Consider the following 56,165-nt stretch of genomic DNA (forward strand, 5'->3'; position numbering starts at 1 on the left):
TAACGGTAACACAGTGGTAAGATCCCTGCTCTCAGCTGCAAAGTTCTTGGATCAAATGCTCCTGTCGAGTTTTTTTTTCTTTCATTGAATGGAGATCCCATGATATTTTTATGAAGCAAATAAATCGTTGGTTGTTTGCGATGTGAAACGAAGTGTAAATATCTTTCCAATCACGAAATCTCCACCCCCCCCCCCCCCCCCCTCTCTCTCTCTCTCTCTCTCTCTCTCTCGGGCGTATGTATGAAACGAAATGAAATTGTAAATAGAGGAAAGTTATGAGATAAGGAATTAATCCATAAATTTTCTATCTAATAAATGATCGTAGCATATTAATATATATATATAAATTATCTATATGTGAGTTTGCTATCTGATCAGTTGTAACTGTTTGTTTGTAAAAATGCGGAAGAGGGCTTTACATAATTTCAATAACTTGGTCCCAGTCCCTTTGTTTCAACTAAATATGTTTAAGGGGCGATAATTGGCTTCTTTTGTTTCATACATTTAAAAGTAAATTTAGTTTCGTTAATTTGCGTGGTTGGGATTTTAAATCTACAATCAGTGACAAATTTTTCAAAAGAAATCTAATGGTACTTGTCTTCAAGAAAATGTTTAGTTTTTAGCATATTTTAGTTCCGGTGATCGGTTTCACACCAGTGTAAACAATCTGGGGTTTTCCCTGTGTACATGTAGTAGATAAGTATCATGCGTATAAGTTTCCAGTTGATAACATCTGAAGGAGAAATCCCCATTAAAAAGTTTGGATGACTAGTTTTTTCCCAGATGCTACACTCATCTGACTGCTCTAATGCCTGAATGCTCTACACTAGCATGAGGTCGAGTAAAAAAAAAAGCACTGCCATGTCATCGTATATAAATGATGCTGTCATCAAATAGGATATAGATATCTATCTGTAGAACCTATGGTAGAACAATATGGAATTAAATTTCAATCACCACAAGTTTCAATCAAATTCTGCCAGTGGCATCATTGTTAACTTTATCTGTTAAGTTAGTTCTGCCGGCGGAGTTTATGATTAGGGATCCGAAAGAAAACATAATTAAAAAGACGATGATACTACAGAGAGTTTAATAGCACTAGTTATCAGCCAAGATCAAAATGACACACTAATCGACACGAAAACAGGACTGAAACAATATCATGTAAACACGATCTTCCTAGATTTCGCCGGTTTATATTTAATAAACTTCTACTAAAGTAAGACAAGGTTCGTCACTTCCGATAATACTGTATATTCTTCGGCGATTTTTTTTCATCTAAAATCAATTTCACTGCAGTTTTTCACTTTTGGTCGATAATTACATTTTTGTCAAAAAATGGAAATTGAGAAGTTTTCTTGATTTCAAAATCACAACGTTTAATCGTATCCTACTCTTATTTCTTCTTGATTCTGTTTGTTGATAAACTGTTGACTACACAATATTTATTTATGATGTTTAACGCAAAATAAATCTTCAATATTAAATAATATGTTTCGTTTCGCTTCATATTTAAGTGAAAATTCGTTAATTATAAACAAACACTTCCGGCTCACATGGCGTCAAAATCCAACAAAATGGCTGACACAAGGTGCGTATACTGGAAACGTCGTTTTGATTTTTAGCTCAGTGAGAACATTAGCAATTATTGTCAATGTGAATTATATTCACAGATTTAATATTTCAACTGGCTGTCTAATTTTGCATTTAAAACTCCCATGCATTTCAATATGGAGTGGTAGTTTCGCTTTGTTTCGGCGAACGTTCTGGAAGACTGTTTAGAGATCTACAGCACGTGCTATGCCGGTTGCGATTGTTTTGATAATATTGTTTGGTTACTATGTACACCAGATATATGTTAAAAAACATAAACACATGGAATATAAACGTTGGAAAAATGAAAGCACAAGATATCAGAATACTTGTATGACGAGCAATTGTATATCAATGATGGGATAGATCGATCCTTTTACCACATTGAAAAGAAACGAGTTTAATTAACAAATCGCAAGACTGTCGTCTAGACAGCCGGTAATAATCAGCTCTTTTAGACAGACTATTTGATATTATTAAAATGTTGAATTGATAATCGCCACAAGCAGTATTAATCATCCTGATTTACATGATCTGATCTGTATAAACTGCAACGAGAGTCTAAATAGTTCTGACGTTCAATCGTCTTTTGCACGTGGTCGATTAATGTCAGAACTTCGGCTCTTTCAAAAAGGGATGGGACTAAATTATCAACATTTAGGGCCAGCATTTTAACAGATGGCCTTATTGTGGAAAGAAATAGTAATTTTTCAACACTTGCATCTGCACAAGGATCAAAAGGCATGTTCTATATCTACAAGCCGATATCATTGCAATCTTCCAAAGTTCGTGCAAATATAAAATTTGATACTTATCATCACATCTAAGAAAACATTATTTTAAAGGAAGCTGAAGCTCTGACTTGACCTTGACTTAACAAGATCATGCAATACATCAAATGTGTGAAAAAATAATCTTGCCAACAATAGAAAAAATAATCTTGCCAACAATGAAGACATACTCTCAGTTTTTTGTTTCACTTAAAAAGAATGAAGGAACCTCCTATTACTTGTGCAAGTAAGCTTATGAAGTGGCATGTTGTCCGTCCAGCGTCAGCATCAACTTTTCCCAAACAATTTCTTCTAAATAAGATGGTCCATTGTTATGATATGTCACCGGTAGCATACTGGAAAGTTTTTAAAGGATATCTCCTGGCACTCTATCAAGGTCATGGGTCACATTTTCTCAGTTTTGCTTTACAAAATGATTTCTCCTTAACCAAGGGGTGCCAGGTCATAATATACATTGGGGCAGTAGCATACAGGGATGAAGAGCTATCAAGTTGATTCACATGAATGACTTTTGGCCGACTTTTAAGCTCATTAGGGCCAAAGGCTTTAAATTTACTCCCTTTCAGTAACCACAAGTAACAGGAACTATAAGAGATATAGACCCATTGTTGTGCCTGTTGTTAATTGTTAATTAAGATAACCTTGATGTATAACTATCAGTGGTCCAAAAGATGCAAAACTTATCGTTGAGATAAGTCATTTGACTAAATGCATCATAATTGTTGAAATATCAGCTGTGTTTGTCTGTTTGGACTTCATGACAGTGACCAATGGGGACTGGCAATAATAATTAACATGGAACAAAAAAAAAAATACAATTAATGTGCAAGCCACATTATAAGTTAGGAAAAAATTCTTCAGGAAAACTCTTTCACCGATTTAAGTGAAAATTTACAAAAACCTTCCAAGGCTAAATGTATACCCAACCCCAAGTGACCTCAGGGGTGGGGCCAAAAATGGGTCAAATTGATTGAAAATTAAAAAATCTTCAAATCAAATACTCTTCATGGTTGGAAATGCCTGAAGAGGCTTTACAGAAGTTGTAAATTTTATGACAACAGGGACTCACATTTCCCCTTGGGATTGGAAGGGGGGTGGGAAAAAGTAAATTTTATTATAGTTTGTAAGAGAAAATTACATTTTTGAGCATAGTTGTTTATTTTCTTTTAGAAATAGATCAAATTTATTAAGAATTATTGGTATTAGCTGACAGTTCAATGAGATGCTCATATCGACCTCAGCTGATCCGGAGGAGGGGCCAAAAATGGGTCAAATTGACAAAAATTTCGAAGATGTTCTAATGTTAATGGATGAAAGATTTCATCTAGGAAAATTAAATTTGTTAGTTTACTTTCTTTGAATTCAAACTTGGTTACATGCCTTAGCATGAGACAGCAGTTAATGTTATGTACAGTTTTCTTATGTTTTTAGCTCACATGGCACAAATCATTATATTAGGCTACTATGTTCCTCTTAATGCATCCTACAAAGTTTGCTAAAATATGTGACCTTGACCAATCTTCAAGGTCACAGGGGTCAAATGTGTTTAAACCTTTAAATGACTTCTTCTTAAATACCAAAACACCTAGAATCATTATATTTGACCAGCATGTTCCTTTTATCAAGCCCAAGAAAGTTTGCAAAAAGAAATCACCTTTACCCATATTCAAGGTCACAGATGTCAAATGTGTTAAACCTTTAAACAACTTTTTCTGACTAACCAAATATCTAGGATAGTGACGTTATGCCAAATTAGGTTCTCAATGATGCCTGATAATATTTGAGAAAAGAAATTACCTTGACCCATAATCAAGGTCACAGTGGTCTAATGCATTAAACCTTTGAACAACTTCTGCTTAACCAAAAGGCCTAAAATCAGAATATTTGGCCAAAAGGTTCCCTTTATAGTGCCCACATAGTGTGTGAAAAAATAGCTTGATCCATAAAAATATTTAAGGTCACTGGGGTTAAATTTGGTAAAATCACGAACAACTTCTGATTGATCAAAGGCTATCATATTTGGCAAGTAAAAGTTTCACAAAGGCTTGTATACAAATATGTAGAACCTTCCAATGACTTATTAAAGGAATGTATTTGGCTGGGAATTTTCTTGGCATAATTTGGAATAAATTATAAAGACCTTTCACAGTGATCTCACACTGTTCCAAAAAATAGATTAGGCCAAACCCCAGGGAGGTCTGAAAGGCTTGAGCTAAGTAATGTGAAAAAACTACATATTAGCCAATTACTTATGTTCACAGCATTAAAATGCAGAAAACATGATCGGAAAGAGAATTGCAAGAGCTCTATTTTGATTTAAGATTCTTCATAATTATAGCATTAATAAATAAGAAATTTTAAGTTGATACCATTTGCTATGCAGTGATTATAGGCCTACAGTAAACTGTTATCGGTATATCTCCAGTAACCGGGGCTTAACTGACCGTGGTGACATCACTAACGATATGCATGAAACATTTTATTATTGGTTTTGAGTTAGGATTTTGGTTTATAATTACATGTACCTTAATTTTTCCTGTCATTATACTTAACTGTTGCTATATATTGTTGACTTGTGCAAGTCTCAAATATGTTGTATCTGTGTTTGTAAACAATGATCTAAAGGGCAAGTAAGCTTCTGCTGTCCTGAGTCATCCGTGCAGCTATAACTAAGAGTTTTACTGCTATATTGTGTGACCATCTGCTTTCCTTGATTTGAAAGAAAGCTATCAATTATATTTAACTGGAAACATCATAAGAAAGTCTCAATTCAACATTGCACAGATGAGGGAGCTGACTACTAAGGGACAGAATCCATATTGAGTAATTTGTCATATTGCTTGTGTAACATATGCAGATATAGTAATGTTGGTCATAAAGATCCAGGTGAGCGATACAGGCCCTCTGGGCCTCTTGTTTGTTGTAATTTATTGGGAAACATGCAATTTTTTGTTTTTGTTTATTTCAGTTCCAAACCCCTCCATGCTGCCGTGGTTTGGGCACAGAGGAAAGACAAAATTTACCTCACAATCAACTTGGAAGACGGCTCAGACACAAAGATTGAAATAAATGAAAATTCCTTTTACTTTGGGTAGGTGTGAAGAAACAACTGAATTAAAAACTTTGAAAATATTATCTAACGTGATAAATTGAAATAAGTTGTTTTCATGGACTATTTACTATATCTTCTGTTTTTTTCAGAGGGAAAGGTGGTCCAGAGAAAAAGGATTATGAAGTAAAAATAGATTTTTATAAAGAAGTTATACCTAGTGTAAGTATGATGTACAAATGTCTTAGCTATCATTGTTACAGAATTTCAGACTTCTTCAGTTTCTAGTTGCATATGGTTTACGTTAATGTATTTTGAGATTTACTTTGGTCACATTCTCTGCATTTTAGAGTTGCATAAGGGGGAAAAAATTACAAAACACCTAAACCACTTTTTCCATACTTTCAGTAAAGAAGTAAAGGACTGATTGTATTACTACTGTATAGTTGTATATTTATTTGTTAACAAATTTGGTATATATCCACTGAAAGTAACTACTTTTGTTGGCCTGGATGAAAACCTGTGGGTGAAACACAGCAGTATCTAGGAAAAACCAATGTGGTCTTGAAGGTGACCCCATACATCTTAATTTCCTTTGGGGGTGTTGAACCTGATTTCCCTCTTGTGAAAGGTAAATGTGTTTCATTTTGCCATCCGACCATGTGCACTCTGAAAATCTCAATGGTTTTGTAGAAACATGTTGAAGTCTTGGTAAGAACATTTGAGGAATTTTCTTTTTTGGGCTTGTAATTCTGAGCAAAGTTTTGTGCACACTGTTCTTGCATTATTATACTGGGGTCTGGTATGAAATAACTTTTTCAATAGGCAATTTGTTAAAACATTGTTGTTAGTTAAATCATTCAGCAATGATATTACCAGGTCATTCTGAAATACAGATGAAACCATTCAGTACTATCACAATTTGGTGGCTTGCTGGATACATGAGCCTGAACTCATTATGATACAATGAAGCACCAAAAACTTTGGTGAAACATTTTTTATGCATTAAGGAACTTTTGTCATTCATGGTTCTGAAGCCAATATGAATTAATATGGTAGATACTAGATAGGTATCCGATTGGATAACTTAAAAAAAAAAACAATTATTTATTCAGGCGTATTGCACACTTTTGATGATTTTATACCAAGACTGGTAATTATGAAAGGGACTACGCAATTAGAAAATGCTTTCAATTGCCAAAAAGGATATTGCTCAAAGGAACTGTAGACGAGCTATGTGGAAATTGAAAGGCCCTTCATTTCGAATGTGTCATGATGTATTATTTCATGACAGTAATTTAGAAATTAGATTTTGTATCGTTTAACAACAGAAATGCTAATAAATTCACTGACCTTTTTTTTTCAACAGGATTCCAAGTACAAGGTTTTACCAAGAAATGTGCCATGTGTGATAAAAAAGAAAGATGATGGAGAATTCTGGCCACGATTAACAAAAGATGCAAAAAAGGTAAAATAGTTTAAATCTTTTTATATCAACCATGCTGGACAATCCCTATGCAAAAAAAATTTATTTGAAAAAAAAATCCAGAAACAAAAAAAAAGAATTCATGAACAATTTACTGTACAGTTAAAAGTCTTAAAAATATGAACCTCTGGTAGCAGTTTATTTTCACAATTTTTGTATTTTCATATGACATACGAGTTCTGCAGATTAAGTTCTCAGACTACAGACTCAGACTCAGCCATGTGAAGTCTGTGCTAAAGTAGGACATGATTGATTGAAGTAGTTACTTATATAAAGAATAGATAAAATAGAGGTATATTAAAATCAGACCATGCAGAATTTTGAATTTGAAGGACTAGTAGCATTAGGCCATTTACAGTGCTATGTTTTAATGAAATAAATGAAATAATATTAATGTACAGTTGAGAAAAGTACATGGATCTGATATCTCTTTTACATAGGTTCATTGGATAAAGACTGACTTTGCAAAGTGGAAAGATGAAGATGAATCAGATTATGAAGAAGATTCACCAATGGACCTGGAACAGGTGAAGTTATAAGGCTTTTCAATCGATTATAATGCATCTCCTCATTTCAGTGTTGTGCTGTACTAAAATGCTTTAATGTGATATTGGTATGATCAGGTGGTTGAATGGTAAATTGCAGTAACTGAATTTGAAAAAGATTATTTAAAGGAGAAGAATGCTTTTCAGAATCATATTTGCCCCCTCCCCCATCTTTTTTTTTTGTGTATTCATATAAATGTATATATTCTGCTGCCAAAATATCTTGATGCTGTTGTGAAAATGACAGGTTGATATAATTAGATCACTGTCAATATATGTAGAACATAAATTAATCGAGGTCTAACAAAGAAACCTATGCCAATAGGACAGGCCAAAGCATCCATCTTAACATAAAAATACACAATATTGTGGATTATCACCTGATAGATGTGTCTTTGATAAGATTCTGACACTGATAAAATGTTGATTTACTTGTTAATTTTGAGACAATTTCTTTCTTTTCATAGATGATGCAAAATATGGGAGGAATGGGCGGCAATATGGGAGAAGGCATGGTGAGTAAAACGCGTTGGAGGTCATCAGTTTGTTTTTGTCCTACATATTGAGTGGAAAGTTGTATAGTGATTTTGGTGGTGATTATAGTTATCATTAGAAATATACGATTTAATGTAGGAGGTGAATTCACTATTCACACAGGTTTTTGTTTCATATCTGATTTATTTTACATGACAGGATATGAAAAATTTTTGAAGTGGAAACAAATTTCACATTCTTTACCTATCACAGTATTTTGCCACATTTTGTAGAAAACATATTTTTCTTCATGTCAGTGTGAAGTTCTCTCAACCCAGTGGTCTCCATTGTGATGTCAGAATTTAATCTTTGAGCATATGGCATTGTGTCATTATCTTATCCTTACAGCACTATAGGCAATATTATATGCGGTAAACAGAAAATAGGAAATATTAAAATGATCACTTCAGAAATTTCTGGTCTCTGTTTTACAGGATGCCAAAGAAGAAGATGGTATGAGTGAAGATAGTGATGATGACGGTAGGTAGAATTCCTTATTTTCAGCATCCGATTTAGTGTTGAGATCACATGTAAAGTTAAATAACTAGAGAACTCGGTCAATGCATGATAAGTAAAGAACTGCATGTGTTTCTCATTTCACAATACCTGGTTAAGTATTGTACCTGAATTTCTAAAAGAACATTATCATTGATATTATGTATAAACTTGAAAAAAATCTTCATGTCTTCATTAAGGTATAACTTAACTGAGAAAAAATCTGTATTTTTTTAATTAGTTTTTTTTTATTATTTTAATGTTTTTTATTTAAAACAATTCCAATACTCTCATACAATTCCTGATTGTTAAGATCTATATGTGTATCTGTATCACTGCTTTAATGGAGTTATTTTTGAAAATAATGTTCAAAGTTTTGCAGAGTTTGTCTTGAAACCATTTCTTCTCTTTTATTACAGATCTTCCCGACTTGGAATAAAGGATCATGCTTTCTCCATGTTTTTGTTTACTCTAACACTCCCACATTGCCAGGCATGGATGTTCCTGGATTTAATTGCCATGGAAACAAAATTGGCTTGGAACCAAGTATCATGTGACTAGAACAAAAATCAGAAATACGAGATCCTTGTTAGCATTGGTTCAAAGACCTGTAGTGAGAGGGCATCTAACCTTGATGTCAAAAGGAGAAGATTTTGATGGTTGGACCAAATGGAAAATAGATTTCAGTATTTTGACTTAGGGGAAGTAAATCTGTGAGCTAAGGGGAGGTAAATCTGTGGGGGAGCAGACATTTGAAGACAGGTTCAGTGGTTGTTTTGTTGCTGCCTATTTTATTTGCTCTTGGATAAGAAATGTGTAGAACATTTTGTATGCATCATTTTTCACATTGTATCAGTACTGACATAATTTCCATTTTTTATTCCGTCATTAAATGAAATTGTATTTACCATCAAGATGATTTGTTTCCTTTTTCTTTTTTTCCTTACACTTTAATTGAATATGGTGAAATTAATGTCGTTATGTATTACGACATTTTTTCTTGGGATATAGTCTGTCCATGCAGTTAAATTACCTTTTGGGCTAACAGTGATACATCCAGTCAAATATGTATCTGCACAACCAGGATCCTTACTTTACACTCAACTTGGACATGTACTGAAGTGTCTGTTGAGTTTATCATCCTATCAATAGCCAGTCATTTTGAGGTGACTTGGACATGTAGCCTGTTGCATGCCATCCTACACAATTAATGTAAAGTGTATTGTTAAAGGACACAACAATGTCGGCACAGACTGGTTGGTTTCTCAGTTCCCTGAGAAACAAATTGTCACTGGTGAAAAAATTGAAATATCAAAATAAAAGGTGGGCGTGTAACTTGCTTCCAGTTTAAATAAACACATAACGTAGATTGCAGCAGATCATGTCGAGTACTTTTTTGCTTATTAGAAATTGTGGTAAACTAAACTTCATATGTCATAACAAGAGTGCAACAGCATGTCATGTCAATGCTTAAAAGAGATTGTAAAAAAGTACAAAGTAAAGAAGGAAAAGACAAAAGACATAACCAACATCAAAAATTTTCAAATCAAGTCACAATTCATGGAAACAACACTTCAAGTCTTTGTGATCAAGTCAGATGAACCAATATTTCATAGGGTCATTGCATCCACAATTGTAGGGTTATTCCTCTTTTAAAAGTTCAATCTTTTCATTTCTCTTCTATCTTTTTATCTATTCTTAATTTTCTCAAGAAACAATGATAACTCAATATCCAGAATGGCCAAAATGAAAGCACTGATGAGCTTGGTGTGGCATCAATCTGGTGTCGGTCAATATTTTGTACCAATCGCTTCCAGGCATGATTAACTGGATGGATTCGGACCAAATTTGTCAGATGCATTCTTAGGGGGAAGTGGACTCGGTTATGTGTGAGCAGTAGATCTCTAGCAGGAGAGAGGAGGTTCTTAAAAATTCAGGAGGAACAGCAACAATCATTGGTGACATTCAAGAGAAGGTGGTTGAAGAATGTGAGCTAGATAGTTATATGGAATTTCTCTGATGTAGGAGACATAAAACATTAAAGGTACCATTAGTTTCACCTTGATAGGGAACTATCTACCTAGTCATTTCCATATATATTTCTGAATTCATAAGGTCATAATTTTGACAATCTTGTTCAAAAAGATAAAACATTTCTTTTAATTGTAATGTACATATTACCAAGATCTATGGCCCTTAGAATATCAAAAACATTTTTAAAAATCTCTTCATTTTCTTCTACTCTGGTATGGGCTGCAGGATGGGAATTCATGCCAAGTCTCTGTGGTACAGGAACACACAGTGAAAATAAAAAAAGTCCAGAAAATCCTTCAATAGGAATGCCAGGATTCTGTCCTAATTTGATTCCAAGTATCAAATAATTTTCGTACAGATCCCAGGTGGACTTTTGTGCCCACCGTTTGATCTTTTTTCTATAAAATTTGGATCTTTTCTAACTTTCCCTGTGTTTGTTAATCTATATTTGAAAATTTCAGTAAAGAAATAGCATTGATGTTTTTTATCTACCAAATTTCTCAAGAATAGCAATACCAAACTTTCATTGTCAAAATCAAAGAGTCACTTGTCAGCCATGTTGTTTTTTGGATCTGTACAGAATCAAAAGGCCCCAACAAGAGACTAAGGGCACCTTATGCTTTTATCTAAATTGAGGAATGTTTAATCCAAAACTTCTTGAGAATTAGCGATAAAGATCTTTCCTTGTCAAAATCCATGATGGTCACTTGTCAGGCATCTTGTTTTTCCAATCAGTCCTGCTTCAGATATAATGATAACAAGAATCCAAATAGGACTTCAGTGCTCACAACGTATTCATTGTTCATCAAAAATAGAATCAGTGTTAATATCACAAATATGTAGACATAGACACCATTGGCATTCAAAGTGGGCACATCCAATCCATTTTAACCAATTTTCACAACAAAGGAGCTTCTAATACTTAATTCTCAACAGTGACAGTCATGACCTGGACTTCATGTAACTGCCATTTCTATTTTCCTCAAAATTTGTTAGGCTTTGACCTAGAAATACTTCTTCACCAAATGTCACGCTTCTTGGACTTTTTGGTTAATCAGAAGAAATCTTCTACAGGTTTAAAATATTTGATCCAAGTGACCTTGAATATGGGTCAAGGTAATTTCTTTTCCCAAACTTTGTTGGGCTCCATCCTAGGAACCTACCAGTCAAATATATACTTCTAGGTCTTGAGGTAATTTAGATGAAGTTGTCTGAAGGTTTTACCAGATTTGACCTGTGTGACCTTGAATAAGGATCTAGGTCATTTCATTACACAAACTATGTTGGACATCATCCTTTTTTTCACAATTTCAAAAATAGACCATGTACAACTAGGAACCAAGGCAAACATAAATATGAAAATTTGAGAATGATACACCAGGGCTTCACAAGTAAAATAAGTTTTACACCAGATATTATTTTTGTCATCTGTTAAGGTTGAATGGTCAACGGTCACTGTTTCCAGATTTTTTATATAGGTTATCTCACCAAAAGCTTCAAAATCCAAGCATTATATTCTAAATTTTATGAGAATACAACCTCTGGATTCCGAGGTCAAGGTGACTTGAGTCATTAAAACCACTTAAATTTCCTGATTAAAGCTATCCAGTAGTTTATTTTGAATATATTGAGAAATAAATCTCTGAAATGTGAACAGGATTACTCAATACAATATCACTATCATTATACTGACTAACAAAAGGACAGAAAGCAAGAAAGGAAAAATATAACAGTTTTTCTTCGTTTGTTGATTTATTTTCACATGATATTTTCATTTATAACAATAAAACATCAAACAATAGCATAGATTGTTCTGCCAATAAATACAAACAATTTTATTACAAAACATTGAATTCCAATGACCTGAAAAAAAAATCAACCTTATGCAGTGGTCTTAAAAAAAAATGCCTAAAATAACTAAAAAGATCAGTCAAACTGCTTGTAGCCTAAAACTTTAGTCAAAGTTGCTTTTCTCAAATGGTTCTATTTTATGCTATTTTCAAGAAAAGAATAAAAGTGCAAAAAAAAAAAAAAAAAAATTCTGATACGATGAAAATAAAATTAAAAAAGGAAGCTTAAACCCATTTGATGTTTTCCCTGAAAAATGCATCCTTTTTCATTCAAGCATCAACTATAACAGTAAAAGGATTTGAAAAATGGGAAGAAAGTTCCAAGTTTATCATTGGGCTTGAAGGTAGCATTTCATCTCTTGTGCATTTATAGCTCTTGAGCTACAGCTGATAAGCTTTAATTTTTAGATATGAAAATTTCAGGAAAAAAAATTCAAAAAATTGTTTCATGTGGTAAGAGATGACAGTGCCATTAAAATGCATTGCATATATACAAATACATATATCAAAACACATGTATATGATTCCAAGAGCCCAAAATTACATGCACCAAGTTAAAGAGCATTTAGCTATATTAAGTACTCATCCCCTCATTGATTGGTGCAATGTAAGTAATATCACCTCTGACCTTCCCAATAATTGATCATTTTGGTGAAGTGTCCAAAACTCTGTACAATCTTTCATATCTTTTGTCTTTCAGCATAACAACTTGGTAAATTGAGTCTCTAGTTATAAGGACTAATAATTTAGTTCATAATTCAATTAAAACCTATCAAAACACAAAAATGCAGGTTAACATGCTGATGACACAAGAAGGCTTCAATGAAGATAACAGTACAATGACGTAAGTTTGCAAAACTGCTGAATGTAAAGCCAATACCAGTTACAGTTGTGTTATCTATGTTTCAACAACTAAATCCGTATGAAACACAAATGTGAATTCTTGCCATTTCAATAATGCTTTGCATAAACACATCCATAAACTGAAAATTTTTTAAATATATTTCATATTTGTTTGTTTCAAATTCTAGCATATTCTGTATATAACCCTATAAAAAGAAAAATGTATTAAAATTATGAAACAAGGACAGATAACTCTTCATTACTGCAGCAGAACCTACAAGAATCACCCACCTATGGATCATTTACAGATTTCCAATAATTTCAGTAATTTGTGATAACCTCATTTTGAATCAGCTCTTCTTTTTTCAACATATTTTTTTTGGGAAAAAACTCAAATTTTAGAGCATCTAATGTCAGTATATATTTCAATGAGGATCATTTACAAATGAAAATAAATAAAAACATTCTTAAAGAAGTACTGACGGAGAACGACCGGATATCTAACATCATCGAATAAATCTGTTCAATAAAAATATAACTTTCTATGTAACAAACAAATCAGTATTTTTTATGATATTTATCATATTTTTTTTTAAATAGAGATTCACAACTGAAGTGTTAGGACAGAACTCTGCTGAAGATTAATGTGATATGAAAAGAAATTACTTTTATTATTGCTTAATCAAGAAAGTTACTATTGGCAAAAAGAAAAAAAAATGTGTAAATGCTTAGAAATGATTCTTTCAGAAGCTTATTTAAGGCAGAAATTGTCTTCCTAAATTGGAGTAAGATCACAATAGATTGTATTTTGACAAGCTGATGTTAAACAACTTCTGATATTTTATTTAACTTAAACTCATTCATTGACCACACTATTCAATCAGTCTATTCGAGTTGAAGAAAAAAAGATAATTTTGCTGCATTTGCAGATATGTACATATGTATATATCGCTAACAGTTCAAGTATGATCAGGTAAAAATTGGTTGTACTGTCCACATGTCAATTGTTCTCAGTGCTATCACATCACAGATCTTGCCAAAAATGTCCTCAAATACAATCAAATTCATAATGACAAAAAGTCGAAACAGATTTCATTTGTTTCCATGACACAGATACACTAGTCCTAAATTCAGTGCCTAAAAACAGCCGTCATCATTTCGATTTCTGTGTCTGCTGTAATTTTGCAAGCTTTGCATTGTCCTTCTTCACAATTTGTGTCAACTTTTCTTTATAGGAGAATATATCTCCCTCCCACTTTGTAACAGTCTGTTTTTCACAAATCCATATTTCTTCTACAACCTGCAGAAAAGAAATAAAATCAGAATGTGAACTGTTTCCTTTGCTGATTCTGTTTATGGTTTTATGTTTCACTAGAATACCTTGGATAGTTAACAGGAAAATCTATCACAGAATGTAATCTCGGGTAACAAAAAATAATAGACAACTTGATAGACCTGAGCACCAGTAATTGTAATCATGTGATAAATCGTAACACAACCTTCATATATTATACATGTTTATATTGTATCAAATTATAGTGTTACAGTGTTGTGATCAGCCTGTTAATGTTCAAAAGTGCATTTTGTTGTAATTTTCATCCACAGTGAACCACAAAAATTTTAGAACAAATGAGATATTTAGAAGCATTTTGTCGTTTTTTGCCCATATTAAATATTCCTTTACAAATTGAACTTGTTTTCAAGAAACTAGTCCAACAATTTCTGACAAGAATTTTGATATTATAACCTAGTTCCCAATACATACTTCACAACAGGAATAGTCCCCACATATCACATTGTAGGCGACATGAACATCAAACATTGAAACTGATTTCTCGGACATAAAGCTGCACTTGATTTGTTGTAAGGGCTATTCCACTGATAGTTACAGATTAAGTAGTGTGGGTATCTCAGATAATAGCTAACCTTGGTAGAATAAGGGACCAGGAAAAAATATGTTACAAAATTACCACAGACAGATACTTCAAATTTTTTTTTCAACAAATCAAAAAGACTTACTTATCTATGCTGTTCACTTATACCAAGGTCAGTATAAATTTACAATGTTGTATGATAAAAAAATTCTTTACAAGTTGAATTGACTTGGTTATCTTTGCTGATGACCTGTACTTATGCCTACCTGTGATATCAGTCTGAAGTCGTGGCTAACTAACATCAAGCCTCCTTCAAAGTCATTGATGGCTTCTGCCAGAGCATCGATGGTCTCAATGTCCAAATGGTTGGTAGGTTCGTCCAACATCAACAGATGAGGATTCTGCCATGCCAGCCATGCAAATATCACACGACATCTCTGGCCATCCGACAGATTTCTGATGGGGCACACCTACAACAATCAAACAAAAGGCACATTCTAGACATCGTTTCTGAAATGCATGTGTGGAAATAAAAAAAAAAAAGAGGAAAACATCTGGAATATAAATTTCATTTCACATGCCAAGTGTGCAATTTTATGTGTATCATCTAAAAACCAATAAATATTGAGGAGTAAAATGGTTAACGACCAGAGGTTTTTAAGAGTGATTAAATGTGTACGGTATCTGTACCTGCTGCATGCCTGAAAGACCATAGCGTCCGATGATTTTTCTCATTTCTTCACGCTCCTTCACATCAGGGTAACATTTCAGCATCCAGTCCAAAGCAGACATGTCTAGTTCTAACTGTTCTTGTAAGTGCTGGAAAACACAACATTTCATATTGAGTATTGGGACAAATATAATTAGAAATTTTCCTATTCTATGATGATACAATTACAAAAGTTTGTAGGTCAGAATTAACAACTCTCAATTAAATTTAATCAAAGAAAATTACGAAATTGATCAGGAAAAATGAATTAAGAAGACAACCCTACAGAATTTCAGTTAGAAGGCATCCCCAACGCATAGAATATGAAAAGAAATCCATACTTTACAAGAGGACAAAAATTATAAATAATAATTATCGCCCAGAGCAAATCCTGCCTTACTTACTGAGTTTTGAAACTTGTGATAATGTATGATGATTACCAGGTATACTATTATACTGATAACTCATAGCAAAGACAGCCAAACAGGTATTTGTGATAGCGTCACCATGATATAATACAGCAAATTTCATGACATGACAATATCATTAAAGTTATTTACACATTGTGATATGGGTTACATATGCAAATGAGAAATGGTAAAAATGTTGACAAACATAATCAATAATTATAATATTTTATATAATTACTAAGGTCATTAATCATCCTAATGGCCATCTCATTATATTGATGCTGGCGATTTAAACAAGTCTTCAGTGCTTTTCTTTTCTGACTTCTCACAGTATTTGATTTATTTACATGTGTTCTAGTAAACAGCACTGAAATCTCATTACAGAGGAAGTCATATAGATCCAGTTCTCTACATTTACGATCACCTGGTCTTCAAATGCTGTGTTTTAAACCATCTAAGAAATGTTGAGGTCCGATTTGCAAATTCCTTTAAGTATCTGAACCCTTTACAATGTATCATTCAAAGTAAATTTACAAACCTGATGGTAACGTCCAATCTTTAAATGGGAGTGTCTGCGTATAAGTCCATCAGTTGGTATTAACTGTGAAGAGAAACATGGTAAAAATAAAGGACATATAAATGAATTGCAGAAATTCTAGAAAAACTTCGAAAGCAAAAAGTCAGGGACTGAAGCCAAAGAATACTACTGATGTAAACTAATTGTGAGTTTAAAACAGTAACTTAACACATAATCAGAATTGGCTTACCTCTCCAGCAATCAGCTTGAGGAGCGTAGATTTTCCAGCACCGTTTGGTCCTACCAAGGCTACTCGTGTGTCAAGATCAATCCCAAAATCAAGGTTCTTGTAGATTTCCGGCTTAAAATTCAATACATTCAGATGAAAATACCATCTCTTATGATATCTTATGAAACTAAATTTCATGTAGAAGAATCATTTATTATATTCAACAAGCAAATCTTTTTTTCAATTTATCAAATCATTTTTTTTTTTTTTAATTTTCAATCATTGGCACATCACATTATTGCACAAGAATTCTGTATAAAGGAGAATAATTTCTCTAACAGGGAAATCTTGGGGATACATGCTGTGTTGTTACCTCACTAATAGCACTTTGGTTCCCCCCACTCCCCGCTCAAACATCCAAAACAACATTTGTTCCGTTAGCAGCAAACAAAGGCTTTACAGAGCTTCTGTTGATTATTGAACTTGTGAACAACGTAAGATAAATACTAATTTCATATTCTTGTGTTTCAAGATGGTTCATTGCTGTGACAGTTATAGGATTTGGCTGAATTCTTACCTTGTCATCTGCATATTTGAAGCTGACATGCTGTACCATGATGATTGGAGGTGGAATTTTACCACAGCTTGGGAAGTAGAATGACATGGTCTGTAAAACAAATTTTAATGTAACAGAAGTCTTGTATAACAGAACTCCATACAATTTTTTTTCATTGGCAGATTGGCAGATTTGGTCCGTTCTTCAACAAAATGTTTCAATGTTTACTCAGGACATTGTTGTATCATCTCAAAGTAAACCATGAAACTGGAAATATGCAGCTGAACTTAAACTAATAAAAACTAATGAAATCTTATAATTTGATTCAATTCTACAGTTAAAAAAATTTTAATCAAATTCACTTAAAATATGTACAGGAATATATCCATTGAAATTTCATTTCATATGGATTTCATAATACAGTTAACTTTCTTATTGCTAAAAATCTATATTTACCTTATCTGCACCAACTTTCTCTGTCAGACCTCCATCTACCATTTTCTTTAATGTCTTCTCTTTGCTCTGGGCCTGTCTGGCCAGTTTTGCACTACCGTGTCCAAATCTTGCAATGTAATTCTGTGAGCAGAGATTATACCAATAAACACACAGAAAACTTCAACAATTCAAGTAGATCATACTTAGAAATAAGACTGCTCTGATTCTTTTAACAACCTTCTCTATAGCTAATAAATCTGATCACTGTAGTAGGACTCAAATCGCTTCTTTTGTCGAGCATGACGCCAAAGTTAAAAACATCAGCATTAAAATCAGTGATTTTAATGCGAGCTTTCACTTGGCATTTTCTCGAGTCAGTAGTAAATCCAAGCAGGTTTCATCATAGTCCTTTGAAAATTCTATTCATCACACTGGTTGACTGAAAATCTGAGAAGCAGGCTTTCTTCTCCACTCTCACATGTATTGATCAGTTAACTGCTACTCTCATGCTCTCTACTCAAGGTGATCTGCAATACACAGGGAATGATTTCTTTGGGACTCTGAGATAACAATACACTAGTTGACAATGACTAAGAGTCAAACCTGTCCAATTAAAAGATTTAAGTGAGAAAGATAACACTATTTTTCCCTTTTCAGAAAATAATTACATACAAAGACCACAAGGCTATAATTTAAATTGTACCAATTCCAGTGAATTCAACTCAGAACTCAGGGTATAAAATCTAATCGCTTCCGAGTTTCGAGCACCGTGTCACAGCTACAACCTGAGAGCCAGGGAGCGAGACACTCTACCTCGGCCTTTTATGTCATCATTGTTCTTGAAGCATAGGAATTCTTGGATATGGACATAAACACATGTTTATCAGGGTCCAGTGTGTCAATATTTCTTGGTGTGATTTTCTCTCAAAACTTGTGACCCCTATAACCCTCAATATCTATTTACCAATAGATATCAACTGTATTTTAGTGTATCTCTTTTTTTAATGCAAAATCTTAACTAGATCAACAAACAATATACATTTAGTAACTACCGTCAAACCTCTAGGAATTAAAGTTTGATGACTCAAATTTCTTGATGTATCAAATTTTTTGCCTGATCCTGAATTTTATTCCTATATAATACTGATAACCTATCCCTGACTTTCTAACTTTTCGATGTATCAAAGTTACGTCACAGACCATTACCAATGAGAATAGTCAATGACACCTATGACGCACATTATTTTGTTCAATATCAAGCTGTAAAATACAGATATTGTAGATATAAACATGTATGTGTTTACCTATTAGAGAAAAATGTCAATGTAAGCATGCATTGTCGATTTCTTGTTGATTTTGAATGACAAAGTTTTAAGATAGAAAAATCTGTCTTTTCATTAAATTTGTGTTTTGGTATATGTTGCATTTATGCAGGCATAAATATTGTGTCATCAACTATAATGAACATGAAAATGTTGATATATCCCACCATGAAAGATTCAAAATCTTGATGTGTTACATTTTTTGTCTAGTCCCTTGCACTTGGAATAATTGAAGTTTGACTTTCAATACAAATCCTGACATTAACTTGAGTGATTCATGACAATGAAAGCACTGTCTGTTCTGATAGCAGTAATTGTACGTACTTTGCTGGAAGTCAAACAAGAAGGTTTTAAATAGCAAGATTTTTTTCTGAACAGTCTAGGAACTCAGGAAATAGTTAAATCGCTTCCGAGTTTAGAGCACCGTGTCAGAGCTACAACCCAACAAAGCCGGGGAGCAAGACACTCTACCTCGGCCTTTTATGTCATCATAGTTCCTTCCTTGTGAGTGACTATGTGAAATTCTGTTATTACGTGTCCGGTGTTTAATATCTTTTTCACTCTTTATGAACAAAAATTTATGACATCGCTACAATGCAATGACAGAACCTTAAATCAGTAGGATTGATACAAGGCCTATAAAGTCTGACCTTCATATGAGCAATCTGGTCCTGTTCCCATTTGTACCGTTTCTGCTGATTTTCCTCCAATTCAAATCTCGTCTGAACGTAAGCATCATAGTTACCCTGGTAACACAAAAAGAAAATATATCTTATTGATGAAATAAATAAATGTTTTAAAAATCTCAACAGCAATGTACTGTAAACATACTTAATTTAGCACAATGAATATTTATCACAATTATTACTTTTTCGGCATACTGGTAAAATGATAAATTTCTGATCCCTTTTAAGGACTTTTCAATCTTTTGAAGTTGTATATTTTTTATTGGTGGAAAATATGAATTTTTAACCCCAAAATGGAAGACAGCCTTCCTCAAGTGTCAACCAAAGCAGATGACATAATAATGTGATATCACACCATAGGACATGTGACACCACATAATCAGGTTTCATGACAAAAAATGTAAATCAGACCAATCAGCATAAAAGAGAGCCTACAAATCGCTGAGGAAGCAGAAGCTAAGTCTGATTACAGTAAAATCATATATTTTAGTGGTTTTTCGTAAACTTCATGGATAAATATTGCTCAATGAATCTACTTCTACTTATTTTCACAATTTTTGGACCAACGTATTTGTTGATAAAGAGTATGCACATGATTGAGGAAAACAAATCCCCTTAAGTTAATTAATTTAACAGTACTACCAGTAACCTCATACTAGTCATATGATTTGTTAAAAAAATTTAAATCCTCAGCTTGAGATTCTTTAACAGACTCGGTCTGTAGGAAAGCTCCAATTCATCAACAAAATACAATTATAAATTTAGGGTTTTCTATCACTGTGCTAACTCCTCTACTTACACCGTAGTATTTCAGCTTCTGTTGATGAAAGTGTATAATGTTGTTGCAGACACCATTCATGAAATCTTGGGAATGAGATATCACCACTAATATTCTTTTGTACCTGAAAATGAGGACATTAAGTCAGAAACAAAGGTTATAAAATACATATTGTTATTCATGATAAAAATTCTGCAGAATGATGTCTTATTGTTGAAGACTTGACTCTCCAAAACACAAAAGATCAGAAATGAAACCTCTCATTAATTGAGCGAAAAATCTGTTTCATAGTTTTTCACATGATTTTCCACGCCATAGCATTTCCCTGTTTTGCTGTTAAGGCCCCATGAAACTCACTGTTGAAGTTCTTCCTCCAGCCAGACACATGCCTGGAGATCAAGATGATTAGTGGGCTCATCAAGAAGGAGCAGGGAGGGTTTGATATACAGAGCCCTGGCCAGGGCTATCCTCATTCGCCATCCTCCAGAGAAATTTTTCACCTTTGTGTGCTGCATCTCTTTGGTAAAACCTAGACCATGCAGTAAATACCCAGCACGAGTCTCAGCTTTGTCAGCATCCATTTCTTCCAACCGGTCATAGACATCCATCAAACGTTCATGGGACTCTGAAGACAAAAAACAGAGTTAGCCAAATGCAGATAACCAAATACATTTGTCAAGGGCTATTGTATTTAAAAATGAGTAGTCTTGAAATCCAGCAATTTCTAAGGACTATTCCAGAAAAACATCTATTTAACCACAGGGCTCTGAAATAGATCACAAAAATACTGATAGTTTGGTTTCCTGCTTACTACTTCTAAGTTATCAGTTAAATTATATGGGTAGTACCCCTGATTAAAACATGGAGTCCTCGGATGGGATAGATGGTTTATTGGAATAGCAATTTGATCATTCAAGTCTGAAAACCAGGATTTTCTGCTAAATCAACTTACACAGAAACTATCAAGTGACTGCTCAATATATATCATTATCAAGTAACAGTTCAGTATAACAGTAAATTAAGACCTGTAAAAAGCTAAATACCCTTCCTTCATAAAATACCTTACATTATATTTTCTGGTAGGCAAGAACCTATTCATTTGTTTTTGGCGGCTTTAAAAGAAAAAGGAAATTTCAATATTCCTAGGTCATTTCTTTCAGTATTTACAGTAAAAGGCTTCAGTAGTTTCACACCATCCCTCGGACCCCGCCCTAAAGGTGGACTGTTTTTGACAAATAGTACCTTCTGTGTCTTGACTGGCCAGGACTTCTGCCTCATGTTCCAGCATGAGGCGTTCTTTGTCAACCTCGATGACACACTGTAGGGCAGTTTTATCACTTGGCGGCATTTCTCGACTCAAATGGAAAATGTCTACGTGTTCAGGAATGGGTACCTCTCGACACTCCAGGGCAAACAACAAAGAAGATTTTCCTACAAAAAAATTGTACAATGAAAGTTTCAGTCTGATTGTAATAAATCTTCTAACTGGTTGTGATATAAGAAAATCTATTCAACAATATGAAAATATCGAAGGTCGCTTCATATCAATTTTCTTTGTACTGGATACATGTACTTTCACATAAAGACACTTCTTTTAGTTATAAATGAATGAGAAGAAAATGAATTCATCAGAGTAGGTCAAAACATGCCTACTGTAACAGTATGCACACTACATAAAAATAGGTATGTTTAATGTGATATAACTTACCACAGCCATTAAGACCAATAAGTCCATATCGTCGCCCCACATTAAGTTCTAGGCGAGTATCAACTATAAGTTCAGCTCCGTGGAAGGTGAGAGATAAGTTGTGGATGTGGACATCACGACTGTCAGGGTGAGACGCTAACACCCCAGTCACAGATCTGTATTTTGCTTTTAAGTCCATATCCATCATCTCTTTTGTTACTTCATGTACACCATCTGAGGAGCAGGAGATTTATCATTAGACTAGCAATTAGTAGCAAGTTGTCAAATGTGATTTCTTATAAAATCTTAACCTGATTTCAGGCCTGGGGAAATACATGTGTATGTGGATTTCACAAGCTTCATCAATGATGAATTCAAAGATATTCTTACTCTTTCTTTTCAGAGGCCTATAACTTTTCAATTGGGAAATGGATAGAGACGTTTGAATGATTATTGATGGGAAATTAGGAACACAAAATTGGGAAACTATGAGAAAATTTCTCTAGAGGAAACAGCTTTTATTCGATTACAAATGTTATTTTTATAGACTTTTAAATTTCCTTTAGACTGTCAAAACTCAATTTAACCAATCCCCTACTCTTTTTAAAAATTAATCTAGTGGTAAGTATAAAAACAAACAATCTTCATCTCATATTTGTAATTTTTCTCTTTCATAATTTATCTATTAAATCCCAGAATTTCATTTCACCATCATAGATTCATTGGTATTTTATGATCTAGACAAAATAGTTAATTTGGGTTCAAGTTCCATACTCTTCGCTTGGCTTGGGGAACTTGGGAACAGAAACCGTCAGTTATTATTAACAGGACTCGTCTTATTACAGAAACAGAGAAAATGAAAGATTCTTACTTGTTGCACCATTTGTTTCCACTCCGTTGGTTTGTGGTTCATTTTCTCCATCTTCTCCATTTTCCACTCCATTCTCTGTTGGCTTCTTCTTTCCTCGTTTTGCAGCCTCTTTTTTCTTTTGATCTCTCTTCTTTTTAGCATCGGAAGGCATGATTATTCTGTAAATACAAAGAAAAATTAAACATGTTATATACCTTCATCATTTTTAACTGTCAGCCAAAACTAATAAGCCATTCATATAATGAATCTATGTAGAGCATAACGTAATCCTACAACCTAAGAGACGACTTGGTGGGCAATTCATTCATGGATCATGTGTACACAACAAGATCAACTATAAATGGTTTCTGTTTGCTGTAACCCAGCTATCTATCCTAACATTTGGTGCTTATCCATCCTCGACACTCCAGGGGTTAGATCATGTTCCATAACATGTTCCAGGGGTGCAGATAGTGAAAATCAGCATAACCCCTGGAGTATCGTGGATGGTGCCTACCCTAAGCTTTTAATGGCAATTTTCAAAGCAGCACTGTTTAGCCAAGAACTCGCTTCTACATAACCCATATAAAATTATTCATTGGAATAATCTTTTGTGTCCACGAACAAATCCCAAATTTTTCCTGCCATGTTACAGGAAACATTTTTTTGTCTGGCCTAATGCAGACTGTGAGATGCCTGTAAACATATCTGATAATCAGCGAAAATCTGTATTGTTAGAGGAAAGTAATATATTTCTCAGTCCAGATTATAACATTACTTTAAAGTTGTTGGTTGGTTGGTTTTTCCTCTCTATGACTGTTCCTATCACTAAGGATAATCTCGCCATCAAAAGTGAAGTGAACTGTGATGGCATGATACTCTAAAGTTTAAAATAGCAAACATATTTGAGCAAAGTCTTCATAAGATATGATATTATTATTAAACTGGTTATAAGAGACATTCTATGACCTATAAAACATTAGATTGATTTGATCAAACAAACCCTTAGCCACTATCATCTTTCAAGTAAAATCACCTTAATAAGAAATTTAATTAATTAGTGTAAATATTTCAAATGTAAATGTTTTCAAAATAAATAAAAAAATATAATAAAACAATTTTTCATCCCTTGTGTAATGTTTGATTAGTTTCCTAATCTTTTGATAGTTTGTTTTTATTTATTTACTTTCATTTATTCATTTTTTATTTTCATGTTTTGTTTATTTTTTATTATTTTTTCTAATCATAAAAAAATTAAAAACAAATGACCTTATCTAATGAAAGTCACAAAATCCAGTGTTGAAGCTGTACTCCAGGAGGAATCACGACGAAGAGTCCCTACACTCAGGCTTATTGTGTGGAATAAAATGGCGATTAGCCAGTGCATATTGACGTCAGTGTTGTTTCGTCGAAAAAAATAATAATCCTAACATAATAATTGTAACGTGTTCAATTAAAAACGAACAGTCATGAAAATTGTTGGCGATGTAACAATTTCTTTTTGTCGGGTAACCATCAGATTTCCGATTATCTCAAAATTGAAGGCCAGCCTTACGACTGCCGGCGAAATCACGCAAATGAAAAATGTCTGTGCGTGGTGACACACGTGAACAGACAGCATCTGGAATCAGGCCACAAATCGAACAATCAAAAAACAAACTAATTTGATAATGTTCAGAAGTACTTATACTATAAAACTATGTGTTCATACAAACCTTATGTAGTCAAATCTAAGTCAATATTCAATGAAATGCCAGATGAATGACGGTAGCGCCAAAACACATGGATGTCTTTTCTTTCCTGTCAAGATCACTTCCGGTGCGAATGACTGATGACGAAATTTAAATAAAATATCAGATCTTAAAAATACAAGAAAGAGATAGAATGAAAAATCAAAATTATATTTTATGAACAGGAAAATGTATATTACTGTATCGTTGAAATAAAAGAAAATATTTTTTATACCTTGTAACAGAATTCACAAAAAAATTACGGAGACGGATACTTGCGGATATTTGCCTGGAAAGATTTTCTTTGCATACCAATCCTTCAAATGGATCTCATCAAAATACATGTATGATATATTAATCAGCCATTTCAGTTAAGTAAATCTTGTGACAAAAATTTCGGTATGCCACAATCAGAAAATATACTATTATGCTGCAATTATATATTAATTATACTTTTAAAAATCTCATGGAAACTATGGACAGTCGAAAGTATACCAGTACCAAAGTCCTTCTTCCTTACAGAAGTATCCCACGAAGGAACAAACGTTCACCAGATCTGATCATGACACAGACGACCTCATGACTTCTACTTAACAGCAGTATTTTTCTTAACCCCATTGTATACTGCACACGCCACAAATATCGACAAAATGTTCAGTATGTTGGAGGATTAACGGGTAGGTTTATTTATTTATTTTGCGTCTTAAGAAAATAAGAGGCGTATAAAACTGAAGGATAAAATTCTAGATCCAGTGGTGACTTTTCTGGCGTAACTTTTGCGTTTGTTGAAGGCAACATACTCCTCCGAGTCTTCTTACTTTTGCTGTATAATCTTATCTAACTCCATCCCGTGTACCTCTACTGTACCACACAGTCCTTGGAATATTAAAAAAGGCCTGCTTATGATTTCAGGAGAGACTACACAGTCATCATTCCACGTGTAAAATCTGCAAGGTATGGTCAGAAATCATTCTCTTATGAGGCCGCCCGGGTGTGGAACAGCCTCCCAAATGAATTGCGGAGATGTGAGTACTTTCCAGACTTCCGGAGGCTGGTCCACACCTGGGATGGTCCCATATGTACTTGTACTATGTGTGGAATGGTAAATTTATATTATGCTTTCCATTTCCTTTTTGTGTGATCACGGAATTCGATTGGTAGGGACTGGCCCAACCACTTGTTCTTAGACCTTCAGTGTTATATTTTGTTTTATTAGGATGTGTGTGTTTTTTGATAATGTCTAATTAGTTATTCTTAGTTGTGCCATAAACTCACTTTTAGTTGAGTTAAAAACTCGTTTTTATGTTGATGCTATGCCTTATACATTACGCATGTTCTGTTTATTTCAATATTCCTACTGTGATTTTGTTCTTTATGTTATATTGTTTACGTTTTGTCGTAAATGTTACATGTTTTATTGTATACGACAGAAAATACAATTTCTTGTATCTTGTAAATATCACCAGTGAAGATGGACCAGTCTCCGCCCTCATACACATCCGGATATTTTGAACGCACTGGCGTATTCGACCATGACTTTAGAATATTTACTGCGGGACTTTTGTTATTTATACCGGAAGTTTATTATGGTTGATAGTTTGTGCAATGCACATGTACAGAGGTTGATTTTGGCTGTTTAAATAATAATTCAATAATTTGTTCGGATGTAAAGTAGTGATGCCATTTTAATGTTGACAAATGTCATACCAGAACTGATATATACATAGCTGTCAGTCGGTGATACTTTCATATATAATGTTGGCCGGATTATTTGGCGAAGAACAAGTTGGGAGTGCATTGCCATCGGAATCGAAACAAGTTAATAAATCGACTGTGCCATGCCCTCCCCGTCCTCGAATTCAGTGTGGATTGGCAGGAATACGGAACCAAGGAGCAACCTGTTATCTTAATTCCCTTCTGCAGACTCTTTTTCTGACACCCGAGTTCAGAGGTACAGACCAAATATTACTGTAGTTCTCTAGAATTTTAATTTTCACTTTCTGTTTTAGCAGAAAAAAGTTATCTATATTTATAGTATTAGTCAGACATCCCTGGAAAAAAGCAAATCTTACATGTCACAATGAAATTCTCAGTTGAAAGTATCAATAAAATAAATTAGACTTAGGTTAACTGGTTAATGCTTCAAGAAATGAAGAATCTACAGTGTGTGATTGATTTCACAAAAGTTGTGACACTGACATATAGTGTTCTTGTGTATATATTGTGACGTTGTGATGTTGTTTGGCGTTATATATGGGATATTTTGAGGGACAAAGAAATTTTAATTCATGTTACTTTTTTTGTGTAAAATCATTTTTATGTTTAGTCATAATTAAAAGTAAGTGAAACAAATTCATGAAAGAGAATATGCTGTAATATCTTTTTATGAATTTTTATAATTATTAATAGCTACAGGTAAAGTGTAGAGCACCTATGCTCCATACCTTTCATTTCCTGAAGAATTTTTCTCAGATATATCAGTTCTTGGGACCTCTCGTCCTAGACATGAATAACATGTAGTCTTACATGTGTAAGTGGTACAAAGCTTCGCTCTTACAAAAAAAAATGATTTGGTAATCTATTTCATAACTGCTGCATGTTTGATTAAAAAAATTAATCTGATTCAACACTGTTTGAAATAAAATGTTGAATATTTTATGAACTCCTTTAATCTTTTTCAAACTTGTTTCCAGAGGCTTTATTTGATCTTGGAGATGAAGAGCTTGGAAAGTTGGAGGAGAGGGATGTACCAGGGAGCAAGGTTTGTTCTACTTGTATTTCAATTATATATACAATGAAAGGCTTTGAGAAAGATTGCAAAGGGAGTAAATACAGATGCATATGAGGAAAATTCATAGGTTTGACTTCCTGGCTCAAAGCTGACAACATGTTTCCCAAATGTTTTGGAAATACCCTCATCCTCAAAACTCCAGGGGTTATAATCACTTTCTCTCTCTATCGCTAGTAAATACCGGTAAGTGTGTATTTCTGTTAATGGGATAATTTTGTATATGTTTGTCATAAATATGTGTTCAACATTCATGACTAGGAAGAAGAAAGGGAAGCGTGTATATGTATGTTCTTACACAAATATCTATCTCTATATATTTACATATATAGATATATTATGTTGTGTCATAATTGAAATATTGATAACCGGTTTGACAGGTTGCTGGTCTTTTATACCCTGGGATCCCTGTACCAATTCCATGCAAGGCTTGGACTAAAATGTTTACCACTTCTTTAGATACAATGATCGAAAGATATTGATAGCTTAGTGGGGAAGGTTACTGAAGCATTTTTTTTTTTTTTCAACATGGAAGTTTTTTATCTTGCATTGTCAGCTTTGAATATAGTATTTTCTTGCTTCTCATCTTTGGGAAATGAAGACCTGTAAATGAGGGTAATGATGTTTTGTGTAGCAGGACCACAAGTACCAGCCTCGTCTGTCAATACACACATGAAAATCAACTAAAAGCAAGTAATTAGTTCTTGGTGTATTGACAGACATGGCTATTGCCTGTGGCAAGACTAGGTTGCATTTCAAAAGGATGACTATTGATGATATTGCCTACTGCCACCATCAACAACGGCACATGTAGTTTATGTTTGTATTGTTCTTTTTTCTTCTTTTTTTTTTTTATTAAGTTTGAATTAGGTAATTTTTTTTTAAAAAAATGCAGAAATTTGCGAAATGATTACTGTCACTCTTGCTAGCTTTTAGAATGTTTCACAACTAAAATGTACCACATTATTTGGATTCAACTTCAGATTACCTCTACAGGGACAAAACACAGTATAAAATGCTACAGTATCAGATGTTATGTAGACTAGAAGATTTAGCAACAAAAACAAAGACATTAAAAGTCAGTTATGCATTAAAGTTTATAAACATCCATTTAAGAATTTTTTGGCTGATGTTATCTTGACACAGGTGAGAGTGATTCCGATACAGTTACAAAAGCTCTTTGCCAGACTGTTGCTAAGCGACCAGCAAAGTGTTCCAACTGTTGACCTTACTGAGAGTTTTGGATGGACAAACAATGAGGTATGAACAGTGTGACCATTCGACATATGAGGTTTTCGGTAAAATGTAATTCTGTTTGGTGATGAACTTGTCTTTCCATCAGGATCAATAAAAGGAAGTTTGGGACCAAGGAATTTGAATCAGTGCCCCTCTTCTGTCTTTCATGCATTATTTTCTAAATCCTGATCCTGTCAGTCATCTATGAGATAATATGCTTATTATCCTTAATCCTAAATCCTAACTTCGGGATTTCGTGTTATAGGAGCTGCAGCAACATGACGTCCAGGAGTTGAACAGGATTCTGTTCAGTGCTATTGAAGACTCCCTGGTTGGTACCCGTGGTACAGATCTTATCAGCAGACTCTACCATGGAATGGTGGTGAATCAGGTACTGTAGAATTCCTTACTGACTCCACATGTCATCATACTTAACCCTCTCAGATATACTCTTTTGTTAACATACTTCAGCAGCTTTAGTTTAATTGTGCTAAATCATGATTGTGATTTTTGTATGTCATTTTCTGGGACCTGTAATGTGAGCAGCCAATCAGTTTACTGTAAATCAGATATCTTCAGTCATTTCTGTAAAACAAAATGTGTGACGAAGTGATGACTTACTTTCACAAATTCTGAGCCACCATTTCAAAATTAAAATGAAACAACAGATTTCTAATAAACCAAGTAGGGAACCCTATATTTGGTTGCTAATTAGGGCATGTCTGTTGAGCTTACTGTAGGACATAAAAAGGACACATGTCTAGTGAGCTTACTGTAGGACATAAAAGGGACACATGTCTAGTGAGCTTACTGTAGGGCATAAAAGGGACACATGTCCGGTGAGCTTACTGTAGGACATAAAAGGGACACATGTCTAGTGAGCTTACTGTAGGGCATAAAAGAGACACATGTCTGGTGAGCTTACTGTAGGACATAAAAGGAAGACATTTGATAAGTTTGTTGTAGGACATAAAAGGGACACATGTCTGGTGAGCTTACTGTAGGACATTAAAGGGACATATGTCTGTAGTGACATGTTCATAGCAAGGAAACAGTATTTTATGCCATATGAACAGTATGTGGTGCAATTAACCAGTTTTATAAACTTTGAAATTCTTTAGGTGTCTCATGTTTTAGCTTAGATTGAAACATGTAGTGGCATCTTGTTTCATATGAGGGTGATCAATTGCTTGATTTAAAAACACTGCAGATCTCCACTAGAGCACAACAACAGGTATTTTCCACAAAGAAATCATGCAAATAATTGAACATTCCATATATAGCATATTTTTAATTTTAAAAATCGTCCATAGAAAGGCCAAAAGGTCTTAATAGTGGATGTAAAACCTGTTAAAGAAATAAGTAAATTCAGTTTTAATGGGTCAGTATAGAAAAGTATTTCTCATTTGTCCCAGGACTTGTGTATACTGATCACTGAGAGTGTTTGATTTACCAAACACTTATTCCTCAAAATCAAACACTCAATGAAAGAAATTTTCCTCAGCACATAATTTAACCAAAGATTTGTGATGGGTGTTATAGCTGTGTGTGTGTATTGTACAGATAGAATCAGAATGATCTCAAACTTAATAGTCATTATCATTTAGCAACAATTGTTAACTATGGACATTCATGTTCATTATATAGGTGTTACTTATTTAGGGTGATTAATTTTCACGGTTTCGCTTCAGTAACAAAATTTGTGAAAGTAAATCAAATGTGAAGGAAAGTTATCTACAGTAAATTTGTCATTTTGTAAGAAGTGAGTCTGATTTCTGGAAATGTAACAGATTATCCTAATATCTTGTAACAGTTAATTAACATGGTCTACAGTTGATATTATTGAAATTTCTTAATTAACAATAGTAATCTCAGAAATATTGTATACTAATAAGTATATTCTACAATCTCTTTCTTGTTAAAATCTAGGATATCCCAGAAAGGCAGTCATTATACATTGTTGTAATATTCACATTCCACAGCAATATTTGTATTCACCACACTACAAAATAAATTCTTATGTTCCAGATTATTTGCTCGGTATGTGGGAAAGTTAGTGAGAGAGAGGTAAGTTCACTTTTTATTTCAGTAGTATGCAAATTCATGTTTCTTACTCTTGATTCAGGAAAATATAATGTGATGGTTGATCTACTTAGTAGTGCCCATTGCGCCTCAAATTATGTCTTTATCGTTGGCACTTAGAACATTTAGAATGAAAATGTTTTCATGATTTTGATCCTGAAGTGGAAAATTCCTTATGTGATGTGAAATATACCATAATAAGATGAAATGATGTATGATTTCCTCATTAATACACAAATATGTTGTGTTAAATATATAGCTTTGTGATGTTTTAGGACAGCTATAGAAAGAAATAATTAGGAATATTATTTCATGTACACAAAGAAAACTGATAATATTGCCAATAATGCCAACAATTGTCCATCCAAAGACATTATAAGGTGATATGGCAAAATTTCTGAGCAAAACACACTTTCAAAGTAAGAATGATTAGGAAGACAAAGATTTGTTGATGGTAAATAAGGCAAAAGATGGGAAGAGGAACATTATATGGGAGGTTTATATGTAGGTATAGATATGATAGAAAATTTTAACTGAAGTATTAATTGAGAGAATTTTTCTTTTACCACAAAAATTCCGAAAACAAAATGCATGTAGCTGTTTTGATGCAATACTTGTTCTATATCATCATTAGAGAAAAAAGCATGTCTAGTAAGTGATTATTTTTTATGAATAATTTGTTTTTTTTTGTCACAGGAGGACTTTTTGGACCTTACCGTTACTGTAGCAGGTAACAGCGACCTGGAGAATGGTTTACACAATGCTTTCTGTGAGATGGAGTCTATGGATGGACAAAATCAGTACAGATGTGAGTCATGTAACAAACTCGTCGATGCCAGAAAGGTTAGTTTTACAAATCAAATTACAAATTTCTTGTCTTCAGTTAGTTTCTATTAGAAGTAAGTCAGTTTGGCACATTAGAAAGTTAATTTCCAGGTTTAAACTTTCAAAAAGTTGTGTCAACTTTTAATGTCACTTTTTGCTCATTATCACATTTTCATTTGACAAATAGAACATGACACGAAGTGAGTTCCACTTCATATAGTTGATTGCATGATGATTTCAATAAACTGAAGGAAAAAGGCATGAAAACATTAATTGATGTTACAAAGAATAGTTCTAATTTTAAGCTGTTGGTCCATCTGGTAGTGTTTACTGTTTTAAAAGAAGATATCACTTTCATACATAATGAACACATTAAAACCATTCAAAGTTTTCCGGCTTTGAGTGATTTCTCCACTCCATGTGTTCATTTTTCGTTTGAAATACATTGGTTAGTGATTCCATGCTAGCACACTGGTAAAGCTTAAAGATAAATGATTTAGTGTAGAGATCCAGAAACATTTTCTGTGAAATAAGTCGTGAATTGTTGTATGACAAAATACTGTTGATAGTATATGCTTATTTTGTGATGTCAATTACCATGTCTGGTTGTTTGTAGAATTTAAGAAAATTTTATATCCTTGTTTTGTAATGCGCCCACTTCCTAGTCAGAGACTATTTGTTGTCAGCTTATTGTAGGCTAATTGCTAGACACCTTGCCCTAATTTCTTTAGATGGCATAAGATAAGCCTTCAGTATGTTGGTCATTGAGATACTATATGTAGCTTATGTTTGATTTTATGGTCACACAATTTTACAATTTTTACAGTGTTGTTATTTTGTTTTAGCGACCGAAATAGAAAGCTTTTGTAACACACATGTTTGTGATATTTCAGGGAGCAAAAATACGAAGTCTTCCAGAAATTCTGACCTTATCCCTGCTAAGATTCAGCTTTGACTTTGTAAAGATGCAGCGATTTAAGGTAATGAGTGATTGTAGTTCTCCTAGAAGTTTGGACTTTTGAAGTACATGTAATATATTACTGTAAATACTTCAATTTTGATGGGATATTTATTTTCATTGATTTCGTGGATACTCTTTATTCACAAATATATATGTCCAGGAACTGTTAAGCTTTGTATAAGTAGATTTATTGTTCTATATTTATCAAAAAAAGAGCACTTAGTAATTGTTTTAGAAACTTTTAAAGTTGAGCCTAACTGAAACATTTTATAAAAAAGTTCTTCTCTCCACTGCTTTTTCATTGTTTTGTGGTTGGTAAACATAAAAGTATGAAAAAAACATCTGCCTTGTAAGATGGAAATTACTGTAATATTTGTTCATCAAGGAAACATTCTATCCATTCAGTAATTCAGAGTATTGTGAACTACTGGTATATGGTACTATGCTCATTGGTGACAGAATCACCAACAAATGGGTTTGAATTAGACCCTAGTTTATGATTAGCAAAAAGAAATGTTGAAACTGGATAAAACAGGTAATCCTATTGGTGAGATCAACATGAATTATAATAGATGAAGTCAAGGGATCCTTTATTAAAGTATAGCATGTGAAATCTGTGTTAGCTTCCACAAAACCTTCACTTTTTCTTTTTTCTTTTACTTTTTCAGGAATCTGGCAAATTTTTGTTCCCTCAGACTCTGGACATGGCTCCTACCTAACATTGAGGAGGTGAGTAAGTTTAAACATGGCTCCTACCTAACATTGAGGAGGTGAGTAAGTTTAAACATGGCTCCTACCTAACATTGAGGAGGTGAGTAAGTTTAGACATGACTTCCTACCTAACATTGATGGAGGTGAGTAAGTTTATACATGACTTCATACCTAACATTGAGGAGGTGAGTAAGTTTAAACATGGCTCCTACCTAACATTGAGGAGGTGAGTAAGTTTAAACATGGCTTCCTACCTAACATTGAGGAGGTGAGTAAGTTTAAACATGGCTTCCTACCTAACATTGATGGAGGTGAGTAAGATTAGACATGGCTTCCTACCTAACATTGATGGAGGTGAGTAAGTTTAGACATGGCTTCCTACCTAACATTGATGGAGGTGAGTAAGTTTATACATGACTTCCTACCTAACATTGAGGAGGTGAGTAAGTTTAAACATGACTTCCTACCTAACATTGAGGAGGTGAGTAAGTTTAAACATGACTTCCTACCTAACATTGAGGAGGTGAATAAGTTTATACATGGTTTCATACCTAACATTGAGGAGATGAACAACTTTGGACACAGTTCCATATCTAACCATGAAGAGTTGGGTATTTTTAGACATGGCTACATACCTAATGTTGAGGGGGTGAGATAGCTTAAACAGGGCTACATACCTAACATTGAGGGGGAGTTAGCTTAAACAGGGCTACATACCTAATGTTGAGGGGGTGAGTTAGCTTAAACAGGGCTACATACCTAATGTTAAGGGGGTGAGTTTGCTTAAACAGGGCTACATACCTAACATTGAGGGGGTGAGTTAGCTTAAACAGGGCTACATACCTAACATTGAGGGGGTGAGTTAGCTTAAACAGGGCTACATACCTAACATTGAGGGGGTGAGTTAGCTTAAACAGGGCTACATACCTAATGTTGAGGGGGTGAGTTAGCTTAAACAGGGCTACATACCTAATGTTGAGGGGTGAGTTCGCTTAAACAGGGCTACATACCTAATGTTGAGGGGGTGAGTTAGCTTAAACATGGCTACATACCTAATGTTGAGGGGGTGAGTTAGCTTAAACAGGGCTACATACCTAATGTTTAGGGGGTGAGTAAGTTTAGACATAGTTTTATACCTTAGAGGAAAAGTTTGAATTACATGTAACATGCTTTCTTCATTCTGACAATTTCAGGCAACATCACCCGTCACATACAAGTTGTTTTCCATAGTAATACACAGAGGTGGAGCCTATGGTGGGCATTATCATGCTTACCTACGAGATGTAGATGGTCTTGGCAAATGGACCAGTCCAGTAAGTCATTGTAAAGATCGTGGTCCCCTGTAAATTTTGGGTCCATCTCACAGAAAGTTTCAAATATTGTTTCAATAGATTTAAGTTGTATTTCAATTTTGAAGCATTTGCAAAATTCAAAATTTATTTATAAAAGCATGTGTGACTTTGTTTGTCTTATTGTTATCAAGTCACAACTCTTTCTATTATTAGTCCACCATCATCAGATGGTTGGCTATTTTCAAATCACCCTGCCTCCATTGTCTATCCATTAACAATTTTTGTTATCGCTATTTCATGAGAAGTACTGGATGGATCTTTCTCAAATTGCATATGTAGTGTTATCTTGGTCCCTAGTTGTGCCTGTTTGATTTTGGGACTGATAAAAAAAATTTTTTACCTTGTAAATAATTGTTATTGCTATTTGTAAGAAGTACTGATTTGACTTTGGATTTGGATTTGGCTGGTAAAGATTACCATTACGATTTTTGCAAAGGAATGTTCAAATGTCTTGTCAATAAGAGCAAAACTAGAGAAGAGAAAAGAAGGGAAAAGATCTACAAACTTTCAAAGAGCATATAAAGATCAAACAATTGAAGGTGCCAAGATCCCTCTCGGATCTCTTGTTGATATTATATAAGCCTATCATCTGCCACATTTTTATCACATATATGTAAAGAGTTCTATATATATATATATATCAATCCATGGACGGCTTTGTTATGATTTACTTATATATGATAACATGTGACAGGAAGAGGAGGCAGTACAATTACCTACAGATCCCAGTACAGGTGAAGTAGACTTCATCGAGTGTGACTCACCAGTAGATCTCATACACACCATACTGACACGGTCGTCTGGAAAAACACTCACTGTTGACAAAATCTGTGCTGTAAGTCTTATTTATACTGTGTAATACTTCTCAAAAGTTTCAACATTGTGGTTTTCAAAAAAGAAATTGAATATTTCACCAGAAACTTTGCTTTAAAATGTAAATTGAATTAAGGAGTTTCCAGTAAAATATCTATCCAGAAAGTGTGTTAAATATAAAACTGATATTTCTGTGTAAGTGTACACTGTTCCTCATCAGTTTCAAGTTGTAGTTATGGATAAAGGTCAAACAATATTTTTTTTTTTTAACTTTCTTAATATAAATCTATCATTATGTAGAAATATCTACATTGTATAATATTTTGTGATCTATGTAAGCACCTACTTACTTTCTGAATTTCAAATCCAGGCACATAATCATAATTTGCACGGTTATTTTGAGAAATTAACTTTCGTAAGACAACACAACAGAAACATTGCAAGTAGATAGATTAAGGGTGCCTCTCCATATAGCAAGTTGAATATTATAAACAATAAGTACAAGCATTAAGATGTTTTAGTCGGCATTCATGGGTGTTATGAATGCCGATATCTAATTGTTATTCATATTATTCATAAATGCCAGCTAAAACTGTTCAATACCTACTGTAAAATCATTGATTCCTATGGAGAAATTAGTTTCATTGATTTCATGGCTACTCTCAATTAACGAATTAATTAATAAAATTAACAAACTATTAAAATAGTATAAACAAGATTTATATAGCTATATTTACTAAAGAAATCAAGTTTTTTTTAAATTCTTGAAAATTGAGCCCAATGAAATTATATGATTTCACATTAATCAGCTGAATCCACAGCAGGAGGGTGAATTTCCGATACATTACATATCCAGCAAACTGAAGTTATAATAACTTGAGTATGACTCTATATGAAATCAATGTTATCAAGTTAAAATGTTACTAGCTCTACATGGTGTAGAAATCAATATTATCAAGTCAAACTGTAGCTAACTCTACATGATGTAGAAATCAATATTATCAAGTCAAACTGTAACTAACTCTACATGATGTAGAAATCAATATTATCATGATGAACTAATATTAAAATTGGTTTCCCTTTATGTTTGACTTTAATTGACCCTGTTTCTATGTAGGAAATCACAAAACAGACAGGTGTATCGTGGAACAAAAGGTTCAGACGGCAGTATGGATCCATTCATAAGGTAAGCTAGCTACAGCAATGTCGACTCAACATTAGTAAAGCTATTGAAAAGATACAGATCACAATTGGAGCCAACTCGCTTCAGATGAACAACAAAAACTTTCTTTGCTTCAATTAGACAGTTGTACGTAAAAAAGATATACAGAGATCAGGCGGTAGAGCCAACGCCGTTCGTTCTAACTGAGTGGGTAGGTGGTTTCTATACTCCTCAGCGGGATACCCGATGGTGTGCAAGGCGATTGATCAATAGACCAAATCAAGTTAAATATATCAATCACAACGGCCTCGGAGTGGGTGGTTCCTGAGGCAGCCCAAGAGGGCGAAACCGGTAGATGAACAACATAATAAAGACTAAAAACCACACACTCCGAGGCCGTTGTGATTGATATATTTAACTTAAAAAAGATAGACTTGACGTTTTACTCACACAACATTTTTACCTGTGTTCATTATTAATTTCATAAAATGATAAGCTTCCATACTTACATAATCTGTACTGATATATCCATGAACTGTTAAAATCTGTATAAGTAGACTTACTGAGCTATGATAATCCAAGAAATCCAAGAAATAATTAATTTGTGTAAAACCATGGAAATTGATCCTCATGATAATACCTGGTTTTACAGTACATATCATATTCTTTCTGGAAAATTAAAACTGGACAATAATTGTATAATTAAGTATGATGTTTGATGGGACCCCTTTTTTCCAGTTCCTAGAGAAACACAATGAAGAATTTGCTATAGACACAACTTCACACCTTGTAACCCTAAGGGAGATAACTCCTGTCCAAAAGGCGGGACTAGCTGGAGGCTGCCTGACAGCCATTAGTGATATGTCTCCTGAGGAATCTGTCTCCGATAATAAAAGGTGGGGTAGTCAAACTGAAAGTCTTATAAGTAAAAGTGTTTGATGCTAACATAAATGGATCTGAAGCCATTCAGTCATCTTTTTTTTTTCCTAAACTCTAAGGGCTGGATATTGAGATGATTTTGATTACAATGACAAATTTTGATAATTGAAAAAGGGTCATTCTTTCTTCACTGACACAGTTTTTTAATGATGTATTTTGATTTGGTTTGATGAATGAAATTGGACTGTTTTGTAACACATAAGTCTTCAAGGATATTTGCATTTCTTGTATAAAATGAGGATCATTATTTCAAATGCAATATTACAGTGTTTCTTAATTTGATATTGCAAATCATTTGTAGTATTTTGTTGAAATTTTTTTCAGGAGCAATAACTCAAATAAAATCACAGTTTGGAGGTAAAACAACCATTTATAGTGATTTTGTAGGAAATTTACACTTTTTGTCTTGTTATTTAACAGGACACATTCTCCAATGCCTGAACTTGGAAGTTGCTGGTTCGACTTTGACGATGCCCGAGTCCATCCTATCAGAGAACGCGATATCCAGAAAACTTTTTCTGGGAAATCCAGTGCTTACATGCTTTTCTATAGGAAAGAATCTTTGATAAGGCCACCAGAAGGTATAACAATGCATAGTTATATAGAAAAATGCTAATAGATACAAGGAAATTTTTACTCATTTTGAAATTTTGTGTTTCACCCTGTTTTGCCAATGCAGGAATAAAAAAGTAGCTTGAAGTTTGATATTTTATTATATTTGTATTTGGGCAAAACAAACATTGTTCAGAAATGAAAACTTATATGCAAGGAAGGAAATGGTCATGGACAAATCTTTCACCACACATAGAAGTAATATGTGGGCGAGAATAAACTTTGGATTTGATTGTATTTTCATGGAAAATGTGCAGAGTTGCACATTTTTTTGAGAATCGTAAATGTCATTTTTTTTTCTTAAATTCATAGTACTGTGTAGTTACTGTAAACAATTATAATTTCAGCCTTAGGAGACCCCACATATCGGTTACCTCATCACCTTCTGTCTGAGGTGATCCAGGAAAATGAGGATTTACACTTTCAGAGGTATATCAGAAGAATTATACAATAAAGCAAGGATAAGTCAAAATTGACTGGATACAATGAAATATTAGACTCATCCGATGGTTCAACTCAGCAGTATTTCTATGAACGGAGACATTATGCATCAAAGATTGGCCCTAATTTATCGGTTATTTACCTAATACATGTCTCATAGCATAGCATGACAGTAATTAATAGATAAAAGCATTATATGTTTCTATACAATAGCATTACCTTTTATTTAAAAACAGTCATAAGTACGAATATATCAAACAAAAAATACAATGTGAAACACTCGTCATTGCAGCACACACATGAACACGAATCCACTCTCATACAGATAACTTAGTGCAATCAATACCTAAAGTGATACAAATATTGTACTCACATTTATATCATTAAGAGTAACTTGTCCGGCCAGCAATATTTTAAAATATCCATGGCTACGAGTTGGGTTACGAAAGGTAAGTAGTGTTTTTATTAATCTAAATCGCCTTAGAAGTTATCACTTATTTATTCCTTCAGATTTTTGTTAGCTCTGGGCATTAATAGTGAAAAGAACACAGTAGATTTATGGTTAACAGACAAAAGTGTATTTCATTCTAAGTTTGGTTGACTAAATTTTTTTAAAAATTCAAATCTTCACCTTTACACATGAAGGGATTAATGTTCGATCAATACCAGAAATTAACAATAATGATGACACATAAATACAAAAATCACACTTACAATCAAGTAAAAGCACAACAAACACTAAGCTTTGATATTTTTGTAATTTTTTTCAGACTTACTATGTTAATATTGCTTTTATGGCTGAAATCGCTTCAAATGTAACATCACAAAGAGCCACAATTAACACAGCAGTGAAACATACTCTAAGTTTGTCTTTTAGTGAAATTGATTGGAAAATTGTGGCTTGTTTCTTATAATTATGAGTTTTGTGATCTATACAATCTTACTTAACACCTTTTGTTGGTAATTAATTCTTACGATCAATATATCATGGATGTATGTGTGTACAAGTGTATGAATTTACTGTTGCAGGGAGATATATGAAGTTGAAATCAACACAATTTGCCTTCAAATTCATTTTGGAGATATGTTTGAATTTGTCGATGGTTCACTTCGTCCAATAAATAAAACAACAAAAACAGAACTCGCTCTTGATAGGAGAAAAACAGTGGGAGATTTAAAAGCAGCTGTCTTGGAGGTAAAATGTTATTTCTGTGGGGGTTAGTATATTTTACCCTCTGAAAGAAAATATCATCAAAATATTTATTTACTGAAGATTTCTGCAATGTTCACAATTTATTTCTATCCTGATAAATGTCAGTTTAAGTAAGTAGTCATTAAGAGTAGGGTGAAAATGTTTATATTCAAATATGTGAAATCCGTTGTCTTGTTTGCATACATACAGCATTTGTGATATTACAGGTAGCAGAGGGCCGAGTTGCAGAAAACTTTCACATACACCTGATGAAGGAGCTTGTGGCAGGTTACCACCTGTATGAGAGCATATCAGGTAGGTGTTAACATGTGAGAAATGGAATCTTTCACTCCTTTTTATGACATCCTGAATCATTGTATTACAAGATTACACTGAATTTAATCCTGTTGCCCTGAATTACATCAACCTTAAGTAGAGATTTTCACATGTATTGGAGAAACAGAGTTTTGTACTGCATTCTTTTGGCAATATTCTGAAATATGGTATGGAGGTGTTTATACACTTATAAAGATATCCTACACGTCAAGTTTTTTATACTGTATGATGACCATATTTGTATGTATACTGTAAGATCATTAATTTTTGTGGGCGATTTATTATGCTCCCCAAAATTTTTCAGGGGAGCATATAATTGCTGCCTTGTCTGTACATCTGTCCTTTCATATCTGAAATATAACTTTGCACACAGTTCAGTAAGGATCACGAAACTTGGTGTATATATTGGTATGACTAAGGCGGTGTGCAGTGCACCAAATTCAGACCTACTACCCCTACCTCTTAATTACAGTTATATTGTCCTTGTTAAAATGTTGTGTCCAGAGCATAACTTAAAATGCTTGAATTAAAACTAGATAAATGAAATTTCATGTATACAATGGTTGTACTAAGAGGATGCACAGCATACCAAATTCAATGTCTGAAACACCTTAAATACAGAGTTATAGCCCTTTGTTAAAATTGTTAGTTGTTTTAAGGGAGAATTCATCAGTTTTACTGAAACTCTTGTTCACATTGAATTTATGGATATTCTTAATCCACAAATTCATATGACCACTGATCTTTTGTAGAGTTGCTGATGTACATGATTTCACATCAAAGTATTGTTTTTCACATAGTTTAACTATTCTGAACTTATCTCTAATTTAATCACAAACACAAAATCCTTTTACAACCTACGGTATTCAAACAGATGTTTTGACCATGTCTATCAGGTGATGATGATTTACCACTGATGAAAACTCCGGTAGACGATGGAAACATGTTATTTGTCTGGGATGGTGGAAAGGTAAGTAAAAAAAAGCTATAAAATGCATATTTTTACAGAGAAAATATATTTTTCTTTGATTATATTCCATTTGACAGTTGTATGGCATTACTGTGATAGCTATTTTATGGGGTTGTGTTGATAATCAATTACCTGTGTCCATTTTCTCGCTTTCCACTTTCCTTTCATTTAAGTACACTTCTGAATGGTAGATCTCTTTTTGTACATTGTTTATTTTACAAACACAGAAAATGTCATGTAGCATAGTTTTAGATGTCAACTTTACAGTAGACCCTGTGATCCTGAAGAGAGGTTCTCAAATTTCTTACAGTATTTCCATACTGAAAATGTTTGCTTGGGATTGCGTTACAGTTTTGAAGGTCAAAGGTCAATCAAGCTCAAACCTCAAAAATTGCTCCTTTATAAAAATGGCTTTCGCTTTCTTTGGATTGCTTTCAGGTCCCAGGGTCAATAATCCAGATTACAGTAGAAGATTGGTTTCTGTGATATAACTTGGGTTCCCTTGGGTCATTTAGACTCAAAATTCATTCAATGCTCTCTTACTGAAAGTGCTAAATAAGGATTACTTTTCAGACCCAGAAGGTTGGAGTTATTGTAACAGTTGCTATAATGGAAATTCAGATTATGTGTGATAACTTGAGTTTGCTTTACCTAATCTAAATTAAACTTCATACAATGCTTCCTTACCAACAATGCTTGTTTCGGATATTGCTTTTTATATCCCAAGTTCTAAGGTTTCTATAAATAAAAAATTCAGATTGTTGAACCTTTTTGTTAGTATGGGCTTATTTTTGGTAACTGTCTTTTATGGCAGAGCATACTTGCCAGCAATCTGTCAGCTTGGGGTGTATGTGTAAGAGTGGGTTGGTTGGTGGGTGAGGGAGGGATTTCCAGCCACATGGCGACGCTCTTGCTGGCCTGTCTGTGTTTTAGTTCACAAAGTCCAGGGTAGGTCAAAGGGAATCTCCTTGCAGAACACATTTTGACAATCTGGATCTGCTTCATATGGAGCCACCAATTTGACTTGATTAAAACATTAAGAAGTATACACTGTGTGTAAAGGTATATCATACTGTAATTTCTCATCTTTCAGATCAATGGTCAATGTGTTCCAACAGGTGTGAACTGTGAACCAGTTCTCCTTAATGTGATGTATGGAAATCCACAATCAGAATTTGCTGATGGATTTCCTAAAAATATGACCTTGTATGATTTCAAGGTTAAAGTATCTGACAGAACCAACATACCTCTGAGTCAGATAACCTTGAAAAAGATCACAGGTGAAGGTCAGTATTCTTAAATTTTTATGTTATACCTCTGTGTTAGTTGACCTTGAACAAAATCTCTGAGTGTGACATTTATAAAACATGAAAATTGTGGAATTTAATCTATTTAATTAATGTTTGCAGATATGTCTCAGAAACTTGTTGAGTTCACTGAGGACCAAATGGGATCTACATTGAAGGATTTACAGCTGACAGACTTTGACCAAATTGTGGCAGAAAACAAAGACCGGTAATGAATTCATAAACAGGCTTCAATTCTACAGGCACTTCAAAAATTACATCCTGGGACAAAGTTTGAAAAACAACCCTAAATAACTTTGTCAGAGGAGAGTGAATTTACAAGTTTATTTAGGAAAATTAAAAGCTGCAATATTGATTGTAAATAGTAAGACAGTGAATGAACAATTTTTCCAATTTTGTCTTTCAAATATTCTTTATTCTGTTTTTCAGACAAAGTCTTGGTGAAAAAGTGATCCTGGCAAATACCAAAGTCATCCTCTTTGTTGAGAACAAATGTAGCTCAGTGAGTAATTTCTCACTTCTGTTGATATTAGTCAAACCAGATCAGAACAAAGACAGCGGTCTGTTCTCGTCAACAGTGCTGATTATGACACTGCTCTATATAGGGGAAATTTGCCATAGTTAATTTTTTTTCCTATAGGCTGAATAATCAAAAGTGGTAAAAAGTTTGAGATTAAAGTTGAAATGAATTATTTGATGTACTGTAAAATCATATATTTTCAAGGGGCTCAATTTTCGAGGTATTTTAAAAAAACTACAATTTCTTTGACACTTGATAGCATGGATAAATATAGCTAAATCAATCTACTTATACATATTTAACAGTTCATGGACAAATGAAGTCATGGATTACAAATATGTACCCATGAAATTTATGAAAATAAACATCCCACAAAAATCAATGATTTTACAGTAATTTAGCTTGAATCTAGATAAAGACTGGATGAAAATGAACAGTTTAATATGGGGCTAAAAGAACTGTAACATATCAATTAATTAACAGCATTATTTATGAATTAAAATCAAAATGGATCTCTGTATACAAAATATAGTTCTTATAAGTAATAAAAGATCTATGATTGTATACTCTCTGTTGTGTAACTTCAAACTACAATTTTTTTTTTCAATATTACCTTATTGTACCTGATGTATTCCAGACACCCATGGATGGAAATAGAACAACTATTCGCCTGGATGTTGATAGAGATACAGTAAGTACACAGCCACTGTATCTTATTGTTTATACAGTACATCAGTGAATCATTAGAAGGAAAATTGGAGTTATCTTACTTATGAACAATGTTTTTTGGGAGGGGGGGTTGTTGCAGAATTTGTTTGTGGCTTGTGAAAAAAATGATTTTTTTTCCCATGCTAAAAATTGGAGATTTGAGGCTATATTGATAGTTTTACCTCATTGTAAAAAAAAGAATTGCAGTAGTTGAAATTTTCACAGCTTTACCAAAAGTCGAAAAAAGACGTATACAGTTGGTTTCTGTATTGATTTAATTTTTCAAAGTATTGGTTTTTGCAATTTTATTCTGTCCTCAAACACTTAACAAAATAAAACCTGTGAAAGATAGAAATCATTACATTATATGTTTTTAGTCAAATTGAATTCTAAGAGAACTACTTTTCTTTCATGTACAGAGTATAGCAGAAGTGAAAATTCTTGCCTTATCCAAGTTTGATCTGTGTGACCTAAAGGAAGGAGGTCGATTGAGGATTGACCATGATACACTAGGTCTTCGACCGCCTTGTAAGTATTAATATAATATATACTAACATAACTATCTACAAAAGGCCCCTTGTAAACATACATTTGTAAACATATTTCTGAAAATAATGGATTTCCAGTATGGATGACATTGAAAACTTCTGAAGAAAATACGTAAACATAGAGACATTTATTTTTTGTTCAGTGAGTGCTATGTTTAATACAAAATCTAAATGTGTTTGAATCACAATTTCATGGATTCTTAGAGGTACTGTAATTGATAAATTCTGACAGAATCTAATTACTTTTTGCCAAAGTCGGACTTACATTAAAAAATGAAAACATAATAGTCATCTTGAATACGGTTGGCTTTGCCAGAGCCATACAAATCCTACCAGTAAAGTGTCCATTTAGTAGCTGGGGAGACCATTTAACTAACAGACATTGGATGACCTGACATGGCTTTATACAGCATACTTTCTGTATTTAGATTTTAATCATTTTTCAGGAATTACAAAATGCTGAAGTAATGAGCAAAAGACAGCTTTTATTCATTAAATTTTACGAGGCTGATCTGTTAAGAGTTGGAAATTGTTAATAATTGCTGTACATCAGGTGCTTTCATACAAAAAATCTTTTCTATTTTAAAGTACACGAGCAGTTGACAGTTGAAGAAGCGTCATTGACAGGGGGGACTACTCTGATCCTGGAAGAAGGACAAAGTCCAGCCTCAAACCAGATAACCTTGACCTTCACCTCAAGTGACCCAAAGGTTGATGTTGTGTGCAAGGAAGTGATACTAGACAAGTCATCCACTTTGGGAGAGTGTCTGGAATGTATTAAAATGAGAGCTGGATTGAAAGGTAAGCATGGTCATGGATGTGTAATCTGGACAAGAGACTTGTTCTGTGTTTTAGAAAATCTGTCTCACCTAAAAAATATTCCACAACCTTTATTTAAAGATGTCACTAGAGTTACACATTAACGCTTTAGACTTTGTTGACTATAAATAATTTCAATGTAATTGTGTAATTTTGATACAGAAATGTCATTTGGAGACAAAAATCACTCCAAGATTGAAATTTTGTAAGTATGTACAAAGAGTAAATCAGGGTTCCATTGATTTCTCCTAATTGCATTTAGTTTGATACCTTTTAATGACGGTAGACCCCTGTGTTTTGGTTACAGAAGACCGATGGCATCTGCGGAAGACCAACTGGTGTGGAGAGGCAGCCGAAGTACTGGATGACATGGATCTTTCCTTGGGTCAGAGCCTGGTCAATGATGGTGACCACTTACTCATAGAGGAAGGAAAACTTCCACCAAAGGTATAAACCCTGTCATCATGTGTTAATGGATCGCTGTAGTAAAAAGTATTGACTGAACAAACATAATTATTTTTAGAATCAGACACCTAAGGTTAACAATAGTGTAAATACATATCCTGATATTTGTGTCCCTTGCTGAAAAGATAAGCCCCTGATCTTCTGATTCTTTGAGTTTGTGATTACCATTATGGTTACTAATATCTCAGGTCTCCTGGTGATGGAACTTTTTGGGATTGATATGGCTTCCCTGTCCCATTCGATATTGCTAAATTAATGTGTTCTGTCCCTGACAGGGCTACATCCGCCCGTCTGTGGTGTTATACCCAACACTAGAGAAACCACATCAGTCAGACGCCAATACAGGGAGCATGTTGTCATGGATAACATCAGGGATCAAAGGTAAGACACAAGGATCTCCTTACCATAAGATAAAAATGGAAATAATGGGAAATTTCGTAACATTGCGTATCATATTTGTATTTCTGATATTGGATAATTTATGAATATTTTGTGACAAACAAAGTAGTTAAAATTCAAATAATTCAATGATTTTATTTAAATTTTGAAAAAGTAAGAAAACTCCCTTCCACTACACATACTGTAAACCAAAAATTATCACCCTTTTTTAATGAGCAGGGAAGGCAAAATTCAAGAAGTGGGGGCCATTTCTTATACTTCGATATACTTTTATATAAATTTCAGAGGGCGAAATGACATGAGGCAAATTCATGTACAAGCATTGTGGTTTAAGGGCAGAAAGAACGTGGTCCTAAAATTTCCTTGCCTACAGTAATCTTAACCTAGAACTTAGATGTGTTTAGGTGTGCACCAGCCAAACACTTGCATGCATTATCAATGCTGTCCTTTCTTGCCATTGATATAGGTTGTAACATTATTCCTGTTGTTGACAAGGTGATTTTGTTGTTGATGTTATTTATCCTATTCTGAAGACTTGCTGAAGCTGAACCAAACATCATCAGGGGAAGCCTCTGAGAACGAGACCCAGGAACCTCTTTCTATAGGGGAGGTAGAAGTCTCACTCCAGGACACTCTAGAGGACTTTCAACAGCTGGTCATGACTCTCCCCCTTATGGCCGACATCAACATCCCCACCACAAACTTTATCCGTGTCAGGATGATAGAAGATGGACAGTTGACCACTGTCCTTCGCCCACCTACTCAAACTCTACAGTAAGTTTTACACCCCTGCGTAGACTTTTCAATTGACTCACATACCATTCTGATTAAACATATCATCAAGTTTTGCTAAAAAGGTTTTGAGTGGAGGAATGGATGGTTTTATAACAGTTATGGCAGTTCATTACGATCAATATGACGCTGCATAAATCTTCATATCGATCAAATTGAAGTGCCATAACTAGTATAAAAAATGGATCATAGAATGAATTGCATCTGTTTCCATAACATTCACTACAGCATGAAAAATACCACATCTTTGATAAAACATTTTATTGCACTCTGTTGCAACTTGATGGACAAATCTGAGACTACGATGTATGTGATGTCATAGAACACTTGATTGAGAGTGCAATATGAGAGTGCAATTTGATGTTGAGTTATCAAATGTAAAACAATCACCATTTGATACAAAACTGAAAACATAATCATTTATTATATATTCTGGATAGATAAAAGACATAGAAAAATCAACACTTTGTGTGGTTGTATTGTGTCTCACGTTTTCTTTTCAGAAAATTGAAATTGAAGTCGTGCTGTAAAATTGCAATCCAGGTGTTATCACAGGAGGAGAGATTAAGGTAAGATTCTCTATACAGAGTGGAACCTGAACAATCCAAGTGTTATCACAGGATGAGTGATAAAGGTAAGATTCTCTATGCAGGGTGGAGCCTGAACAATCCAGGTGTAATCATAGGAGAGATTAAAGTAAGATTCTCTATATAGAGAGTGGAGCCTGAACAATCCAGGTGTTATCACAGGATGTTAAATCCAGATACCACACTACATAATCCTTACAAAAAGAAGTTAAAAGAATTTGTACTTGGATACAATTTTCTCAAAAAAGATTTCTTTTCAAACTGTTTCAGTTATAAGTTTTACATCCTTGACTTCCTGTTACAGTGCTAATGAGATTGTAATTAAAGTCCAGCAAAGAGTCTCAGGGACCAGGATGTACATGACTCCACATGAAGTGATATGGGACGTAACCCAGGGAGCTACAGCCCAAAGCCTGAAACAGTCATTGAGTACAGCATTTCTTATTGAGGAGCAGTATCTTCACCTTGCGAAACATTTCCCCAAAAGATACGAATGGCTGATCATCCAGGAACAACAGCAGCAATCAAAAGTAGGTCACTCTCTTCATGCTTAACCTAAAACAAAGAAGAAAATAGTGACATGGGGTATGTTGAATCTTAACCTAAAGGAAACCTTGATGAATCTTGGGCTAAATATAAACAAAAGAAAGATTTATACAAAGACTCCCTAAACAGTACAAGGAGAATAAGACCAGGTGTTTTGGAAGAGTAAGCTGATTCTTTCTGCTTATTGACACACTTGAACACCTGCCACCAATGTTACAAAAAATAAAACTTTTATGAAAGATGATCAGACAGTTAAAATTTAAAAATTATTGTTTTTTTAATCCCCCATGGAAGGAATCTTTTAGTTCAAAATGAATGCATGCATTACATTATGTGATTTCATGCAGGGAAACAATTCAGTATGTATTCCATAAGTTAGAAATGTAACATTCTACAATATTTAGCAGGTCTGTATTACATATATGTAAATTGAATACTGTAAGGTGTACAGTACCACTACATCATGTAAGATATGTGGGTTCCTTTTGATCTCTTGTTGTGCATTTTCAGTTTTGAAATACACTAGATAAACAAATGGCTGACAGGTGGCCATCTTTGATTTTAACAGTTGACATTTGTGATTGCTCTTCATTGAACTTTCATATCTAAATCATTTGTGGTCCCTAGCTGTGTGTGTTGAACAAGGAATTAATTAGATTTAACAAAATGCATCCATCATGGATTTTGACAAATGAAGTTCAGGATAAAAGATAATCTTTCATTTATTCCAGCTGTTGCTTCTGTGATGTTAGGATCTCTTGTTGGATAAATAGCCTCCCAGTACAGGTGTTCTGCTTGTACAGGTTTATAATGTATTAACAATATTAAATGGTATAATCATACAAATATTACATGGCCTTTTATCAGAATGCAGTAAGATTACTCAGTGGGTTGTTCTGTCTATATTTGTCTGCATTTGTTAATAACACCGACCAAAAAATTTATCATGTTGATTAATATTGATGAAAATGAAATAAACCAACAACATCTTAACTTACAGATCTTATGTTTTCTTTTGTAGAAAAATCATCAGAAAGGAAAGAAGAAAGGAGGACAGAGGTGTAATCTGAAGAATGCTCCGTTTCACATTCGTGATGGTGACACAATAGGTGTAAAGGTAAGTCAAGGTCATTCCTAACTACCTCACCTTTGTCTTATGATAGGTGTAAAAGTAAGTCAAGGTCATTCCTAACTACCTCACCTTTGTCTTACGATAGGTGTAAAAGTAAATCAAGGTCATTCCTGCATACTTCACCTGTGTCTTATGATAGGCGTAAAGGTAAGTCAAGGTCATTCCTAAATACCTCCCTGTGTCTTACGATAGGTGTAAGAGTAAGTCAAGGTCATTCCTGCATACTTCACCTGTGTCTTATGATAGGCGTAAAGGTAAGTCAAGGTCATTCCTACATACCTCACCTTTGTCTTACGATAGGTGTAAAAGTAAGTCAAGGTCATTCCTAAATACTTCACCTGTGTCTTATGATAGGCGTAAAGGTAAGTCAAGGTCATTCCTAAATACTTCACCTGTGTCTTATGATAGGCGTAAAGGTAAGTCAAGGTCATTCCTGCATACTTCACCTGTGTCTTATGATAGGCGTAAAGGTAAGTCAAGGTCATTCCTGCATACTTCACCTGTGTCTTACGATAGGTGTAAAGGTAAGTCAAGGTAATTCCTGCATACTTCACCTTTGTCTTATGATAGGCGTAAAGGTAAGTCAAGGTCATTCCTGCATACTTCACCTGTGTCTTACGATAGGTGTAAGAGTAAGTCAAGGTCATTCCTGCATACTTCACCTGTGTCTTATGATAGGCGTAAAGGTAAGTCAAGGTCATATCTACATACTTCACCTTTGTATTATTACAAGTATAAATGTAAGTCAAGGTAATTCCTGCATACTTCACCTTTGTCTTATGATAGGCGTAAAGGTAAGTCAAGGTCATTCCTGCATACCTCACCTATGTGTTAGAATAGGTATAAAGATGTGTCAAAGTCACTCCTAAATACCTCAACTGTGTGTTGTGATAGGTGTAAATGTGAGTCAAGGTCACTCCTAAATACCTCACCTGTGTGTTATGATAGGTGTAAATGTGAGTCAAGGTCACTCCTAAATACCTTACCTGTGTGTTGTGATAGGTATAAAGATAAGTCAAGGTCACTCCTAAATACTTCACCTGTTTGTTACAATATGACTGAAGGTAAGTCAAGGTTACTTGAACATACTTCATCTTTGTGTTATGATCAGTGTAAGAGTGAGTCAAGGTCACTCTTAAATACTTCAATATGTTGTCATGTTCTCTTATAAGGTAGTATTCATTTCACAGTAAGGTAGCATGCATCCTTACGTCTTTATGTCAGAGTAAAGTAGCATACATCCTTACATCTCAATCTCACAGTATGGTAGCATGCATACTTAAGTTTCTAAGTCATAACAAGAGGTTTAGAATTGCTTAGTCATTCAAGTATCGGACTTTAAAACCCCAGATGAAGACCTGACAAGTATGGCAGTTTATATTTCTGTGAAAGCTGCAGTTTTGAACCATTCTGTGATGTCCTGGTTTTTGTCTTTCTTTGGGCAAGACAATTTACTCCAGTTGTTATAGATAGTATGTGGCAGACCTTCTGCTTTATGTTCAGTGAGGTAACCACCAGCTGCTACAGGGAGAAATGGCCCTGGCTGTTCACAGGGGTGATAATGTAGTAAAATAAACAAAACAAAGGCTACAGAAAGGTAGAATTCATCTACAACCTTCCATGTCACATTAATTGAATGTTTCTAAATTTTGTGATCGTCAGGACGTGCAGTTTGACCAGATGGGTAAGAATGACTTTGCCACTGTAGAGGATGATTGTGGACAAATGGAGCTACAAAAACTGGTGGAGGAAAAGAAGAAAGAGTAAGTTTGGTATTCAGTTGTGTGATAAGAATATTTTTGAATTTAGCATCTCAACTAATTGTGACTGGTACCCAATATATAAATAGCCTCTGGATGTTGCTATGGTATCATGTGATTTCTGAATATAATTACAAGTTACAAGGTTATGATTATGTTATACGGTAAATGTACATATTTTAGTGGCGATCTTATTTAAATGCTTTTGCACTGAAAGTATTGAGATAAATGTGATTGTGCTAAGTATAGGTTCTACATATGCTTGGTATATAACAGTTATTATGGATGCACCATTTTCTTATTGCACTTATTTGCCAGAAAGTGTTTATGCGCCACAATTAAATGGTGCCAACTTAATTAGGTTTACAGTTGATCTATTTAGAGAAATTGATTCCAAACTGAGGTTTTTTCTCCTGTTTTGACACTCAAACATCTTGTGTTATTTTATCATGCAATTTCCTTAATTATTAAATGTATGGAGAAAATTTCATTTCTACATTTAAAGGGACTAAGTGGTTTAATTTCGTTATTTTTTCCCATGTGTTTGATTTCGGGCAAGTATTATAATACTTAAAATTAGACTCTTCACAAAACTCTGAGAGAAAGTGATAAGATTATCAGCTCCAAACTAATGCTAGTGGACAGTCGCTGTTGTGTCTACCATCCATCGCTGTTTTGATCGGAGATAGCCGAGTTCATCATGTGACTTTTCAGAACCTCGTATTCAACTTTGCGTTTCGTTATGATTTCTTACTATGTATAATTGTGTAATTAGCCAAAACTTAATTTGTCAGCCATGTTTCAAATCTTTCTTCTTGTAAGATGACCTCTTGTCTCATGCTCTATGCATGATTGAGTGAAATAAATGAATTTGAATTACTCTAAAAAGCATACACAATGACATGTTTACACTCTCAGAATGATGATATGAATTAGTGTTGGGTTGCTCCTATTTCATCTAAATTTTTTGACATTGTTAATAAAATGATTATGCAAACTTTAAAATATTATAATTAACAGAAAGTACACAATTTTTAACAGACATTTAAATGTTGTAATGCTTTTTATCAGTTATGAAATGAATATCTTACCATTTAGTCCCTTTAATTACAGAACAGATTTGATGGTGTATTTCACCATTAACCGTAGTGCTGTAGCCTGTAGGTCTTAACCAGGAAATAAAAACAAGATAATCCCCCAGAAGAAAAATAACAAATCATTAAATGCTTGATCAGGTATTATTAATAAATGTTTTGTAGGAGGGAGATGAGGAAAAAGAGGCAGGAAGAATTTGGTGGATTTGGTCGGAGGAATAACCATCCTGAGGTAGCACTCACAATCAAGGTTGACAACTTCAGATAGCACAGGTCAGAGGTCAGTCAAGGTCATTAGATTAAAGCCAGGTGAAGGTCAACAAAATTGAAGAGGTCATGCATTACAGATGGATAAATGAGGATCTGTTACATTGAAGATTGAGAGCCAAGGAAATTAAGCAACAAGAATTCCCTGATAGTAAGGGTTTGTATACATTGTTATGGTGTGTGAGCTGCGGACTGGATATTCTAAGGGATGGTGTTTTGGGAGGTGCGTAGTAGAGTAGATTGACTTTCACGACAACCAGTGATGTTACTGCTGAGAAATAATAGTATTACAAATCTTTCAAAAATGTTGATCAAGATGAATTTGTATTGTGATATTTTCAGTCAAAATTGCACTGACAGATTTTTTTTCCATAGGGTATATCCGAGAAAGGATCATATGTGATAACATGCAGTGCCAAGGAATGGACTTTTGTACAATATTTAAGTATTTTTTCAGTGATATTGCTCAGTTTCTGAAAAATATTTGCATTCTGTGACAAGATTTAACTATTAGACCAGATAAAGTTAATCAGTATATTTTTGAAGTTTGATTATTTGGCTAAGTTTAACTTGTACAGACCATGCTAAGAAAAGTTTCCTCTCTTAATTGAGTTCAGATACATTACAAATCATTAAGTTAACTCGAAATTACATATCTATGTCTATATGAATGCTTAAGAAAAGATTGGTTTTTGTTATTAGGTCATCTGACCCGAAGGGTCCGATGACCTATAGTCATCATGCTTCGTCCGTCCGTCGTCCGCCGTGCGCCGTCCGTAAACTTTTCATTCAAACGACTTCTTCTCAAATACTAGAAGGTCTAGGGGGCTAATACTTGGCACAGAGGATACTGGCATGGAGCTCTACCAAGTTTGTTCAAATGAATGACCTTGACCCACTTTCAAGGTCACAGGGGTCAAATATGTTAAAATATACAAAGGACTTCATCTCAATAAGCAAAAGTGACCCACTTTATGAGTGCCAAAATATTGGATATTGTGCCTGTAGCATGCTGGGATGAAGGGCTATCAAGTTTATTTAAATGAATGACCTTGAACAACTTTCAAGGTCGCAGGGGTCAAATATGTCAAAATCTTTATATAACTTCTTCTCAAATACTAGAAGGCCTAGGGGGCTAATACTTGGCCCATAGCATGCTGGCATGGAGCCCTACAAAGTTTGTTCAAATGAATGACCTTGGCCCACTTTCAAGGTCACAGGGGTCAAATATGTTAAAATATACAAAGGACTTCATCTCAATAAGCAAAAGTCTATGAGTGCCGATATTGGGTCTGTAGCATGCTGGGAGGAAAGGCTACCAAGTTTATTCAAATGAATGACCTCAACCCACTTTCAAGGTCACAGGGGTCAAATATGTTAAAATATACAAACGACTTCTTCTCAACAAGCAAAAGTCCATGAGTGCTGATATTGGGCCTGTAAGATGCTTGGAGGAGAGGCTACCAAGTTTGTTCAAATGAATGACCTCAACCCACTTTCTAGGTTTGGCTTGCTTTTTGTCAGATGACCGTTAAGGCCCATGGGCCTCTTGTCTTTTAAAAAGTCAGGCCCGCTGTAGTATAAAGTACAGTACCAGAAATAAACGTAACCCTTGTAAATATTTTGTTGGAATTTGCTATTACTGGGGGCTGCATTGTAGGAAAAAAATTTGAAAAGTAAAAAATGTTTTGTCTTCTAACATGAGCCTTTAATAATGGTGTAATCCACATTATTCTTATAACATACCTTTATCTGACTTGTTGGCTGGGTTCATTGTAATAGCTAGTGACTATCTCACTGAAGAGCATACAGGAGGCCCACCTTGTATAAAAATGATCATTTATATACATCACAAGTTTGAGTTCTGTTTTATTTTGTAAATGTACCATCTTGTCTTGCCTGTAACTATGGAATATCTTTTAACGGTAAAATAAAAAAATTTCATATCAATATAGTACACCAAAAGTATCCCAAATAAGCCCTCCCAAACTTAAATACTTAAACTTTTACACAAGGAGAGGGGTCTTATTTGAAGATAAATACGGTACTTGTGATACTGCGATACAAGTAGGCTGAGGACTAAATGTTTTTCTGTGTTGTTCTTTGTCATAGAAAATATGAATTATGGATTATTTTCAGAAGTTTTTGCTCAGTTGACAGAGGTGTCCTTACGTCACAGGACAGCATCCATTATCTATTTGTCAAGGAGAACTTATTCCTATCAATAATATTTTCATGACCTTAAAGCCTAAGATCATTGGTAGTTTCATAACTAAACTTTTCCAACAAACTTGCAATAAACTTAAAACTGTGTAAACTCAATGCCAGGTGAGTGATACAGGCCAATTGTACCTTATGTTAGTGTAGATGTCACCTTACACTTTAAACTCTGAATTATGTAAATGTTACCTCCCTTTAAAAGTAAAAACAAAGACTATCATTGCTTTCCTGTATGAAGTTGAAATGGTTGGACTGCTTGAAGAAAATCCCAGGTACAAATTGGGCTTAAGAAATATTTGGCACATGCAAGTTGAGGGGTCCAGCCACATCTGACGGAACCAAACTGCCTGAATATCATGAATTTTCAGAGTATAAGCAAAAAGCAGGGTTGGCACACACACATATCTGGAAATATTATGCTATGAGGAGTTAAAATGGATGATATTTCATTTTTGGTCGTTATATTTATGTGTGAGAGGAAATTCTAAAACAGGAGGGCAGAAGTGGCGGGGACCAATAGGGGAAATAGAGCAAATAATTTAAAATCCTACTCCTCTTGTAGGAATGGTTGAATTTTGAAGAAATTTGGTCAAAAGCATCTTTGGCTGAAGGGAAATCAATTTGGTATAAAAATGTTGGATCTTGACTCCCTGGGGCCCGAGGAGCAGTGCCCAAAAGAGGAAATAGAGCAAATTTGAAATGATTGGATTTCGTCCAAATTTGGTCTGAATCATGTTTTAATGAGGAGGAATCAATTTTGTATAAACAATGGGTCTCAATGATTGGATTTTGCTGAAATTTGGTCTGAAGCATTGTTAGGTGAGGGGAATGAATTTGTATAAACTATTGGTGTCTGCCCCTGGGGCCTGAGGGTCAGGATCCAATAGGGAAATTAGAGAAAACTCTTTAAAATCCTACTATTGCAGAAATTAATGGATATTTCCCAAATGTAGTCTAAAGTATTCTTTGATGAATGGGAATCACTTGCCTATAAACAGTGGATTCTAGCCTCCTCGGATGGGAGAGATGGGGCTCAATTGGGGAAGTAGAGCAAATTCCTAAAAATCCTACTTTTCCATTAGGAATGATTAGATATGGCCAAACCTTGGTATTATTGGGTGAAGAGGAACAAAGTTTGTGTAAGGATTGGTTCTCAGTTTCCAGAGGGCCTTAGGGGTGGGACCCAAAAGGAGAAATTTTGTTCTTTAAAATCTTAACCCTCCTTTGAGAATAAATGGATATTGTCCAAATTTAGTCTGAAGTATTCTTGGGTGAAGGGGACCAAAATCTGTATAAACAGTGCATCCCAGTCTCGACGGTGGGAGGAGAGGGCCCGGTTGGGGGGTTGTCAGTTCTTAAAAAGTCTTTCTTCCATTCAAGGATATTGTCCATGTTTGGTCTGAAACAATTTTTATGAATAGTTAATCTGATCTCTGTTTGACCACAAGGGCGGGGCCCAATATGATAATTATATCAGAAGTTGTTTGTCATTTTAACAGATTGAGGGTAAGGATTGCTGCCTCTTTTTAATTATGTGAATAGTGGCATCCTTCAGAATATATACATGTATCTCGTCAT

The 56,165-nt window shown here is 34.2% G+C and overlaps 3 protein-coding genes across 3 annotated transcripts; 2 read left to right on the forward strand and 1 right to left on the reverse strand.

Annotated features, from left to right (window-relative positions):
- The first annotated feature begins 1,556 nt into the window (after window positions 1-1,556).
- On the forward strand, window positions 1,557-9,407 carry LOC132547199 (prostaglandin E synthase 3-like). The gene is made up of 8 exons (XM_060210961.1): window positions 1,557-1,591; window positions 5,353-5,475; window positions 5,586-5,655; window positions 6,803-6,901; window positions 7,360-7,446; window positions 7,932-7,979; window positions 8,433-8,478; window positions 8,913-9,407. The coding sequence occupies exons 1-8, from the start codon at window positions 1,557-1,559 to the stop codon at window positions 8,930-8,932; spliced, it is 528 nt and encodes a 175-aa protein (XP_060066944.1). The 3' UTR covers window positions 8,933-9,407.
- A 2,862-nt stretch (window positions 9,408-12,269) lies between these two features.
- On the reverse strand, window positions 12,270-25,066 carry LOC132547243 (ATP-binding cassette sub-family F member 2-like). Its single transcript, XM_060211009.1, has 14 exons — window positions 24,989-25,066; window positions 23,295-23,452; window positions 22,445-22,657; window positions 21,979-22,167; window positions 21,094-21,361; window positions 20,758-20,860; window positions 19,923-20,018; window positions 17,972-18,091; window positions 17,537-17,626; window positions 16,981-17,091; window positions 16,752-16,814; window positions 15,785-15,913; window positions 15,361-15,564; window positions 12,270-14,520 (listed from the first exon to the last, which is right to left on the reverse strand). The coding sequence occupies exons 2-14, from the start codon at window positions 23,443-23,445 to the stop codon at window positions 14,374-14,376; spliced, it is 1,884 nt and encodes a 627-aa protein (XP_060066992.1). The 5' UTR covers window positions 23,446-23,452; window positions 24,989-25,066; the 3' UTR covers window positions 12,270-14,373.
- A 1,692-nt stretch (window positions 25,067-26,758) lies between these two features.
- On the forward strand, window positions 26,759-52,864 carry LOC132547221 (ubiquitin carboxyl-terminal hydrolase 40-like). Its single transcript, XM_060210986.1, has 32 exons — window positions 26,759-26,954; window positions 27,697-27,764; window positions 28,938-29,051; window positions 29,293-29,418; window positions 31,056-31,094; window positions 31,806-31,952; window positions 32,828-32,914; window positions 33,564-33,602; window positions 34,046-34,255; window positions 34,800-34,919; window positions 35,653-35,793; window positions 36,889-36,957; window positions 37,672-37,829; window positions 38,293-38,453; window positions 38,832-38,913; window positions 39,955-40,120; window positions 40,345-40,432; window positions 41,350-41,423; window positions 42,517-42,709; window positions 42,833-42,938; window positions 43,160-43,232; window positions 43,888-43,941; window positions 44,378-44,486; window positions 45,095-45,307; window positions 45,633-45,772; window positions 46,066-46,171; window positions 46,723-46,963; window positions 47,485-47,550; window positions 47,873-48,098; window positions 49,136-49,231; window positions 50,909-51,009; window positions 52,266-52,864. The coding sequence occupies exons 1-32, from the start codon at window positions 26,759-26,761 to the stop codon at window positions 52,366-52,368; spliced, it is 3,912 nt and encodes a 1,303-aa protein (XP_060066969.1). The 3' UTR covers window positions 52,369-52,864.
- Window positions 52,865-56,165: the final 3,301 nt, after the last annotated feature.

This window comes from Ylistrum balloti, unplaced genomic scaffold, assembly GCF_031769215.1.
Source record: "Ylistrum balloti isolate Yb309-2 unplaced genomic scaffold, AGI_CSIRO_Ybal_v1 Utg369938, whole genome shotgun sequence".
Classification (NCBI taxonomy): domain Eukaryota; kingdom Metazoa; phylum Mollusca; class Bivalvia; order Pectinida; family Pectinidae; genus Ylistrum; species Ylistrum balloti.

Excerpts from the sequence above, each read along its gene's own strand:
- LOC132547221 (XM_060210986.1), top strand. The coding sequence starts at position 26,759 with ATGTTGGCCGGATTATTTGGCGAAGAACAAGTTGGGAGTGCATTGCCA. Across the intron at positions 26,955-27,696 it reads TCTGACACCCGAGTTCAGAG|AGGCTTTATTTGATCTTGGA; the intron begins GTACAGACCAAA and ends ACTTGTTTCCAG. Across the intron at positions 36,958-37,671 it reads AGTATGGATCCATTCATAAG|TTCCTAGAGAAACACAATGA; the intron begins GTAAGCTAGCTA and ends CCTTTTTTCCAG.
- LOC132547199 (XM_060210961.1), top strand. The coding sequence starts at position 1,557 with ATGGCGTCAAAATCCAACAAAATGGCTGACACAAG. Across the intron at positions 5,476-5,585 it reads GAAAATTCCTTTTACTTTGG|AGGGAAAGGTGGTCCAGAGA; the intron begins GTAGGTGTGAAG and ends TGTTTTTTTCAG. Across the intron at positions 5,656-6,802 it reads ATAAAGAAGTTATACCTAGT|GATTCCAAGTACAAGGTTTT; the intron begins GTAAGTATGATG and ends TTTTTTCAACAG.
- LOC132547243 (XM_060211009.1), bottom strand. The coding sequence starts at position 23,445 with ATGCCTTCCGATGCTAAAAAGAAGAGAGATCAAAAGAAAAAAGAGGCT. Across the intron at positions 18,092-19,922 it reads ACCAGATTGCTCATATGAAG|AATTACATTGCAAGATTTGG; the intron begins GTCAGACTTTAT and ends CTCTGCTCACAG. Across the intron at positions 17,092-17,536 it reads TCAAATATGCAGATGACAAG|CCGGAAATCTACAAGAACCT; the intron begins GTAAGAATTCAG and ends TTGAATTTTAAG.